The sequence below is a fragment of the Pholcus phalangioides genome, unplaced genomic scaffold (genome assembly GCF_987345545.1).
Source record: "Pholcus phalangioides strain wild (caught in Gottingen) unplaced genomic scaffold, Ppha-v1.0 ptg000024l_1, whole genome shotgun sequence".
NCBI lineage: Eukaryota > Metazoa > Arthropoda > Arachnida > Araneae > Pholcidae > Pholcus > Pholcus phalangioides.
This window is the reverse complement of record NW_028301616.1, coordinates 3,809,717-3,881,805: the sequence shown is the minus strand read 5'-3', so window position 1 is coordinate 3,881,805 and position 72,089 is coordinate 3,809,717. Positions and strand designations below refer to the sequence as shown.

General features: G+C 37.0%; 1 protein-coding gene and 1 long non-coding RNA gene across 2 annotated transcripts; both read left to right on the top strand.

Annotated features, from left to right (window-relative positions):
- Positions 1-13,818: 13,818 nt before the first annotated feature.
- On the top strand, positions 13,819-17,883 carry LOC149068586 (uncharacterized). The gene has a single exon (XM_089251159.1). It carries the CDS (start codon positions 13,819-13,821, stop codon positions 17,881-17,883), a length of 4,065 nt encoding a protein of 1,354 aa, XP_089107285.1.
- A 38,842-nt stretch (positions 17,884-56,725) lies between these two features.
- LOC149068585 (uncharacterized) lies at positions 56,726-61,074 on the top strand. The gene is made up of 4 exons (XR_016195143.1): positions 56,726-57,084; positions 57,826-57,899; positions 60,718-60,824; positions 60,924-61,074. It is a non-coding gene; the product is annotated as an uncharacterized LOC149068585 (long non-coding RNA).
- The last annotated feature ends 11,015 nt before the right edge of the window (positions 61,075-72,089 follow it).

Genomic DNA, 72,089 nt, shown 5'->3' with positions numbered 1-72,089 from the left:
CGAAACATCATCGATATGGGCTTTCGGAGCCGAAGGCCCACTCGCGTACCCTTGATGACTGCACGACACAAAGCTTTACGCCTCGCCTGGGCCCGACAACACCGACATTGGACTGTTGAGGACTGGAAACACGTTGCCTGGTCTGACGAGTCTCGGTTCCAATTGCTTCGAGCTGATGGACGTGTACGGGTATGGAGACAACCTCATGAATCCATGGACCCTACATGTCAACAGGGGACTGTTCAAGCAGGTGGAGGCTCTGTGATGGTATGGGGCGTGTGCAGTTGGCGTGATATGGGACCCCTGATACGTCTAGATACGACTCTGACAGGTGACAGGTACGTAAGCATCCTGTCTGATCACCTGCACCCATTCATGTCCATTGTGCATTTCGACGGACTTGGACAATTTCAGCAGGACAATGCGACACCTCATACATCCGGAATTGCTACAAAGTGGCTCCAGGAACACTCTTCTGACATTAGACACTTCCGCTGGCCACCTAAATCCCCAGACATGAACATTATTGAACATATCTGGGATGCCTTGCAGCGTGCTGTTCAGAAGAGATCTCCACCCCCTCTTACTCCTACGGATTTATGGACAGCCCTGCAGGATTCATGGCGTCAATTACCTCCAGCACTACTTCAGACATTAGTCGAGTCCATGCCACGTCGGCACTTCTGCGGGCTCGCGGGGGCCCTGCACGATATTAGGCAGGTGAACCAGTTTTTTGCTCTTCAGTGTATAATAAGAACAAAAGCGAACAGGATGGGTGAAGATGAAAAGAGAAATCTACTTCGTATATATACCTACACTTTGACGACTTTCTGTAAAATTTTCAATGAGAGTGTCAGTATAGTTGGCATCCCACTATGACTGGGTCCAAGCATCGCCCTCGGGGAAGCAATAATTTATGGATTTCAATACGAAGGCCATAGAATAATGACGGAATGGGAGGTTTTTCACCCCCACCAAGCGTCTTCCTTTAAAATTTCCGAAAAAGTACGGAATTTCCTGAAGCCGGCTGACATTGCCGATAGCATTTTGCGGTTTGTTGTCCGACAAAGACTTTTTATTATATTTTACATTAATTATCTGACCCTGGGTCAAGATCCAGTCATAGTGGGATGCCAGCTTATGTGTCGTGTTAGGTTTAGTTTCTACATTGACGTCTATGCTTATGTAATCATCATCACCAGGAACGTTACGTAAGTAGGATGTTTGCGAGCGATAAGGGCAAAATGATATTGCCACCCCCCTACCATTGTAATATTCGATGATTTTATAACGGTGTTTTTGTTCCGACCTAAAATTTGCTGATTTGGATCTATCTGCCTCTCTTATCTCTACTTTTTTCTTCCTTTTATTTTACTTTTTTGTTCCTTCGTCTTTTTCCTCTTTTTTCTAACGTGCGATTAGGTTAGGACAAAGATTAGCATATTTATCGCCCATTCGTCAACTAGAGATCATCCGAATTTCTTTTCGATTCCTTGTAATCAAAGGGGTTAACGAGAAGAAGCGAGACGGCATTAAAGCGCACTCAACAACATCAACGCGGACCGCTGGCCAATTAATTTAGTCATTTTACGCGCAAATCGAATATTCATTTTAGCAACTTTTTACAACATTACGTGGAAGGAGTGAGTTTTAATAAATGTTTTGCTCTTTCATTCACTCACAAAAAGAATCGAATCTTTTAGGAGCCATTCAAGTATTACGTACGCAGGTTTTTAGCCATTTTTGTCCCCCCCCCCCCACCATCAGCAAAATTTCGTCAGCAGCTTAGAATATTTCATATCTTCAAAAAGGGTGGTTGATTACTTAAGCAACCTTCAACCTCCTCCCTTGTCATCAAAAGTCAGCAAATCCGAAACCCCTCCCCCTCCCAGCTCGATGCTGACGTAATACTTGAATGACCCCTTATACGCATAGCATTAATAATAGCCGATTCCTCAGAAAAACTTCTGCGACCGATTTGGGTGTTATCTATAGTACCAATTTCAATTTTGCTGATCACATCAGAAATCTTTGTTCTGAATCATTTAAAAAATTTGGTTTGATTAAGAAAATGTTCAGAGATTTAAACGATATTAATACTTTAATATCCCTTTTTGATACACTTATAAGATCTAAACTGGATTATATATCGATTATCTGGAACCCCATTTCAATCTTGCCATATTATTTGTTGTGAAATTACTCCAAATAATTTATATTTCAAAAAATATGGTCCTTATAATAAATATTTTATCTGCAACTCATCTATGCAACAGTTTCAATGCCATTAGTTTATTTTAAAAAAACCGCAGAGTGATTACTTGCTCATTATTTTTTTCAAGAAACTGTTGAATAACCATATTGATTGCGTATCCATTCTTAACGAAATGTGTTTTGATATTAAGAACACAATACAAGATCAAATTGCTTATTCGCAGTCAAGTCATTCAATACTAATATTGTTTAATACTGTGATATGTCAACAGATTTTCTAAATTTTCTAATGACCTTCCTCTGCGTCTGGATATTTCTCATTCGTCTGTTATCGATTTTAGAAGATTATTGCTGTGATTGCGTTGTATAGAGTGGAAAAATGTCCGTGTAGAAGCTTTAAAAATTCATAAAAATCGGAAAAATAACCGAAATAAAAAACAGTTCACTGGATTAGCATCGCTAGGTCACGGGAATTTTTTTGACAGAAAATCCTAAAAAACAGGCGATAGGTGGCGCTGACGTACACAAGTCAAAGAAAAGATAACGGAAATAACGAAAAAAAAATGCCTCCCAATCGCGTTTATTACAGCAGTATGTGTTTAACATGACCAACAACCTCAGGGGATAACACATTGCAGGCGAGTCACAAATCCAGCAACGGCAGAGTGCAGCAGGTCCACGTACATGGTTTACAACGGTGGACTGATTGTGGATTAGGAGCGCAAGTTTTTTTATGACCATCTCATTTTCATATTTCCACCAAAGTCTCTCGTACAGCGCCACCTAATTTTTGTTACTTTATTTACGTTTTACGTGTAGTTAATTACTTATTCGTATTCTGCGCTAATTTTTGTTTTTACTGCAAGCTGTAATTGGTTTTCAATTGGGTTTACCTGTTGCTTTGTGTTTTAAAATAAATATATAAATGAAATAAAAATGTTCGTTAATTATAAAAGTATCGAATAACCACCAGCGGTTTTTGCGAAACCCAATGCTTTTTTATTTCGGGAATTCGGAAAAGTGATGAAATAAATGAACGTTGGGAAGATTTTAACTCATTAAAAAAACTTGATAGAATGTTATTTGACGGCTGGAAGTTGAACAAAAATGGCCATCAGTTCTATTCTAATAGGGTGTATAGCATTTTACTGGTGAACCGTTGATCCTAAAGGGGCATACTTCCAATTAGGAAAAACATCCGAATAACGTGTAATACTCACACATTGCATTCATGTTCGAAGGGGTTGTATAGCTATTAAAATAAAATAAAAATATCTTTTTTTATACACTCTGTGCTCGAAAACCCAATATGAAACTTGTTTCCCAGTCTCTTCTGATGACAATGTTTTTCCAAACTTTCTTGCATTTTTTGAGTTCGATAATATCTCAGCGAATATTGCACTTAGAAACGTGAAAGCTTTTTGTTGTTATCAGGAGAGATAGGGCAACAACTTTTTAATTAGGTTCTTGATCATAGGAACATGAATGCAATATCTGAGTAAATTTCAGAGATTTGGAATATAAAATTTTTTTCATTAGAATATTTTTTTCAAAAAATAATTTTTTTATATTCAAATTATTAAGTTGTAGATTTTTTTTTCATAATCTATTTCTCACTCAATACTCGTGAAATAGATGGCAATACATAAACATAAAATATGCACACAACTCGCAGCGTGTAACAAAGACAACAAAAATAACTGGCTTAAATTTTATAGTATTAAATCAAAAATTAATAGTCTTGCAAATTTGCTGTTTGATACATTTTTTTTTGATTGAAAAATAGTAAATTTTCAACCAAGTGGAATTTGAGATTAATTCTAAATTTCTACAGGAGATGGCAGTAATGCGGGAAAAAATTACATTTCCAACATGTCCATCATTCTCAGTAACAACGTAATGTAGTCGCCGCATTAGATAAATAGATAGATAGATAAAGAGAGAGAGAGAGAACCGGGGCTCGCAACCCCGGACTGATGCAAGGCAATTTCTGTTATCTCAAAAGAGGCAGGGTTGTGTCGGAAAAAGTTAGCGGTACAGAGTAGTTAGCGGTTTTCTATAGCGGTACACAGAGAATTCACAATTCACAGAGAATTAAAGCGGATTCTTCAGTTACATCAATTTTTAGCAACAGTTCTTTTCTGTCAAAATTCCTCGAATATTTCAAAATGGAAGACTCGCTGTGTTTTAGGGGTTATTCAAATTTCTTAATTTTTTTTCTCCGTGTTATTATGAAAGTTACGTTATAATCAATGTATTACAGTTATACTCCGGAGTTACGCGATAGGTGGAACCTACAATAACCGCGTAAGAGTCGAATTCATTCATGTCGGGTTTTAATTGTGAATACATATACTTATGCATGCAAATTGGAACTGAGATTCAAGAAAGATGCCTTTGTCCTTCTTACCATGGCTGAACTACTATGGTACTTTCCTATCCATTGTAAACTTTAATAATTATTGATTGTTTCTTTTGCATAGAAAATGACTAAAGAATTGTAAAACTTCGAGTGTGACGTCGAAAAATGCTGCACGTATGATTCTAGTAAAAATATCGAATTTGATATTTGTTCCATGAAAATCTTTGGAATTTTGCAAGTTATGGGTAATTTTAATTTGGACAATCAATGTAAAGTAAAACTTGCCTTGAAAACAATTTTTTTCTAATTTAGATCCACATCATTGAACTATATAAAATCGAAATTGTTAATTCGAAGTCCAAAGTCACTAGATACAATTTATTATTCAATTTCAATTATTCAATAAAATTATTATTCAATAAAATTATTATTCAATAAAATTATTATTCAATAAAATTATTATTCAATTTCAATTATTCAATAAAATTATTATTCAATTTCAATTATTCAATAAAATTATTATTCAATTTCAATTATTCAATAAAATTATTATTCAATAAAATTATTCAATAAAATTATTATTCAAAGTTTAGATTATTCAATTAATCTATTCTAGATCCATAAAATGACTATAAATTGTAACTTAATCATCAACAATAATAATTATCAGCTATTAAAAGTTCATCATCAGTTACGAAAAGAAATTTGAATAATTTAAAAAAAAAATAATAATTGCCCTTAATACTACATCATTCCTCTGCTCCGTAATCAGCATCGGTGCAGAATTTTTTGACCATGCTTAAATCCTGATTTAGAGAAACACCTCATGATCACCCGTTTTAAAACAATTTTCCTAATTTTGCTTATCATTCTTATGCTACCAGGGAAATATACTTTTAGCGTAATTGCAATTTGTACTTGAGGATATTTTCCATACTCTTAGACGATAAAATATTCAGATTTTGAACGGCACAACTTGATCCATAGGTTGAAAACAACATAATCCATATCAAGTGTTACATCTTCTCGATGCGCTCCAGCTGAACAAAGTCTAAAATGGGCATTAATTTATAAAAGAAAAAGTAGAGAAAAACAGAATTTGGATTTTTTTTTCAAATATTTATTTGTCTTCAAAGATTAATTTTTTAACAATCTTAAGAACAGACTTTTGCCAAGAAAAGTCTGATTTGTAGAATTTTTTAGACCAAATTTGCTCATACAAAAAGCATACTTTTTTCCTCCGTTATCGAATTATCCAAAACATTCGAAAAATATTTAAATTCAACAAGAAATTGTAATTGTAAGATTACATTAGATAGAAGACTCAAGAGTTCTTGAGAGCTCGAACTATCCGAAATTCATATTAACCAAGTAGCCTACATAATATATTTGGAGCAGATGAGACTTAAAAACAATAAATTGCAAGATCTCTCAGCATTTAATTCTTCATTAGCGAAAAATAAAGAGATAATTTTCTTTATATATTGATTCACCTTTACCCTTTAAAAACGAGCACGTATATAGAACAAATAAAAAAAGGGCAATGGCGTATCTATTTTTTGTGACATCGCTGTCATTCCGTAGGTTCTCAAAAGCGAGAGACTTCAACGGAACATATGAATGAATACGTATAACAAGGGTTTGTAATAAATTAACGAGAGTCTGCGACGGGCGTTAAAACGTGAATAACAACACGAACCGCCGACTTTTTAATTCAGTCGTTTTTCGCGCAAAATCGATTACTCATTTCAGCGTCATTTGATGCTTTTTTTTAAAAAAATCATCGATTCCGCGGAATGAAAGAGAGAGTTTTAAAAGCTCTGCGCGCCTCCCTCTTGTTATCAGGTCTCTGAAAAGCTTTTAATTTTCGTTTTTTGTACGTGTACCTATATAACCTCACGAGGGCGTTTCTAAATGATCAGCCTCAGAAAAACAGAAAAATTTAAATAAAACGCAGGCATAAGTTCAGTAATTCTGGGATTTAATTAAGATAAAATTCATTTCGCTAATTAGTATCGAATAACCACCAGCGATATTTGTTTTTTTTTCTAGTTCACGCTTTGGGAAAAGTGATTAAATAAATGAACGTTGGGAAGATTTAACTCATTAAAAAAAAAAGATCTGCTTTCATTTGTGGGTTTGGAAGGTGAACAAAAATGACCTTCAATTTTATAAATTTCAGGGGGGACGTTCTGTAATTTACGAATCGAGGAAGGAAATTTATTAATGATTATGAATATCCGAGGATGCTGTCACTCTCCGTTATCCATACAAAGGTTTTTAACACCTGGCTGATGCGAAAATATATTTTTTTGGAAAAAGGGAGAAAATTCAATTTTCCCTACGGGGAATCGAACCCACGTCCTTTCACTTTCCGGGTGAACGCACTAGACTACAGAGACAACGAATATCGGAATCTTTTCTTGGAGCTCGTGTGCGCTGAACGGGACCGCTCATGGACGGTCGGACCTAACTCAGGCAAAAGCTCACAATTTCTGACAATGCCAGCAGATGGCGAATTGTCATAACTTAACGGCGATATGTCGCCATCTGGTGGCAATGTCAGCAATTGTGGGCTTTGGTCTGAGTGATGATTATGAATGATCGTCACAAGCGCTAGCGTAGCATGAATTTGAAGAAATGAGTATATAGAGTTATCGGATGTCTGATATATACGGGACTTTCAAAAGAAATGCGATCTTCGCATAGTACAGGATGTATACTATCGACCGTCAAATAAATACACACGTGATTCTGTGTGAAACACTAATGTGGAAAAGTGCTTTCCGTTTGAGGATCGGAGAAGAATATTTTGGAAGTCATAATGTTTTGAAGTTTTATGACGCCTCAGTTTTTTGTGACGGTCAGTTACGCGCCAAACTCCCAACGAAATTGAATTTCTTCCCTCCAGCAAAGGGTTGCAACTTTTGAAAATGGACTGAGGTACTAAATCCCGTGAGAAGGCAAGTGCGGCCTTCTTCTTTCACGACTAAGGTTTTTCACTCCATGTTGAGTGACGAGTTGCCTTGTTGTCAGTTTCGTCCGCTATATTGACAAATTTATTACCAAATTCGTAAAATGTTAGCCATATGAGATCTATTCAAAAAATTATTTCACCAAATCGAATTTTTTTGGCAAAATGTGGTTATTTGCTCTCCTTCACTGTTAAGTGAAATCTTTTTAGGGAAAGATGCATACTATGCATAATGTTTATTTCGCGATCGTTTTTTTTTTTTTTATCCTGTTTTTAGAATTATATTACATGTTGGTCATAAAACAGGACAATATGTTTTGTGCAATTTCACTCTTACATCGAAACTGTTACGCGTGGAAAGCTTCAGTGAAGAATGTAAAAATGGTAGCTTGACGAAAGTTGACTGGTTGAAACAGTAAAATAAGAACAACGATTCAATCAGTAACTTTTAATCAAACTAATCATTTTATGACTTGATCTATTCAAAACAATTAGTGGTTTCGGATTTCTTCTATTGATTATTCATCGATTCACATTTTCATACTGAATTCTACATGTAGCAATGAATATATTTTATCCCCATGTGACTGCAATTGACGTTTATCGTGCTGAAAAGTTGTCTTTTATGAACCTGTGCTGTCTTGATAAATTTACTTACCTTTTTGCAGGAAAGATTTTGACGACTTAATTAGAGCCTGCATGATTCGCGCAGAAATCGGCCATTTTTTTTTAGAGGAAGTTTCATTCGGGGGCGTATATTTATAAATGGATGATTGTCACGGGTCCCTAGCAAAGACGGATTTCGGGTTCTCGTCACCCAAGGCACTACTAATTTTGCCTCCCCTTTGAGATGCTCTTATGTTTCATTTCTGTTCCAAAATATCATGTTGCCTCTCCTGAGCTCTCTCAATTTTCAAAATAAGCTCATTGTGTTCATCAAGTTAATTGTGTTGTAGTATCACAATCAAAAGCCGTAATGCAATTCGAAAATTTCTAAATCGGAAAAGGAAAAATGAATCTCATCTTGAAATGTTTAGTGAGAATTCATTTAAACCAACTGATCTGATGAGCAACAAACTTTATGAGACGTGGGATCAGAGCAGAAACATTTTTATTTTCGGTTAACAACAACCACGTAAAAATTTGCAAAATGCAAAGGTAAAAAACTGGTGTGCAGACCTTTAGCATTTTTTAAGAGTTTATAGCATTTCTAGCAGCTTCAAAAACGGCCAAGTTATACCTTTGGTGAATTTGGAAGCTATACGAAGTGACGTAATCAATTTTCAAAGCGTTATAACTCCAGAATTATGAGGTGAATCAAAAAAAATTGAAAATAATTTGCCATAAAGTAACGTGGTAAACTAATATACTAACTATTATCACGGTGATAACTAATTGGGCGGTCGATAGCAGAGCTGCCAAGTCTCCCGAATTTTATCTTCATCTCTCGACCTCAAGAAAAGTTCTTAAATCTCCCGAATTTTTTCGAAAATCACAAAAAATTCCTAATTGTCTCTAAGAATTCCCTACTTTATTTAAAAAGAATCTCCGCTTCTGAAAACAATCCCTAAGGAATTTCTTGTGGGACAAAAAGTCTTTTGCCTCTGTTTTTTTCCCTTTCGAAATGACGTCATACGTCTTAAATGGGAGAATAGTGGGAAGTTCCTTTTTAAGAGAGAGAGAGGTAGTTTTACAAACCCTCTGATGGTAACAAGAAAATTTGTTTGTCTTATCATGCAGGGAAATAGCTTAGCAGCGAATAATCCTGGATAATAAATGAAGATTATACTGACGCGCATGTAGTAAAAAAACTTCCTCTTTTTTTTTTGGACTGAACACTACACAGAAAACATACAATCAAAACAACTGAAAAAAAGAAAAAAAAAGACATTACAATGACGCAGACATTCTGTGACCCCAAGGAACTGCAAGTCCTTCCAGTGGGTCAGTATAAAAGTCTTCTTTTGTTGAAGTCAGGTACGTGCGATAATAAAACATGAATACTGATAAGCAAAAAATATTCAGTTTTAAAGATACTTATTTGCCGATGAATTTCCTTTCATCGAACGTTCCAGAAAAAGGCCGATTTCTTTTTCTACACGTTGTGATAAGGACATAAACATCGGCCATGGTGGAAAGACTGACATCATCATCCATGTGAAATAGAAAACAACATCAAGTAAGTGTCACAAAAAGGCAGTGTTCTTCACAATTGACGCTTTTTTTCCTTCATCTTCCGATGATTTTGACGTCATTCGCGCAGAATATTTGTTCACATCGTTTCTGATTGAATACAATATTTTTATAGATCACCGTTGAAATTTTGACTTCCAATTTCACTTGTTTTTTGCGTAGGGATTTTATTCCCAAGGGTTTAACTGCCATGTGTGGAAAATCCCTATTTTATTTGGAAAAATCCCTTTTGTATTTATTAGGGAGCGGTTTTAGTATAACATATACGGGTATAGACGCGAAAATCTCCCTAATTTTCATTTTCAAAAGTTGGCAGCTATGCCATAAACAGGAACGTTTGGTTCTTCGGATATCAATTTGCACGACTGTGAAAAATACTGAGCAACACTAGTACATGATGCATAACAGGAATCACAAAAATGATAAAATTCAAGAAAAAAATTATTAATTAATATCGGTGATTGATATTTAATATGAAATTTTGTGGTGTAAAATATATTTATCAAAATATATCAGTCGCCCGTTCACAAAGTAAATTTGGCTCCCCCACCAGATCGCCGTAAGCAACCATAGACTGGCAAGCATAGCCGTGTCCTTGGGTAAAAATAATATAATGTAGCCCAGATACTCTCTCTCTGGATAATTTTTTTTAAAAACATTGAAATTTATATTGAAAAACTTTTCAAAACTAAGACAATATCAGAATTTTCTAAATAATGTATGCAATACATATATTTTACTGCCAAAGCCCGAAGTTGGCCAGCCCAGCTGACCCGGCCAATGTCAGAAGTTCAGGCTTTCGCCGGCCTCTGTATGTCGAACCATATACATGCATCACTAAGATCCCGATATTCAGATTCCTTTCATCGTTAGGGTTGCCATAGACAACAATAATAATTATGATTAGCTTTGGATAATTATAAATGGCCACAATTATCGAGAAAATGAAAATACGCCAAAACTGTGATGACCCCTAATCATAGAAATCGAATTTCGACATACTGGCCGGGTAAAACGTGTCAAATCTCTCTTTAATAAGAGCGACTACGATTAATCAATGGAATTAAACAGATATACAATTTAATTCTAAAAAATATTCAAAACTTTCACTTTAAAAAGCTAACAATGAATTTTATATTTCATAAATTTGAAAACACAAATATTTTTTATAAAAATTTATTTCTCAAACAACTATATTCTCTGCATTTAAATTCAATATTGCAGATTCTTATTTATAAACTGTTCCTCACTATTTGAAGAATAGATGACAGCATATAAACCTAAAATATGCATGCTACTCGCACTGTGTAGTAAATAAAAAATTATTTACTAGCGTAAATTGAAAGTGAGCAATCAAAAAGCGTTAGTCTTCCAAATTTGCAGTTTGATGTATTAAAAAAAAAATTTGAAAACAAGTAAATTTTCTGGCAAGTGCAATTTAAGATTGGTTCCAAATTTCGACAACAGATGGCAGTAATGCATAAAAACTAAATAATATTATCAATATATCCATTATTCGCAGCCAAAAAACAACGTGATGACTCGTAGTAGTACAACAAAAAACGACTACTACTACTACTACAACAAATTTATCGCATACGCGCACCTCATAAACATTCCTACTGGGAATTTCCAATGAATTGGTGTCATGCCCGAACGCGTGGTATAAAAATGTGTGGCTTCGACGTATTTATATTTTTAGAGTTATGCTTGTTCCGTGCTGTATTGGTAGTGCCATGGCTTTCATATTTTGGAGGGATAATGACAAATACCTGAATCTTTTCATATGTACGTATCGTGTCGAAGGTTTCCGCAGTCGCTACGGAGAGATATTTTCAAATCGAAGACCAAATCTCACTCGCGGCCAAGAAGTTGGATAAACACAGAAAAACAACTTCAGCAACTCATATTTAGATTAGCAAGGTTTTAAATATCCTTGCTATCCAAATATGATGTTGGAAAAATTTGGTAACTAATTTAGAAATTATGTATTTCACAGGGGTCGGGGACAGAAACTTGCATACGCACGGTGTGATTAAACGATCAGCATTTTATGGGATATTTCCTAAGTATATTTCGGCCGTCCCAACTTCTTTATAAAATTTGAAAACATAAAATATTATTTATAAAAAATATCGTAATTTTTCAATAATACTCTTGCATTAGATTTTTCTTCTATAGTTGGCATCTTTATCTGCATTTGACAAGATTTTTGGCTATAGATAACAACTTAAAAAGTCCCATTTGACAACTTTTCGGCTGTATTTGGTAAATTAACTTGACTTTGAACGAAACGATAAAACTTTCCTGTAATTATACAGGTACAGATGACTGGACACCAAGCGAAGATAATTGGAAAGAAAAGCCACATTCCTCTGTGGGGGGAATCGATCCACCAACCTCGCACTTTCCGGGCACGTGCAACTGGAGGCTAATTTCGTTACGAGCTGTTGCGGAGTTAAGAGACTGTCTATTGCGCAGTCCCGTTCAACCCAAAGAAACACCAGGAAGCCCCTACATGAACCTGACAAAGGAGCTGGAAACGCCTAACTTTTTATCTTTTGCTCCCAACACAAGATGGAGTTGATGTCTACTTTCGCTTTTCTTTTCTTGTGTATTTCTTATTATTATTATGTCTCTCTCCCTCTCGAAGGGGAGAAATGTGTAAGAGTGTATGTAACAACCCTCCAGTGGGAGGTTGTCTGATGTTAGTCCCCCGCGTGTTATTGCGCGCATTACTGAATCACCCTTCTCACAGAATTAAAATTTGTTGAGTTTAAAAACACAGGTGTGTGTTTGAGTTCATGGTAATGACCATGGCCGTTGGTCCGTCGTCGCAGGAGCACCAGTGAACCTATAGATTGATATTTGATTAGTGAATCGAGCATCAGTGAACCTATAGATTGATAGTTGATTAGTGAATCAGCTCAACTTTGGATACTCAACTTTTCTACACAAGAAACTGTAAGTAGAATTTCACCAAATTCATATTTCGATTCGCACGATGGCGAATTTAACTGTGTTGAGTCGACGTAAGGGCAACGTCAAGGCCCAAATCACCAGACTTGATAAATTCTTGTCAGATAATGAAAGTGCTAGTGAGGCAGTAATTAAATGCAGAAAAGAAACATTAAACACGACAAAAAACAGTTTTGAAGAGTTGAAATTGAAATATTATGAAGTGTTAAAAAATGATGAATTCGAAGTTCTAAATTTAGAGCTCTGTGAAATTGAAGAAAAATTAGAGGACATTGAAATCCGTTTGAATTTGTTGAGTTTCGTTCCCAGTAAAATCGAAACTAATACTTCTAAGCAAAACGTAAAACTGCCAGAAATTCCCCTGCCACAATTTAGTGGTAAATATGAAGAGTGGACCTTGTTCAAAAATCAATTCAATTCTCTGATCACCGAAAATATTAACCTTTCCGATGTACAAAAACTGTATTATTTACAAGCTGCCTTGAAAGGTGAAGCTAGACAAGTTCAAAGCATTGAAGACACCTTTGATTCATTATTCTCTGCACTAGAGAAACGGTTTGAAAACAAACGTTTGATTGTTGATACGCATATCAATGCCTTAATTTTAATCCCTAAAATCACCCAAGAGTCGGCTAAAGATTTGAGAGCCTTGCTAGACAACGTTCTAAAACACATGAGAGCATTAAACATTGCAAATCTTAAGACAGATGCTCTGAGTGAAGTAATATTATCCAATTTAATTCTCAGAAAATTGGACAGAGAAACAAGAAAACAATTTGAAATGACCCTAGAATCTACAGAAATTCCTAGTTGGGACAGTTTGATTTCATTTTTGGAAAGCAGATGTCAATTTTTGGAAGGTATCACGCGAACCATTCCCGTCCGTGAGCCTCGCAATTCACCTATAAATAAATCGAGGACCTTTGCTGTAAAATCCTCTAACTACGGGAAATCATGTCCTGTATGCAAATTAGAACACTCCATATATAATTGTTCTGAGTTTCATAAGCTAAGCACAAATGAGAGGCAAAATATAGTGAAAAAGAAACACCTGTGTTTCAATTGTTTAAATGACTCCCATACAGTAAATGAATGTATGTCCAAGGGCTGTAACATCTGTGGTTACAAACATCACACCCTCCTTCACAGAGTTAAAAGAAATGACTTGTTAGAAGACAAAACAAAAAAAGAAGGAAAGTCGCCTCCGCAAGCATCAAACGTACTCCCGCTTGCTGATAAACAATCCGATGAGATGGGGGAAGTCAGTCACACATCGACCCTCATAAACAGCACTCCTCGACAAGTGACGAATAACTACGTTCTTCTGGCTACAGCAGTGGTATACGTGAGGGATTCACGAGGTTGTTTACAACCATGTAGAGCGCTGTTGGATAGTGCATCGCAGTCAAGCTTTGTCACTACCGAATGCGCAAAGAGACTTGGGCTGAAAAGAAATAAAACTTTCGTCTCTGTGTCTGGGTTGAGCGGCTTACCAGTAAACATAAACCAGAAACTGCATGTGGTAATTTCATCTTCAGATGACAAGTTTAGGCGCTCATTGGAGTTGCTAATAGTTCCGAAAGTGATGGGTTTCAGTCCTTCCAGATATATCAACAAATCTGAAGTTTCCCCTCCAGAGAATATACGGCTAGCAGATCCCGACTTTAATGTTCCGAATAGAATCGACATTTTATTGGGTGCCGAAATATTCTTTGAGATTTTATGCGAACATCGGATTACCACATCTAAAATATCGTTGCAAGAAACTGTTTTTGGTTGGATAGTTTGCGGTGCGGTGCAAAACCAAACCGAAAGTAATGTGCGATATTGTCACTTATCAAATGAATTAGAACATTTAGATAACACCTTGAAAAGATTCTGGGACTTAGAATCCGTAAACGAAAACAAGCTTATTGAAAGTACTGAGGCATTTCTTTGTGAAAAGCATTTTTGTGAGACTCATTCCAGAAATGAGGCAGGTAGATATGTAGTGCAACTACCTCTTAAATCAGATCAAACACAATTGGGAGATTCTTTGGCTATGGCTAGTAGAAGATTGAACGCAACGTGCAAACGACTAGACAAGGATGAAGATATGAAAAAGCTTTACGTGTCCTTCATGAAGGAGTATGAGGGTTTGGGACACATGGAAGAACTCACCTCTGTTGCAGTTCATCACAACACCTACTATATGCCACATCATGGCGTTCACCGACCTGATAGTGCGAGTACAAAACTTCGCGTTGTCTTTGATGCATCCGCCATCTCTTCTTCAGGGGTGTCTCTTAACCATTTGCTCATGAATGGTGGAACCATTCAACAGGATTTATTCTCAATTATGATAAGATTTCGTCAACATAGATATGCTTTCACCGCCGACATTGTAAAAATGTATCGGCAAATTCTGGTTGAATCCAGCCATTGTGATTTGCAGAGAATCGTGTGGAAAGAAAATCTGAACGATCCTGTTAAGGTGTTTAGATTATTGACTGTCACCTACGGTACAGCTTGCGCTCCGTATTTAGCTACACGTGTGCTGAAACAACTTGCGCTAGACGAACAATCTCGATTTCCTTATGCGTCCAAGATTGCACTCTCGGACTTTTATGTGGATGACATCTTGTCTGGTGCACATGAGCTACATGACGCTCTAGAGCTTCAGCGTCAATTGATACAGATGCTCCAAACTTGTGGAATGACACTTCACAAGTGGTGTTCCAATTCGACACTGCTAAACGCAGTCAACCATGGCGAGAATGGATACAGTTTTGATGCCAAGGACAATGTCACTGTGAAAACGTTGGGCTTGGCTTGGAATCCCCAAAAGGACTATTTCACGTTCAAGGTAAGCTCAAACCTATTTTCCGATTACACCAAACGCACCGTTCTCTCGGATATAGCGAGACTGTTTGACCCATTGGGATTGCTGGGGCCTATCATAGTTAAGGCAAAAATATTCATGCAGCGTTTGTGGCTGTTGAAATTGGACTGGAATAATACGCTTCCAAAAAAGGAAGCAACCGAATGGTGCAAGTTTATTACTGCCCTGCATGTTGTTAATGATGTATGCATTGATCGTTATTGCTTATCTGGTGAAGGTCACTCAATTGAAATACATGGATTCGCCGATGCTTCTTCTGAGGCTTATGGCGCAGCAGTTTACGTGCGGTGTCTTTCTGAAAATGTGTACAATGTTAAGCTTTTGTGTAGTAAGTCAAGAGTGGCTCCACTCAAGGTGACTACTATACCTCGTTTGGAATTGTGTGCAGCAGTGCTGCTGTCCAAATTGATCAGTAAAGTCGTAGAATCTCTAAGGTTAGACCTTAAGAAAATTATTTTGTGGTCAGATTCAAAAATTGTTCTGGCATGGATCAACACCTCACCTCATTTGTTGAAAACTTTTGTAGCCAATAGAGTGGCAGTTATTCAGGAAATAACTAGTGGGTATAAGTGGTACCACGTTAGATCCGAAGACAATCCAGCAGATCTGGTGTCACGTGGCTTGTCTCCTGACAAATTAATTCACAATGAATTGTGGTGGAGCGGTCCTGATTATTTGAGATCAGAACTTAGTTTTGATTTAGATCCACCTACGTTGGCAGCAGAGGATGAGACATTTGCGAGTGAATTCAAGAAATCCGTTGAACATTCATTGGTAGCAAGTGTTGATGATGTTATAACACCCATAATAACGAAAGCCAGCAGATACACAGCCATCATTAAAATAGTTGCTTACATGCTTAGATTTTGTTCTAATGCCAGATCTAAGACAGATAAAAAATCAGGTCCACTCACTGCCCAAGAACTTGACGTGGCAAGAATAAAAATAATCCAGATAGTCCAAAGGGAATTCAGTGAGGAATTGAGGAACTTGAAGCAAGGGGCTCAAGTCTTCACTAAAAGCAAATTGAAAAATCTCAATCCCTTCATCGATCAGAAAGGATTGCTTCGCGTTGGTGGTCGCATAAATGAAGCAGACATTTCGTACAATCAAAAACACCAGATAATTCTACCAGCCAAACACCGACTAACGAGACTGATTTTCGAATACTATCACCGTAAACACCTGCATGTAGGTTCTCAAACCTTACTGCATCTCGTTCGCCAAACTTTTTGGGTTGTTGGTGCAAGAAACCTTGCAAGAAAAATAGTTCATGAGTGTGTAACATGCTTCCGTGCACAACCGACCACTCTCGAGCAAATAATGGGCAACTTGCCTAAGGAAAGAGTAAACAGAACCTTTCCATTCAACGTTTGTGGAGTAGATTTTTGTGGCCCATTCTACGTAAAATTCAAGGGTCAGCGAAGGGGCCAATTGCATAAAATATATGTTGCTTTATTCGTGTGTTTCGTGACTAAAGCAATCCACCTAGAATTCGTATCAGATTTGACAGCAGACGCGTTTATTGCATGTCTGAAGAGGTTTTTCGCTAGACGTGGGAAATGCTCATCAATATTCAGTGACAATGGCACTAATTTCGTCGGTGCCAACACAGAGTTGAAACGTCTTCATCAGATGGTTGTGAAACCTGATGAATCTGTAGCTAATTTTTTCGCCTTCGAGGAAATCACATGGAATTTCCTACCTCCAAGAGCTCCAAATTTTGGAGGCTTGTGGGAAACTGGTGTCAAGTCCTTCAAGCACCATTTCAAAAGAACTGTTGGGTCTTCCAAACTCACGTTGGAAGAGTTCCAGACTGTTATGACCCAAATTGAAGGAATTTTGAACTCCAGACCAATTACACCTCTATCGCCAGACATCAATGACTTTGAGGTCCTAACACCAGCTCACTTTTTGATTGGACGATCGCTTAACACCGTTGTTGAGCCTGACTTGTGCCACCTTGGTGATAACCGACTATCTCGATGGCAGCTCACAACACGATTCGTTCAGACCATCTGGAAGCGTTGGCAGATGGACTACCTAAGTTCGCTCCAGCAACGAAATAAGTGGCACTTCTCAAAATCTAATGTGCAACCAGGTGCCATGGTGATTGTCAAGGAAGATAACGTGCCGCCGTGTAACTGGTTACTTGGAAGAATCGAAGAAATCATTCCAGGTCCAGATCACAAGGTTCGCGTTGTGACTGTACGAACTAAAAATGGACTAATCAAACGATCCATAGCAAAAATTTGTTTGCTCCCGCTTCAAGAGAAATGAAGTGACTTAGTCTTCATGTAATTTTTTATCTAGTGTTTGTGTTTATCATATTTTAGCGGATATATTTTGGTATTTTCATTTGTGCATTTTAGCTGCATAATTTCATTGCATATGATAATGATGTTTTTTTTTTAAGCTTTTCAGAATGGATATTAATTTGAATTGACTGTACATATGTTTGTTGCATTTTGAATCAATTGCAACGCGTGTTTGATTACAGCAGTTATGTGTTTAGATTTGTTTCAGTTCATTTTGATGCCTAAGATAGGATATGCCTATACAAGTAAGATGCATTTATCTTGCAAATGTATTATTACCATTATAGTTATATGCTCATGATTCTTCATAATTACTTTTTCAATATGTATTGTGTACAAGTTTTGATTTCAAGCATTTTTTAATTTCTTTTGTATTGTGTTAAATTGATATTGGTTGTAATTAGCATTACAACGCCGGGCGGGATGGAAACGCCTAACTTTTTATCTTTTGCTCCCAACACAAGATGGAGTTGATGTCTACTTTCGCTTTTCTTTTCTTGTGTATTTCTTATTATTATTATGTCTCTCTCCCTCTCGAAGGGGAGAAATGTGTAAGAGTGTATGTAACAACCCTCCAGTGGGAGGTTGTCTGATGTTAGTCCCCCGCGTGTTATTGCGCGCATTACTGAATCACCCTTCTCACAGAATTAAAATTTGTTGAGTTTAAAAACACAGGTGTGTGTTTGAGTTCATGGTAATGACCAGGAGCCTTCAACGATATCACTTTAGTTTGAATATCTCTTCTTGTCGGGGCACCAGGCCCGATGTCCTGTTTCGTAACAAATTGTTTTTCGCTATTTCTCGAGCAGTTCACACCGAAAATCCGTAGAAACTTTAAAAATTCATAAAAACCCGGAAAATGACAGAAATGAAAAACGGTTTGCAGGGTTAGCATCGCTGTCACAGGAATTTTTTGACAGGAAAAAAATAACTAAAAAAACAGCAGATAAAAGAGTGGTGCTGGTACGAGCGAAATATGCAAACGAAACGGTTATAAGAACTTGAAATACACAACCAGTCGACCGTCGTAAACCGTGTACGTGGACCTGTTGCACTCTACCGTTGCTGGATTTGCGACTCGCCAGCAACGTGTTATTCCCTAACGCATACAGCTGTATTAAACGATTTGGAGGCATTCTGTCGTAATTCGCATATCTTTTCTTTGAATTGTGTACGTCAGCGTCACCTGTCGGCTGTTTTTTGTTATTTTTTTTTCCTGCCTAAAAAAAATTTCCCTGACACTAGCGATGGTAACTTTGCAAACCGTTTTTTATTTCGGTCACTTTTCCGGTTTTTATGAATTTTTCAAGCTTAGACGGACTTTTTGCCCACCCTGTATATGTAAGTGAATGTAGTGTCTGTTATGCATGTATTCCAATAAATCGATGTCTTGAAAAAATTATGTGTTCCCCCTTCTTTTAAAATGCTCTTTTTATAATTAAAAAACGAATTTTCAAATTTTGTGAAAAAAAGAAAAGAAAATTATCAGTGAATAAATATTTGAGGTGATTAATGTCTTATCACTTATTATTAATTACTTACTATTTACCATTATTCCACCCGTTTTACGTACATGTTATATATCTTCCATTTCAAAAGTTTACCTTCCACGAGATTTTATGAAAAAAAAACGGAATGGGATATCTTGGTATTTACGGAGAATTAAGGCACATTGTTGCGTTATATCAATTATTTCAACAAGTGTTCTCACAGGTGAAAATTTCTTGAATATTTTAAATGTAAAGATTTGCTATTTTTTAGATTATTTAAATTTCTTCATTTTTTTTCAGTGTTGTTATAAAAACTACGTTGTATTCAAATATTTGAAGATCTCTATGATCTAAAAAGACTTTTGCTGCATCATTCATTATCGTTTACCTATTAGTTACCTTGGCCTCCCGCTTTGCTGATATCAAGACTCTCAATGTATGATAATAGTGGTTATTGAAACGCTATCATATTTAGAAGATACCAACGAATAAGGCAAATACAGAAAAAATAATAAAAGTCCTAATGCATTTCAACACCAATGGGTGCCGTCTTCAGAGGAAAAATATAACCACTAGTTTCGCTGACCGAGCTTCCCATTTGGGTTGAATACCAAATCTTCACACTCGGTTGCTCAGCGGAAGAAGTACGTCTGTTCACTTCAAACGTCGTGGTCAGAATGAAGCTGTGAGCCTGCGTGAGATAGTAATGCAGCGTCCTGATTGGACCTTTGCGGAATAGCGTTATCAACAGGAACCGAATCCTATTCAGCAGGCGCTCACGCTTCCTTCGTAGTTGCGAAAAGATGTTAAAAGTATTCATGACGATAGATCCGTTGCCGTCTAAAACATAGAAGAGTTGATCCACTTTGCCCAAGAATATTTAGAAGACACCAACGAATAAGGCAAATACACAAAAAATAATAAAAGTCCTAATGCATTTCAAACTATTCCGCAAAGGTCCAATCAGGACGCTGCATTAGTATCTCACGCAGGCTCACAGCTTCATTCTGACCACGACGTTTGAAGTGAACAGACGTACTTCTTCCGCTGAGCAACCGAGCGTGAAGATTTGGTATTCAACCCAAATGGGAAACTCGGTCAGCGAAACTAGTGGTTAAATTTTTCCTCTGAAGACGGCACCCATTGGTGTTGAAATGCATTAGGACTTTCATTATTTTTTGTGTATTTGCCTTATTCGTTGGTGTCTTCTAAATATTCTTGGGCAAAGTGGATCAACTCTTCTACGCTATCATATCTTCATAAACATTATACTATGTATGCAATTTTTTTGTAAATTATTATTACAAAAGCATTTTTTGGCTGATCAGTGCGATGATTATTTATGATATTGATTATGGGGAATGTTGAATAAGGGGGTTTCAAGCTATTTTTGCCGTACAAGCTTCCGTGATATTCCAGAATCTACACGCTTTCATTCTCATAAAACACAGTATTTCTCTCAAGAGAGTGCTTCAAAAAAATGATTGACACCATGCAATACGTTGACGTCCATTTTTAAAGTTTGGACTCATTATTAATTATGATTTTTTCGCATCAAAATGACTGAAGTATCGCGTGACTTTCGACTGACGTTGAAAAAACTCTGCATGCGTGATTCTGGTAAAAAATAATATCATATTTCGAGAAGCATTCCATGAAATTCTTGAAATTTAGTATATTATGGGTAAATTCGGGAATTCGGAATTTTTTTTTTCTAATTTGGATTTACATCACTGAAATATGTGCATTCTACGAATAGTTTGGAACATTTGAAAAAACTACGCATTTTTATAGATGTCTGATCATTTCGTTTTTCATTAGCGAAGAATAATGATATAATTTTCTTTATTGATTCACCTTTTTACCCTTTAAAAACGGACAATATTTGTAGAAGAAATGAAAAAAAGCAACGGCGCTTATTTTTTGGGTTTTTTTTTATCTATCTTTTGTGACATCACTGCCATTCCGCAGATTCCCAGAAAGAACGGTAGAATATCAACAGAATACATAAATGAATACGTACAACAAGGGTTTGTGATAAATTAACGAGATGCCGTGACGGCGTTAAAACTCGAACAACAACAGCATAACGAAAACTGCCCGCCTTTTAATTCAGTCGTTTTACGCGCAAATCGATTATTCATTTCAGCGGCATTCGATGTTTTTTGTTTTTTTTAAATCGATTCCGCGGAATGAGAGAGAGTTTTAAAAGCTCTGCGCCTCCCTCTTGTTATCAGGTCTCGAAAAAGCTTTTAATTTTCGTTGTATGTGTACGTATTTGACCTCACGAGGGCGTTTCCAAATGATCAGCTTCAGAAAAAAAATTGAATAAACGCAGACATAAGTTTGAGTAATTCCTGGATTTAATTAAGATAAAAATTCATTTCGCTAATTAGTATCAAATAACCACCAGCGGTTTTCGTACAGTGCGATGTTTTGTTTTTGATTCGGGAATTCGGAAAGGTGATTAAATAAATGAACGTTGGGAAGATTTAGCTCATTAAAAAAAATGGATCGGCTCTTATTTGTGGGTTGGAAGGTGAGCAAAAATGGCCATCAATTCCATAATTTCCGGGGATGTTCTGCAATTTACGCATTGAGGAACAGAACTTATTAATGATTCTGAATAAGAATTAGTGTTACATGAAGTTGAAGAAATTGGTGAACATAGGGGTTGCCGGGTGACGAGTACAGTCGGCTCTGCTTGATCAGGTAACAGATGAATAGATACCCCGCTTAAAAGGATAACGTCTTTTTTCGTGTTTTCACCTTTCCTCATGGTTTTTGTGTTTTCGTATTTTTTCGGTGTTTTTGTGTTTCTGCATTGATTTTCTGTACATATTTGCATTGTTTTGTGTTTTCGTACTGTTTTTGAATTTATTCAGTTTTTATTTTAATTTTTAAATTTGTCTATAGCTTAATCTCCTCTATAGCTTAGTGCTCAGAGCACTCGTCCGGCAATCGATGGACCCGGGTTCGACTCCCGGTCAAGACAAAGATGGGTTTTTTTAGTGCTGTAGTGGTGGGTTGGTAAGATACAGAGTTAGCGATGGGAAGAGTTCAGGGTACATGGATTCAAACCTACCCACCTCCACATAGTTACACTTTTTCACGCACATTCCCGCATGTACCGATTGTGGTGTGGGCGGGGTGCATGTGTGGTGTAGCAGTAGTAGGTAGGGCTCGGGGATCCATGATGTTCTTAAGTCAGCCACCTCGTTGGGCAATTTGCCTGTTGTGGCGTTGTATTTGTATATTTGTTTTCTGTAATATTTTGTTTGTATGAGATGTATGTATGTATGTACATTTGATTGTGTATAATAAAGTTTTGACACAGTCCCGCCCGTTCACAAGACCAATGGCTAAAAGTGGATAATGCCGATAGTGGGCTGTGTTCGATTTGAAAAAAAGAAAGGCATATTCGCGTCACGCAAATATTTTTTTACATCTTTCATTGAAGGTTTGAACGCGTAACTGTTCAATGAAAATTTAAAATTGCTCAAAAAATATTGCCATGTCTTATTGATCTACTTTTGATCTAATTTGAAGCACAGGGTAAAAGAAGCGATCGCTCAGTAATCACTCTATGCACATTCCCTCAACACATTTCATTTAACAGTCAACGAGAGCAAATTACCACATTTTGGCAAAAAATTGTTATTTGGTTAAACAATTTTTCATATAGACCTTATTTTTGAAAAATTGCTTTGTCTCAACAACACTATACAAATCTGCTGATAAATTTGCTATTATATCGAACGATTGCTAACACGTAATAACAAGGTTATGCCATCACACTACAGACTACATGGCAAGAGAGAGAGAGAGAAAGCACCGATCGTGAAAGAAGAAATCCGGACTCTTGGCTTCTACCGGGATCTAACATTTCATTTCATTTTCAGAAAAACTACAACCCTCTGCTGGGCAAAAGATTTACTTTCGTTAGATGTTTGGCCGTGTTATGATTGAATTACATTTGTACTGTTTGTGGGTCTGTGTTCTCTGTGGCGAGACTTTTTAAAAAGGAGATCTCGGCACGCATTCGCTCCTTGAAGTTGGGAACCACAGAAATCCAACTTCAGCCAACCACCACTGTGGCAACGGTGGGGTTCCAACACGGAACCTCGCGTCACTATGACCACTAGACCATCACAGCGGCTATACTTCACATCTGAAATATAGATGGCAGCACTGAAAAAAATCAAGCACAGCACTACATACTGTTACGAACTTTCGACGATAGATGGCGCGATTTGTTCTATGGCGTTCAGAAATACCGATGATACCGGTTTCGGTTAAGCGCACGAAGACACGACTGGTGGAGAACTGGCAGGGCGTGTAGAGAAAATCTAGAAAGTCCCGTCCCTCCATACGGTAGCGCCGCCGACTAGGAAACTGTGAAACAGAATTTTGTGGAATGTTCTTTTTTTCGAAGTTTCTATCCGGGTTATAAATACCGTGGCGCTGACAAGATGGCAGACTGAGAGAGGCTAGACAGGCTGAGAGAGGCTGGTTGTTAGCTCTCTGATTAGGCTGTAAATACGTGTAAATTGCTTTTCTGTAAATAAATCTGTGTTTGTCCATCGAACCGCTTCTTGTTTAGCAATCTCGAAGTCTTGTGGAAAATTATCCGCAACAATTTTGTGTCAGAAGTGGGGGTAATTCAAGACTTGCATGAAGACGAGAAGAATGGACATGGACGAAATTCGAGAACAGCTGAACCAACTGATGTCTCTGATGGGCCAGATGAAATCAGGCATCGAAGCCATGAAGTTAGAGGCCATGAAGGCAGCCGTGACAAATGCCACCACCCCCATTGGTGCCGTTAGAGAGCTGAAAAATCTGGAGAGTGCCAAAAACTATCGTGGGACCGAGAAAAACGAGAAAGACAAGTCGTTGGGAATCTGGAAACGCCACGAAAAAGGCTACCTGCGGAGCGTATGCTCAGTTTCAGCTACCGGTACGGAAGATGCGCAATGCCGAGTGTACCACGTCTCACAGATGCACGGAGAAGACCACGGGGTCCACGTGAGAGGCGAGTTCGATGGACTACCGTGTAGGATGGCCATTGACACCGGAGCCAACGTGAGCATCGTCAGGACGGACCTGGCTCGGAAATTCCAGCAACGACTTCTCTATGTACCACCATCGTTGACGCTGCAGACAGTCACGGGCGATAAAATGACTGTGAGAGGAAAATTGACAGTCTCACTGAAGTTCGCCACGGTGACCTACCAACACACCGTCTTCGTGGCAAACATAAGAGATCCATGTATCATCGGAGGGGACTTCTTGAGGAAACACGGATTTTCCTTCGACATAAGGAATGACCAGTTGCACACGCCGAGGGAACGCATCGCCCTGCTCGGATGTGATGGTAACGAAGTACCTCGAAGGAAAGTGTTGGACAGTCCAGAGGCGGATAAAGAGTGCATCGCCGATGCAGAGATGACCAATGGCAGGACCGGAACTGTGCTCTCACGAGGGTCAAATGGCATGAAGAGGGCGATCCAGCCTTGTAAAGAAAAAGCGCATGGAAATGCCGACGCCCTGACGTGAGGACCGGGTATACAGAACCGTGGTCGTTGCATCAAGGCGGAAGAGAAGTGCGGACCGACGAACCCTGTAGTGAGACGGATAACATCTCAAGTCTCAAGGGACGGTCCTTGGAGTGACGAGAACACCAGTAAGCCGATCATGGAGTGGAAGGAATCCACCGGGAGTAAACCAACATGGCAAGACGTCGCCTCTTTCAGTCCGACGACCAAGAGATACTGGGCGCTATGGGACTCTCTGGCGATGAGAGATGGCGTGCTGTACCGCAGATGGGAGTCGGAGGATGGAATGACGTTCCGGTGGCAAGTCATTCTGTCAAAGAGCCGTGTGAAAGAAGTGCTGAAAGAATTGCACGAAAGCCCGACCGGTGGACATTTCGGCGTGATTAAGACTCTCCAGATGGTCCGTGAACGGTTCTGTTGGGACAAATCCAGGACCGATGTGCACGAGTGGTGCGAGAATTGCGACGCCTGCGCCACCCGCAAAGGAATCGCCCCGAACATCCTGCGACCGTTGCCGAGGAGTGTCCACGAGAGCAGCGGATACTCATCATCGCTGATGAGAGAGGACCTTCGCAAGCCAGGTGATCTGATGTTTCGGCGCTGCCCTTCTAGATGCTGCCCTTCTACCGGAAGAACACGTCCAGGCCTCCAGGAGCACCTCGAGGACATGCATCGGATCGCCAGACACAGGATGAGAATCGGCTCCGAAAAGATGAAGAACCGCTACGATGTGAGGGCCACATCTCATGATTTCAAGAAAGGGGACCTCGTCTGGCTCTGGAACCCGAAGCGCCGGAAACGACTGTGACCGAAACTTCAGACGTCATGGGAAGGACACTACAGAGTCTTGAAGAGACTGAACGACGTCGTAGCTCGGATCCAGAAGACGCCATCCTCGAAGTGCAAGGTGGTCCACTTCAAAAGACTTACCTCTTACCGCAGTGACAACCCGCCGAACTGAATTGTCGGGACGAACAATTCTAAGAGAGGGGCAATGTTACGATCTGTAGGCGATAGATGGCGCGATTTGTTCGATGGCTCTCAGAAATATCGAAATCGGGTGACGCCGGTTTCGGTTCATCGGAGGAAGATGCTATTGGTGAGAACATTCCAGAAAGTTCCGCCCCTCCAGACATTGGTTCAACACCTCTGTACGGTGGCGCCGCCGACTAGGAAACTGTAAGATAGAATTTTGTAGAATGTTCTATTTCTCGAAGTTTCTGTCGGGGTTATAAATAGTGCGGTGCTCACAAGATGGCAGGCTAGACAGGCTCAAAGAGACTCGAATAGAGAGATTCGATGAACAGTCAGTCGTGTTTGAACTTTGCGAGAAAGTTGTTAGCTCTCTGATTAGCCTGTAAATACGTGTAAATTGCTGTTCTGTAAATAAATCTGTGTTTGTCCGTCGAACCGCTTCTTGTTTTGCAATCTCGAAGTCTTGTGGAAAATTATCCGGAACAATACGTACCCAGACTGTTAGGTACACACACACACAGCTACGCTTCCGGCACAACTCACTAGGTAGTAAATCGCCCATAGATGTGTGGTGATAGACTAGAGTTGGGCAAGAAAGAAAGGTATGTTTATTCGACATGTTGTGTCAGTAAAATGGACCCCCGATCTGACTACGAATTCAAAAAAAAAAAAAAAAAAATTTCCATGGATCAATTTTAAAATCAGAGATTCATTTTACTAGTACATGTCGAATAAACATTTCGGCAAAATTCAGAACTTTTGGTGCTGTAGTCCATCTTACGGATGAACTCAAAACGGCAGAGTCTGAAAAAATCACGTTTAAAGTGTTTTTTTCTCGTATAAATTTACTCGATCGGCGCAGACGGGTGCTGGGACAAGAAGCTTCCCGATGCACACACGCGGCGGAGTTCCACTTTGGTGATAAAAATGTTTAGAAAAAAATGGTTCTGCACAAAGACCGCTCAATTACCAGCGTGTGATGAAACTGCTGAGGGGAGCAACCTGGAGAACAGCTTACATCTGCTACCTGATAAAAATGGTGGCCACCGACGAATTAAACTCACCAATGCCGACTACGCACTGTTCAGTCGCGTATTAAGATGCAATACTATGCATACTTATAACTTAAATTCGCGCAGGCGTAATTAGTTGTGCTTTCGTGGTTCGAACCGATTGAACGTTTACAGCGGTAGTCACACACAGGAATGCAATAATCTATCGATTACTGATTATATGCGTCACATATATTGGGCATGACCGTCCTCGAGTGTGTGTGAGACAATTTATACATATAATCATTGTCAGCAAGATTATCTAGTAATTACATCGGTTTCGGCAGGAACGCAAACGGTGTACGATTTTGCACACCGTGATGACCGATAATGCTATTAGCCACATTCCAGATTTTACACTGTTAAAGTAGCAGATTACTCATTGTAGATGCGTAGTTATGTGCCATGAATAGCAGAATGTGAAGACATTTCATTTAAACGAGGACGAACACCGGAACTCCGTGGCCGCTGGACGTCCAGTCTTTGCAACAACGTAAGCTGCGGAGCAAGACCCTGCTGCGTTTCCACCCTGGGCCGGTTCGCTCCTCCTTACCGATCGACCTGGACTGCCAGGGTTCTCCCGAGGCAACCATATCAACATCGGGCTTGGCGTGGAAGCCGATCGACCTAGCACTGCTGGAATCAGAACTCCCAACCTCAAGCCAGCTCAGGCTCCCAAAGTAGCTGGGTTACACGAACACGCCGCGATTCTCAGCCAAGGTACGAGAACCTGGACTGACTAAGTAACCACGAGTGGAATATCATCATCCTAGGTTACCGTTGAACACAGGATGCTCCGAGCCTCAGGAATGCTCCCAGCGCCTAGGGACGATCGACGGGTTGTATGTGAGATTTCTATATTAATCATTGTTATTGGGCCAGATTTCCCTAAATCTATATGTGTGTTTCGAAATCCAGAATGCTCGTATTGTTATATGGATGATAATTGAAGCCCCCCACTAATCAATTTACTTTTGTTGACTTTGTCGAAAGCGGCTCTATGTTACTTGTTGTTGAATAAAATTTCCATCCATCCTTTAGGAACACTTCGACATCCTTTAATGCATAAATTTACACTATAATTCATTAATTTCTTTTTTTATAAAGAACAAATAAACCGATTGACACGAAATTATTTTGCATTTGATTTGCATTGAAATAAATAGTTTTTAAAACCATTTTTCAAAAATAAACTTCATTGGTCGTGACACCCCCTTAAAAACTATCATATATATTAATCAAAATCATCAATAAGCAAGAAGAGATTTTAATGGCTAAACATAAAACTGATTCAATTGTTTATCGTATGCAATTATATCAAAGAAACGCACATGTATTTCCGATTAGAATACGCCACCGACTATGAATGAATGGTATTGTTCCATTAATCCCTTTAGAATCTGAGTAAAGATTAATAATCAAACCGTTCCCATTTTCTTATATATACCTCTTCTCTATTACCTTTTTTTTCTTCCAGAAAAGGGACTTAAATAGTGACATCGGCATTGATTCAAGGTTCCATTCCTTTTTCCTTCAAGGAGAAAAAATGAGAGTACAAAGCATGGATCGTATAAGGTGTTTCAGAATATACTGTTATATATATTATCCACAGAAAGAAAGACAATAACAACAAAATCCTGAGTATACGTATACAAAAAACGTATTATAGACTGAGAATAAGAAGAAATTGGAGATTGGGGGATGAGAAGAAAAGAAGCCTTAATGCCCACAGGACTGTTTTCCGTAGATTAGGAAAGCGGTCAGTATATAAGAGTATATACGAATTCTCATCGAGCAAATACTCGCCTTCTTCATGCAAGAGGAATAAGTAACTGAGAAATACGATTTCTTGCTTCGATCCAAGAATCTTATTTTCTCAAGAGCTCAAGAGCCGCGAAATTTCTCTTAAGCCAAAGAAGAAACAAACATGTTTCGCCGAAAATCTCCGATATACGCGTTAAATGCGTTTCTTTTTCATTCCTTCCCTATCCTAAATAATGCTTGTTTATTTTCTTTTTAAAAAAAAGCAAATCATTCATTTAAACGTATAGATTATTGAAGGGATTTTCTAAAAAAAAAAAAAAATTCTACCGTATTAGGATTATTTTTCCCATCTTTTGCAAAAGACTAATAAAAACTTGTTGGGTTTAAAACATTGTTTCCCTTTTTATTAGACGTATTTCGAATGCGAAATCGAAACCAAAGGATAAGGTATCGAATATTATGGAATTATTGAACATTGAGAACGCAATTCAGAATATACAAAAGTTATGGACACATTTTAAAAATCAGTAACAAGTCAACCACTTGACGGGTGGGTGTGGTTTGCACTAAAATACTTATCATGGCTTAGACATTTTTTGACTAAATTAAAAAAAAAAAAAAATCGAATTTGAATCACAGGTGGCGCTGTAAAACGAAAAACTCGACATAACACACAAAATGCTACATAAGCAGTGTATAATTAATGTTTATGACAATTTGCTCTTTACATGAAACCGTCACATTTCAATATGAGCGCCCTTTTTAGCTCAGGCTACATTCAAACAGGTGGAAGGGTGCTGATGTTGGAATATGGCAGTTTTATGTAACGCAAATTATCATGAACATTAGTATTAATTGGTATTGCATTTTATATGTTGTCGCGTATTTAATTTTACAGCGCCACGTGTAAGTGAACTCGAAATCTGAAAACCTTTTTTTTGAAATAAAAAAATTATCCAAACGAAAAAGAAACTCTAGGCCAGATCAGTATTTTATTGTAGAACGCACTTATTTATGTAAATTGATTGATTTGCTATTAATTTTTAAAATGTGTCCAGGTCTTCATTCAACTTTTACTTTTTGTATAAATTAAATTTTTTCAATAAAATATATTGCCATTCATTTTAACTGCAGGTGTATGTGCTGATTATCAATTCCAGTCGGAACCCGTAGGCTATTACGGTACGGGTTATTCCCTAAGCATTGGACAGACTAATTCTGGAATGCGTATTTTTCAAAATTGGAAATAATTCTTTTTGGTCGTGCTGCTGGTTGTTAATCTGTATTGTAAATTCTTGTGTTAATTATAGTAAAACGCTCACCCCTGTTTTCAATAAAGAAAAATAACTAATTTTTGAAAAATGTAAGGATAGTTGCACAATTTGACTAACATAGACTATTCTTATAGATCCGGTGGACACCCTGGTACCTGGGCGCACGTGCAATGTTTCTCCCTAGTCATTGGATTCAGTCACCCATTTTTGTCAAATGGCTTGTATGTTGCATTGAGTTGATGGCTGTCTTCATGAGGAGAACGACGCCAGAAATTCGAAACTTGCGAGCACAGGGCAAGGGGAGCCACCACTATAAATCGTTGCTAACTTTTCCGACACAACTCTGCCTCTTTTGCGGTAACGGAAGTAAGGTGCTTTGCATCAGTCCGGGGTTGTGAGCGGTTCTATCTATCTATTTATCTAACCCTGGTCCCTTGGGGGGGGGGGTCACTGAGTGAATGTCCCTAATTTATGTTTATTTTTATGTATATTTCTTTTGTGTTATTGGTTTTTGTCTTTTGTACTAATTTCTCATGGCTTTTCTTAGAATAATAATAATAATAAAAGTTTAATCTCTCTCGTTTATGGATCGTTTTAGTGTCAATGCTATGCGCAGGTTGTATTTTTTTTGCAATATTTTTTTTTTGTGATTCCCGTGTAAATAAAAAATACGAGTTCTTGTGCGATATTGCAACGACGAACGTGCAAAAGCAATTCTCGGAAGACAAAGAAACTCAAGTTACTTATCATAATTTTCCTAGAGACCCAGGGCCTTGCAAAATATGGGCGTCCAAATATACGAGGCTCGAACGAGTGAACCACAACTATTATTATATTTATTAGTTGCGGTTATATTGTTACACGTATATTTGCTTCCCATGTTTTCACGTTTTACAAGTAATAACGAAGTTTAAGACTTACAAAAGCTACAACTAATTTAAATGAAAACAAAAACGTAATTAAAAATTATTAGAAAGTTCAGAAGATTATTGAAATCATTGAGTTGGCTTTGAATCAACCCAATGACGTACGTGATCCAATTGAAATGGATACGAGGAAAATATTCTCAGTGGAAATTACCTCAAAAGCAAATGAAAAATTTATAATTTTAAATGTTTAAATGGCTGAACGAAGCAAGCCAATAAATAAACAGATACTAATGAAAATAATCGAAAAAAAAATTTTTGAAAAAGAATTCAGTACAGTGGGCAGTGCAGCGATTTTGCAAACTATCGTAATTGACATGATAGCAAAGCGAGGCACTCAGTTCCGCAGGGGAATGACGTCAGCTGGTGCTGGTACCGACTCTACTGCTAACACCTTCTATACCAGAAAGCCTCCGCGCGAAGTCTTGACGTCACCGAAAGCGTCCATTTCACGTGTAGCCATTGGATATCGCAGTCCGACGTATGCGGAATCTTTACTTTTTTTTTTTGCAGTACATCCAATGACTACATGTCAAATGTACGACTTCAGTGACGTCACGAGCTTCGCGTGGAGACTTTCTGCTATAGAAAGTGTTGCTCCAGCGTCTCACGAGACAGCCCTTGTTGTATGGGGGGGGCCTGGGTTTTACTGTAATATCACAAGCTTTCTTTCGGTTTACGGACTGTTGTCACAAAAAAGCAATGACCGTGGTATCCATATACGACCATTAATATAAGACTAGGTATCAATAGACTATGAAAAGATAAGAATTTTATTATTTTTTGATCTCCTCGTGCGTTGAAAATTATGTAACGCATCATCGACTAGAATCTTTGAAGAAAAAGGTATCTAAATGTATTTTTAAAAATCTAAGAAGAGCTTCTTGTAAAAGTAATATGATAAGGAGGAATTTATTATTGAAGAAGGAGGAGATGTTTTTGAGCACAAAACCCGGAAACCTCTTGTAATTTCCGCGTCGCTTAACGTCATTAAAAAGATATTAAATTGCTGAAATTGATTAAATAGAAAAAAGGAAAAGACTGGAAAGAGAGTGAAAGTGCAAAAGTTGAGCTCCTTCCCGAGATAATTATTTTTTTTAAAAATTATTTTTCGCCGAATTAAACGTTATTTACAACTTAATTATCGCACAATGACTCTCGTTTAATGTTTACAATGTTTCAGGTGAGGTGCAGGAGGTTCGACATGGAGTTTGCAGGTTAAAACGGTTCGATACATCGATTAGAATACTTGATGTTTTCTGTGATAAATGGGAAATATTGAAGAAGAGTTTTTTCCCGGATATCGACCGCAAAAGCAATATAAAGGGTGTGTCAAAAACTGATTTACTAAAAATTTGCCGATCCGCAATTCAGTGATAGGAAAAATCACCGCTAGGGAAATTCACTGAAGGAAAATTTACTACTTGGAAAAATCACGGGAAATTCACTGAGAAGGAAAATTTGTTGCTGTGGAAAATCACCGCTAGGAAAATTCACTGACGGAAAATTTTATGCTAGGAAAAATCACCGCTAGGGAAATTCACTGACGGAAAATTTTATGCTAGGAAAAATCACCGCCAGGGAAATTCACTGACGGAGAATTTGCTGATGGAAAAACTCACCGGCGGAAAAACCACTGCTTCAAAAAATGACCGATTGAAAAATCACCACTGATAAAAATTCAACGATGGATAAAAATCTCACCGCTATAAAAATTCACTGTCGGAAAAATCCACGCTGGAGAAACACATCGGAGGAAAAATCACCGATTTGAAAATTCAACGGCGGAAAAATTATCGCGGAGATAATTCACTGACGGAGAAATCATCGCTGGAAAAATTTACTTCCGAGTTAAAAGTGTGCGTGTGTTATTTCCAATGTAAATTGGGGCGATGCGACAAAAAAGTTGGGAAAATATGATCTATAGAAAAAGACCCCCCGCGCGAAGTTGCTGACGTCACTGATGAAGAAGGTCATTCCACTTATAGCCATTGTATACAGCAGGCCAAACAGCATGCGCCATCTTTACCCTTTTTTGTAGTATATCCAATGGCTATAGGTGAGATAACCTTCTCCAGTGACGTCACGAGCTTTGAGCGGAAGCCTTCTGCTATAGATGGCGTTGACCTGACACGATCGGGATGACGTTAACATGCCCGACGTTTAGCGAGAGGATGTGCATATTGGAACACAGTTCATTCTTCAACTCTGGATTCAGTCCCCATAGTAGGCGAGCGTTTTTGAAAGGAAACGATATCGGTGGCCCTCGACATTTTGAAGGCTCCCTAAGCATAGATATTGTACAGGGTGTCCTGTAAGTGCTAATGCGGCCTTTATCTCATCAACCGCCTGTCGTAGAGGTATGATTCCAGTTTAAAGAAAATGGTTGAAAAACATCCAAATATTACCATGCATCAGTTCTGAGTGTGAAAATCGGAGAAAAGTTGGGAACGAACGACATAAATAAGGGGGCGGAGCGTAATCCGTTAGTTTTGCCGTCCTTTCGTCAACTTTCTTCGATTTCTGAATTCAAATATCTCATTGATTATTGCACTTGGAAACATGCATTTTTTTTTTTGCTGCACCCAGAAAATACAGGGCAACAACTTCATAATCGGAAATTAGAGGAAAACGGGGACCGTTTAAGAATTAAAATTTTTTATATTGTGACACACTGTATTCTCATTCTGAAAACTGGTTGAGGACAATTTTTGAACGCTTTTTGAGCATTTTTGAAATTGGAATCATACCTCTACGACGGACGGTTGATGAGAGAATGGCCACATTAGGACTTACAGGACACCCTGTATATTGCTGAGGGAAGTCGGCATTAATATGAGGGAAAAATTAATTTGATCATTTTTGTCGCACCACGGTCATTTTCTGCACACGAGGGCTAATTAGGCCGGGACCTACAATTTATTGCCGATTCCGAACGGCAGGCTTGTTTTTTATACTCATCGAGAGGTTGGTGCACTAACCACTCGATGGGGGGGACGACGACTCGGTACGGTAGCAATTATTTCTGTGGTCGTGTCGCCGTTTCTGTTGCACCCCTGTGTCAGGAAATTTTTCTGACAAGGACGAACCGGGCATCGAACTCGCGACATCTCTAAACATCCTTTGGTACTTTAGGCAAGTATCTTATCGACCTGGGCTACCGCGACCCCAAAATTAATTAAAATAGAAAGTACGGGAATGCTGAAAAATATTTACTAAAATATAATGGAAACGTAAAAAACTTCACAAAGAAAAGGAAATATCAGTATTGATGAAAATTCTAAATTAATGAACAACTCAAAAAAAAAAAACTATTGGAAATTCAGTTATTCAGATAAATTATCCCTCGATTGATGAAACATCATAGTTAATGAAAATTTAGAACCGAAGGAAAATCATTCCGTAATTAAAAAACAAATAAAGGTGGATTTACATAAATCACCACAATTGAAGATCGATAAAAATTAATGCAAATTCAAGATTTACGAAAATTAATGCAAATTCAAGATTTACGAAAATTGATGAAAATTTAGTATTTGTGAAAATTAAAAATTTAGAATGAATCAAACATTTTTAGTAGATATTGGAATCAATGAAAATTCCGAAATGAATGGAATTAATTCCATAATGAATGAAAATTTGAAACTAATGAAAAGCCAAAACAAATTAAAATGACAGTTTGAAGTTAATGAATAATTCGAAAAACTGCTGGAACTTCATATTTAATGAAAAATAACAACTAGATTAAAGGGAAAACTAAAAAAATTAGTGAAATCAATAATTGAAATTTAATGGAAAATAATTCCTCCTTAGGTGAAATATCATAATTAATGAAATTCGGAATTAAAGCCAAATTCAGAAATTTAGGGAAAATTATTTCGTGCGCGCGCGTAGGCCAGTTTAAAAAAATAAAAGCGGATTTCTCTAAAAAATCGATAAAAATTCAGGATTATTATAAACTAATGAAAATTTGGGATGGTTGAAAATTAAATTTCAGAACTGATGGCAATTCAAAAATTGGAAACAATCGCATAATGAATAAAAATTCAGTGTATCAATGAAAATTCCGAAATTAATGAGTCCCATAATGAATTCAAAAATTAAAATAATCAAATAACGAATTCCAAAATCAATGTATCCCATAATTAATGCGAAAATTAATAATTCTATTATTAATTCCGAAATTAATGAAGCCCATAATGAATTCCAAAATTCACGATTCCAATAATTAATTCCGAAATTCACGATTCCAATAATGAATTCCAAATTTAAGGAACCCCATAATGAATTCCGAAATTAATGAACCCCATAATGAATTCCAAAATTGAAATAAATCCGTAATGAATACCAAAATTGAAATAATTCCGTAATGAATTCCAAAATTGAAATAATTCCGTAATGAATTCCAAAATCAATGTATCCCATAATTAATGCAAAAAATAATAATCCTATAATTAATACAAAAATAATCACATAATTAACTCCGAAATTAATGAATCCCATATTGAATTCCAAAATCAATGCATCCCATAATTAGTACGAATATTAATAATCCTATTATTAATTCCGAAATTAATGAAGCCCATGATGAATTCCAAATTTAAAGAATCCCATACTGAATTCCGAAATTAATGAAATCAATGAATTCCGAAACTAATGAACCCCATAATGCATTCCGAAACTAATGAATTCCATAATGAATTGCAAAATTAAAATAATTCCGTAATGAATTGCGAAATTGACGAATCCTATAATTAATTGGGAAATTAATGAATCCCATAATGAATTCCAAAATCAGTGTATTCCATAATTAATAGAAAAGATAATAATCCCATAATGAATTCCAAAATCTGTGTATCCCATAATTAATAGAAAAAATAATAATCCCATAATTAATACAAAAAATAATAAATAACCAAAAATTAATTCCGAAATGAATGAATCCCCTAATGAATTCCGAAATTAATGAACCCCATAATGATTTCCAAAATTAAAATAATCCAATACTGAATTTCAAAATCAATGTATCCCATAATTAATACAAAAATAATAATCCCATAATTAATTCCCAAATTGATGAATCCCATAATGAATGAAAATTTACAACTAATGAAAAGCCAATACTAATGGAAGAGCATATTAAATTTTTTTTTCTGAGAGTTCCGCGGAATTAATTAAAGAAATAACTCATAATATATACAGTATTTTAGCAGAGGCGGATTTATATTTTTTCTACGATGCTTCTATATATTTAAGTCTAATTTTCTCTCTTTGTTGGCTATCACACCTCTCTACATTTGTTACACTGCCCGGCGACATGACTGCAGAAAAAATTGCTACCGCAGGGAGTCCCCATCGAGGGGTTAGCGCACCAACCTATCGATAAGTATAAAAAACAAGCCTGCCGTTCGGAATCGGCAATAAATTGTAGGTCTCTGTCTAATTACCGCTCGTGTTCAGAAAATGACCGTGGTGCGACAAAAATTATCAAATGATCAAATGCTACACTGTCTAATTTTTAAATATGCCTCTGTTTAGAAGCGAGATCCTTTCCATGTATCGAATTGATTCTTTGCGTGTTAGCCAACAACAATTTCATAAATGAGGTCGATCCAATTGACAGGGCTCCAAACAGGGCCGTCTCAAAATGATTAACATCACCTGTCGAAGTGATGTTCTTTGGCCCAGTACTTAGCAGAAACTAATAGCTCGGGCATTTACATACTTACTCTCGAAAAATCATAATAACAGGTTTCACCAGGTAGGTTCACTATCGACATGAGACTCGTAAGCTATACCCAGATAGGCCTATGAGTTCAGATGGCCCTGGTTTTCCCCCCACTATGTTTCACTTAAAAGCTTCATTTCTTCACGGATCTTTGCTCTCCCACCCCTTTTCACCAGTTATTGTGATATACCCTTTCATCTGCTTTCTATCAGAAGACCCCAGGATCACAAGAGTTGCCATATGGCTCCAGGTTGAGAACCACTTTAGTAATGCATAACACTGATGAGAAATGAAACGTAAATTCGGTGCAATCGATGGATATACATACACTGGCTAGTCCTAATGATGTATGACATAAAACGTAACGCGTAGGGAAAACACAGATTTATGGCCGATATCTGACAGCATCAATTAAGATTGAGATATTGGGGCAGCCAAATCTCACTCGGTGGTCTCCGTTGACAAAATTTAAACTTTAATCCCCCCTTCCTGTAGAAACTGACCCGTGGGAAGCATGTAGCGTACATGACTTGTTTCGGTCAGTCGGTCATTTATGAGTGAAATCTTGATTCCGGGGAATTACGATGCCGAATCACCATCAATCGTAAATATATACAGGGTGTCTTGAAATTACACCTACAAACTTTAAATGACGGTAGAGAATATGCGAATGGATCACACATTCATGAGCTGATCGGAAACGCCACGGGTAACGAGACCAAGTCCTTAACTGACGACGAATGAGTTTCTTGCAAATTTTTGTTGGGAATAATGCTCTTTAACCACTTCACATACGAACCTTTTCGCAAACAAATTTAGATTATCTCTATTTGACGAATCGGCGATAAATCTGTTAACCACCATACTAACCCCACCGCACATTATTTATTTATTTTATTCTATTTATGTATACAATATTGTTGGCCCTGGGACCTGTAAAAGAGAATACGATTGAAAATGACAAAAATATTGTTTGATATTGGACAAAAAACTGGTGATAGATAGTGGGGGATTCGACAATAGAGCTTGGGAATTTGTTCCATTTACCAATGGTATGAGGAAAGAAGCTGTATTTAAAGCAGTCAGTGGAAGCAAAAATAGGTTTTATTTTAAGGGAATGGTCGAGTCTTCGAGAGATGTAGTATGGTTTGCCTAAGATACCAGAAGTATCTATGTTGAATTGATCATAGGAAATTTTATATAACAATGTTAATCGATAAATGTGACGAAGAAAATAAGACGAGTAGAGAGAGGCAGGAGATGACGTTCGTTTTTGAGTTCAGGCACGGAAGCGAAAGATGACCAGCAGTCGTGAGCAAATCGGGTGGATTTATTTTGGATTGATTCGAGTTCATCTATATTACTGGAGGTGTAGTGGTCCCAGATTTCAGTGGCGTAGGAAAGAACGGGGGAGATATAAATTTGGTAACATAGGAGTCTGATATCCCGAATGGAGTGTTTAAGGTTGCGGCGGGAGAAGAAAAGTTTGTTTAGACACTTCTGGTAAATGTAGTCAACATGTTTGCTCCAACGTAGGTCGGCTGAGATTATGACACCGAGGTATTTGATTTGAGAAACTTGGAATAATGTTAAATTCTTGATGGAGTACGAGTAATCAAGAGGAAGTAATTTACCAGTAACTTTCATGTAAACCGTTTTTGAGATATTGATTGACATTTGCCATAAAGAACACCAGTGCGCGATGGCAGCCAGATTATGTTGGAGAAGTTCTTTATCAGATTCATGGTGTTACATTAAATTACACAGTAATCAGCAAATAATCTAGTGGTGCAGTTGAGGGATTCTGGAAAGTCATTAATGTAAATTAAGAAAAGTAACGGGAAGAGGACCGATCCTTGAAGGATCCCAGACTTTACGCGGGGAGGATGGGGATTTATGACAATTAAAATGGACAAATATTTTACGATGTTTTAGGAAAGCCTCCACCCAATTGAGTAATTGTACGTTGAGGCTAAGGTATGAGAGTTTAAGGGGAAGTTTATCATGGGGGAACTTTATCAAAGGCTTTAGAGAAATCTAGGAAAACGATATCAGTTTGTAGGTTTTTATCAATGGCTCCCGAGAGATCGTGGATGAAGAGGGTCAATTGAGAGGTAGTAGAGAGAGATTGTCTAAAGCCGTAATGGTTTGGGGGAAAAATTGATGGAGTCTAAGTGGATACGGATTTCTTTTGCTGCAATATCTTCAAAGACTTTACAGCAGGAGGAGGTGATTGCTATTAACCTAAAATTGAAGCTTAAAGTATTCAAATTCGCCGATGATGTGAAGTTGATGGGGGGTAATCGGGAATCAAAGCGATAGGGAGTCGCTCCAGACGAGTCTAAACAGGATTGCAGCATGGAGAAATGAATGGAGCATGACGTTTAGCGTTGATAAGTGCATGGTCGCTCATTTTGGTTCGAACAACCCACGGTTCTCTTACGAGGTGAATGGTGTCACTATCCCGGATGCAACTAGGGTCACCGATTTGGGAATTCTCATTGACGAGCGACTTAGGTTTTCTGAACATTATTCAGCGGTGGTCAAAAAATCGAATAGAATGCTTAGTCTCATTTTCAAAAAGGTCTCTTCGCGTTCTCCTAAAGTCATTCTTCCGCTTTTTCCAGGCTTAGTTCGTCCTGGACTGGAGTATGCTGTAAGGTTTTGGAGACCATACCTACAGAGGGACATAGACTTGGTTGAAGGGTTGCAGAGAAGAGCTACGCGTGTCTTTATTGGCACACAGGGCTTGAGTTATGAAGAAAGACTTCATTTTTTGAATATGTTTACATTGGATGAACGCAGGTGTCGAGGAGATATGATCGAAGTGTTCAAAATTTTCAATGGGATGGATAGGATGGACCATGAACTTTTAGTACACCGCCAATCGACTGCTTTTACAAGGGGACACCAGTATCGATTGGTGAGGGACAATGCAAGGTTATGGTGTCGCAGGGAATTTTTCTCCAATAGGGTTGTTAATAAATGGAATAGCTTACCCCCGGAGGTGATAAATTGTAACACAATTAACACGTTCAAAAAGAAATACGATAAACATGTTGGGGTAAATCGAGAAGCTCTATCCATTCTTAGAATTAGACAACCATAAGTATTCTTTATGGGCATTGTATAATATTTTATCATGTGTATATATTGTTTATAATTTTTATCAATTGCATTTTTAATTGGGTTGCTGTATTTTTGAAATATATGACATCCATATTTTTATGGGCATCTTTTTCTCAGCCACCTCGTTGGGCATTTTGCCTGTTGTGGCGTTGTATTTGTATTAGAAAAAGGAAGAGGACAGGAAAAAAATACAAAAAGAGAAAAGTATAAGAGATACGGTGGATAAGAAATTTTTTTAAAGTCTCTTTTCACCCTCACACTACATGTTCTCTTTCGCTCTTACATGCATATAGTAGAAAGATACGTTAGACACACGTGTGTGAAGAAAAACATTAGTAGCATTAAACAAAGAAAGGAGGAATAAAAACAACTACTCTAGTTGATAGGGTTATTATAAATCTTCGCGATGGGATGGGGGGAGAGAGAGAGGAAAGAAAACGCAGAGAACTTGTTTGAATTTATTCCATTGGTGTTTGGACGCAATATCACGTTGATGATCGTCAAGGGGAGTTGGTCGTAACTGGGTGGTACAACGCTTTCGTGCCCTCTAGCTAAAGAAACACGCCCGCGCAGAGAGGCTAACGCTAGACCAACACCATTCATCATAGTTGATGGTATCCATTGCAGTAGGGGTCTTCAACGCATGGCCTAAAAGCCAAATGTGACCCCCAAAGTTATTCAACGTGGCCCGCCGACCATTTTTAGGAAATAGATAAGAAACATTGAAGACGATTAAATAAAAAAAAGTAATTTGGTGAGAAGGGCCCGCATTCTATTATTATTAACGCTGAGCATTTATACATAAACAGGATCGTCTTAAGAAGTTGGTGGTCCTGTACACTTTCTGGGATTTTAATTCTATTATTTCTGGATGGGAAAATAGGAATAAAAAAAACATACATAATTACACAATTTACAGAAACACGTTTCAAAATCCCACAATGGAAACATTCCTGCATTAGTGACAAGAATAATTTCTGAATTACGTAAAGGGAAAACTTGAGAATTAGTTAAGATTTAAAATAAATTCAAAATTAGTGAAAGAAAGAATTAGTAAAATTTCAGAATTGATGGAAAAATTAAATTCAGGATTGGTACCAGAAATAATTTCAGAATTTTGGTGAAAAAAATTGTTTCAGAATTCGTGAATGAAAGAATTGTGACAGAAATAACTTCATAATTAGTGACATAAATAATTTCATAATTAGTGACAAATCATTTCATAATTAGTGACAAATCATTTTATAATTAATGACAAATAATTTCATAATTAGTGACAAATATTTTCAGCACTAATGAAAGGAAGAGTTTCAGAATTAGCGGAAAAACTATTTCAGAATTGATGAAAGAAATTATTTCAGAATTGAAAGAAACTTCATCAGAATTGATAAAAATATGATTTCAGAAACATTAACAAAAATAACAGAATTAATAACAGAAATTATTTCAGAAATAGCGACAAATAATTTCAGAATTAGGGACAGATATTATCAGAGTTGCAGAAAAAATTCCAAAATAAATCAAAAAATTACTTCAGAATTGTCAAGTAATTATAGAAGAAAATTTCAAAATAAATTAAGTAGTCCCAGAAAAAAATTAATAACCAGTTAAGTAATTTTAGAGAAAAAAAATAAATATAATTAACGATTTCGTCTAGAAAAAAATTTAAATTAATTCTAAAAAATTTAAATTAATTTTTCAAAAAATTCAAAATTAATGGGAAAATAATTACATAAGAAGTTTGAAATTAATGAAAAAAATAATTTGAAGAGAAATCTGAAATTAATGTAAGAAATAGTTTTGGTATCAATAAGGATTCGCAATTGATAAAACTTTGAAATTATCGAAAAAAAAAATTGAGGAAAATATTCAAGAGTAATTAAATAGTTCAAAAATTAGTTTAAGCGAAAATTTCAAAATCAACGAAATAAACAATTGCAGAAAAAATTTAAAGTCAATAAATAAGTTCCTAATTAAAAAACTGAAAGAAATGATTGTAATTTTAATTTCAGTAATAAATAATGAACAAAAATTATTGAAAAAATTGCCGCTAAAACATTCGCGCACAAGAAACTGCACTTGTCTGACCACACACGAAAGCTGCGCGCCACCTAGCCTCATTTTTAACATGTATTATTCAAACTTTACGAACACATGGTTAGGCCGGGATTACACTATAAAAGTTTGATAAAATTCCTTTTATAAAACTTGAAAAATCCAACCAATGAAGTTCATAGGTTACATTCGAGCAAATGCAACACATAATCTTACTGGTTGAATTTTTCAAATTTTATGAAGAAACTTTTAGTAAACTTTTATATCATATTACCGGCCTTAGGTATATAATAGGTATATATTAATATCTAAAATTAGCGAACCGTACTCATGAACCATTCGCATCGCTCCCCCAATGCGATTTCTAGACCTATAATCACAAATCCATCACAATATGTTACTGATTTTGTTGATTTGATTGATTTGCTTAAGGACAACTGTCGGCTGTGGAGCCATAGGACGTTCTTCGCAAATAGAGTTGTAAATATTCGGAATTGCTTGAATTCCAAAACTTAGTAGTTTATTCTATATCACAATCTGCATGTCTAAATCCTACTAAAATGCAGTGCCAATTATATAGATAAAGCCCGAATTGCAGAAATGATTCGAATTTGGTTGTTTATTTTGTAAAGTGGCCGGAGATCCATGGCCAAAGCTCGCTGTGCTGATGTAAAACGGCCCGGTAGGAGCCAAATCATTCATATACTGTATATATGTATTGGATTAGCTACTTGTGATGAGGGAAAAAAAGGGAAATTTGAGAGAATAAAATATATATAAAAAGAATTATATAACCATATAGGTTTTTTTTTTGCCAAATTTTGGAGAAAAAAAATTATTACCGCATCGTGACCATGGTTTGATAGGATGCCATAAATGTCGTGAACATAATTATCACGAAAAAATACGCCAGTTTGATGATGATCCCGAATTATGTCTTTTGTAATCGGGTTTTGGCCAGGGATCACCAGCCACTTCACGAAATGACCGGCCAATGCCCGAATTTCTGACTTTTTCCGGGCCAATATTTAACTAAATTGACCACGAATCGGCGAATTTTGGGCTTTGGTAGTAACATACGCATACACTTTTCCTAATCGATAAAAATTCGAATAGGAAATTCTTAATTAAGTCGAGAAATCTCAATCCCGTTATATATCACATAGACAGAGCCTTGGGGACGTAAATAGCGATAGACTTCCCGGAAACTCTAAACTTCCGGATACGGAAAGTGGGTATTTAACTAGCATTTAATAATAACTTTTTCATGTCGAAAACTCAAGATCATCGGGAAAATCTTGGATCGAACCGAATATTTGAGAAGATCCGGTTTCAAAATTTCCATCTCTGTATCTCTATACGTAGTAGAAATAGATAATTATTCAGAGTCAAACTCCACGGGGTTCGTATGAGTTTTGCACCTTCTATTATGGCACGAGGGGTTTCAAATTCGATTTCATCTTACGAAAGGGAGTCTTTGCAGCATTATTTTTCACTTGCAGCCCACGTACAGCGATCAGAGTGCATAGTTTTCGTGTTATCTGCATCTTAAATATACGTATGTAAGTATTTCTACCAACTCGATTCATACGAAAAAATACACAGACACTAATTCAGAATATTCTGTATTAATACATATTCTTTTTAAAGTGTGTTGTCTCGAGTCTGGAAGGATTCCTCAGGAGAGGATTGAAGATAAATTCTCACTTAATTGTTCTTAGACTTGAGTATAAAGCTCTTTATTAAAGAGAGCGAAATTCATCGTCGAGAATATTGTTTCTAAAATTATCGGGAGAAGAATATTTCAAGAATAATTTCAAGATTTCTCCAAATATCTCTCGGGGGCATGTTATTTGAATTTAGAACTTTAATGAAGCCCTCTCGTGTGGTCTGTTCGTATTTAAATACGGCATTTACGTATTGCATTTTGTACGTAGAATATGATGAAAAACCGCGCGAAAAACTTGATATAGGATGTATGATGATAATATTTTGTGTGAAAAAATATATACAATGCATGAAAAAGTTAAAGTAACTAACGCAAATAAAATTGGTAATTTGTATGTTGATGAAAGCTTATAAATACTCTTTTAACTAGACAATTTTGTGTCATGAATCGCTCAAAAATTTATAATAAGAGTGATGTTTTTACTTGTATTGTTCGCTCATATGCGAAGCTTCTGTCCTTAGTTAGAAGTGTAGATCGATCCACTACACGTTAGCAATAATAATCGTACATCAAAGTATTGCATATTCGTCGTCTCATATACTGACGAGGGCGTGTCTGCGATAAAAATAAAAAACAATATTTAAAAAAAAATTAAAATAAAAAAGGAAATTATTGAAAATAGTGAAAGAAAAGAAATTAAAAAGTTCACAGTTTCAGAAAAGTTCCTAATCATGAAATATAAAAGAACGAATATTATATCATTTTGATACCAAATTTTGAAACTAAACTGTAGATTCCTTCTCTTTCTTTGAAAATTGGCTAAAAACACTTGTTCTCATACAAAAGCTCAAACGCATAGCGTCATTTTTCCAATTTAGCTGCGTTTTTTGATTTCCTTCGGTCAAAAAAAGAGTGTGCTCTCTCTCTCTGTCTGTGATGTTTGAAGTCACAGTCGTCCGAATGTGCATAGCTAAATACATTGCATAAAATAACCCAAATACATGTGAGAATTTATACTTTATGAACACATGATAAGGAAGATTAATATAAAAACAACGAACTGTACACGAACCATTTATATCGAACCCTCAATGCGATTTCAAACTTATAATCGCAAACCCATCCATTAAAATTCAACATCAATTCTTCATATAGTCACAGACTTTTCCGAATCGATAAAAATTCGAACAGGAAATACGATATTCTTAGGTCGAAAAATCTTAATTCCGTTATATATCATACAGAGAAAGCCTTGGGCACATAAATATCAAGAGACTTCCGGGATTTTGTATATGCAAATACAATCCGGTTGCATTTTCCAAGCATTTAATAATCATTTTTGCATATCGAAAATTCTGAATCATCGGGAAAATTTTGGATCGAACGAAACATCTGAGAAAATCCGATTTTAAAATTTCCGTCTCTATACGTAGTGGGAATAAATTATTATTATTATTCAAATAGAGAGATAAACTTGAGGATTCTCTCATATGAGTTTTCAGTTTGCAGTTTCCATGGCACGAGCGGTTTAATTCGATTTCGTCATACGAAAGGGAATCTTTGCAGCATTATTTTTCATTTGCAACTCACGTACTGCGATCAGACTGCATAATTTTCGTGTTATCTACGTCTTAAATGCATATAAAAGTATTTCTACCAACTCGATTCGTACGAAAAATACACAGACTCGTTCAGAATGTTCTGTGTTAATACATATTCTTTTAAGTGCATTTGTCTCGAGTCTGGAGAGATTCCTCAGGAGAGGATTGAAGACAAATTCTCACTTAATTGTTCTTAGACTTGAGTATAAAGCTCTTTATTAAAGAGAACGAAATTCATCCTCGAGAATATTGTTTCAAAAATTATCGGGAGAAGAATATTTCAAGATGTTTGCTCCAAATATCTCTCGAGGGCATGTTATTTGCATATAGAACTTTAATGAAGCACTCTCGTGTGGTCTGTTCGTATTTAAATACGGCATTTCCGTGCGTTGCTTCTTGTACGTCGAACACGTGAATGCTGAAATAGATATTTTTTTATGGATGCATGATGATGATATTTTGCATGAAAATACACAATATATACAATGTACGAAAATACTGTAGTAGTTTATAAAAAAAGAATTAGGCAATTTCTATGTTGATGAAAGTTTGTAAATATTCGTTAAATTAAGCATTTATAAATTCCTTAAAAATTTTTAATGAGAGTGATATTTCTACATGTTTTGATCATTCGTATGTGCAAGTAGGCAATTCCTCTCAAATATTTCATTAGTATTCGTTAGTATAATATGTGTAGAACGTGATGTAATAAAATATGGGATGTACATAATTAAAGTTCCGAGCTGTCTACAGCGTTAGATATCCGAAAGAAAAATAATGAAAATTTCGCAACGTCTTGATGAAGGAATGAAAATTTTCGGATCGGCTTCTACACTATCAATAATCTTCAATATTTTACTAATGTGAAACAATAAAAGTAATTGAAAAATTTCGCAGACTGGTGGAAATGGGTGGAAAAGAAAAATTGCGGGCCGGCAAAAAATAAATAGGAGAAATCATTTTATGACAGGCAAAAACAAATAAATAGTATTTGTTAACTAACAAAGAAATGAAAGGAAATAAATAAGAGCAATCATTTGCGGACCGGAAAAATTGATAAATTGCAGAAATAATTCATGGAGTGGCAAAATTAAATAAAAAGGAGAAAAAAAAATTAAGGAGTGACAAATGTGTGTGTGTGTGTGAAACAAATAGGGGAAATATAATTTACGGACCGGGCAAAAATGAATAATTTGGAAAAACAATTTGCGAGTCGACAAAAATAACAGAAATAATTTGCATTATTATTATTTCCCGTATTATTTGTTTTGCATACCGGCAAAACAAATAATACGGGGAAAAATATAAATTGGGAGATATAGTTTGTGAACCAAACGAAAAATAAATATATTGGAGAAATAATACACGGGGAGAAAAAAAAATTTACGATAAGGGGCCGTTCAAGTATTACGTGAGCAAATTTTTAGCCATTTTTCACCCCCTTCCCCCTTGTCAGCAAAATTTCGTCATCACTGCCCCCTACCTCCATATTGCTGGGATCAGAAACGTACGCGGGAGGGGGGCGTAGGGACCCGCGTCTACATCCGCATCCGCTCCGTGTGAAAGGGGCCTTAAGCGGCCTTCAGTGCGGTTCTACATCACTCAAGCTACCCGCGGAACATTTCCAGATTACTTAAGTGGTCCTGACACATTTCCAGAGCACTTGAAGTAACCGTGAAACATTTAGAGATCATTAAAGTGGTTCTGTAGGGGACTACAGAGCCTACTTGGGGACTACTACTACTACTACCAATAGGTAGAATGTTAGTTCAGGTGCAAGATAACTATTGAAAGGTTTTTTCCGTTTTTGGCGCACCGAATAAGATGTCATTAAGAATATTTCATATCTTCATTAAGGGTGGTTGATGACGTAAGCATTATCCAAGCCCCTCTCCCCCCCCCTGCATTAAAAGGCGGAAAATCAGAACCCCCCCCCCCCCCCATAGATGCTGACGTAATACTTGAATGACCCTAAATAAATCACAGAGATAGTTTTTGCGATAGATAAGTAGGAGGAATAATTTGAATACCGGAAAATATAAATATTTAAAAAAAATCCGAAAAAAATTGGGACCAACAAAAAAAGAAGTTGACAACACCACGACCACCAATTATTGATGTTACAGACGAAGTGTCACTGCAACCGAGGCTGTTATAAGCAAATTTGACTGAACTTAACTTACACCAAAAGCAAAACTAATTTTTTTCAACTCCGTAGAAACAAGTGGTAAATTTTGAGCTTAAATACAAAGAAATAATTCATAAACTGTTATGGAAAAACACGATGAATTTCATAGACATAAAATAAGCACTTACGCATTGAAGATTCAAAATCTTACGTGAGGTTTCGAACCACCCTAAAAACTCAGAAATATCGATTTTATTCAGTCTATTATTATTTAATGATTTATTACATCAGTTAGTTATTCATTAATACTATTCAACCCATTCATGATTAAAGATTTAAGCGAGTTGAGCATCCTTTCGGTTTATTTACAGAAGAAATAAAAAAGGAACGATGGGAAGGTTTCGCAAGAAAATTAATGAAAGCATAATTTTTTTTTTAAATAGAAACATAGGAAGAGAAAATGATATTTAAATATTATTATATCGCTATTTCTTACTACCAAGTGCGAAATTACATGCAAGTGAATTCATATTACAAAGCCTCAATACATTGAGAAAATTCTGTCTGGTAAATTATTTACCCAAATGAAAATACGTATAAGCAAATAAATCGGCGTCTGAATTTAATAAAATATTCAGAGCTGTGTTTAATGAACATGTTCCTTGTCAAAAGAAATATTATTATTTGCTCGCGTTTAACTAATTTTTATTATCGCCAAAAAATTGAAGATAAATTCTCATTATAGCAATCTTTGGATGATTGGCTTCATGATTAAGGATTTATCACCCACTATTGTACAGTCACTGCTTTAATATGGTAAATAAATGAATGAATATTTCATGAAGTATAACGTATATAATTATGTATTGTTGAGTAACAAAAATTTCTAACGTGGAATATTCCGTTATAAGTATTAGCTATGTTTCGTGCACACAAGGGCTCTGATTGGTTCTTGTTTATTTTTAAGAGATTGTTAAGCTAACCGTTCGATGGAGGTTGTATTTTTGTGGTAGCCGTGTGTTCATGTAGTTATTTTGGCGTCATGTATCTTCCACAAGTAGAAATGGGAAATATTTCTATAATATTTAGTGATCCCAAAGAAAAACGAAACTGATAGTTTTGAAAATGAACGAAATGAGAACGAACAAAATTGAATCATGGCGTAAACTAGGGGGTGTACAATTTTTTCGGACACGGGACAGACATGTTGTAATTCTGCCACTCGTGGGACACAAAATTGTTGGCCATATACATAGAGTAACCCTATGACCTATATTTTACGGGACATTCCCGTAATTCTGTGGTGTTTGGTCAGAACATGATAACTCCAAATTCACATTTTGGAGACATAAGAATTTTCATTGTCATTTAAAAATAACAAATAAATCTGAGGTGATGCTCGTGTCCCTCGAATGAGTGGGTTGGTAACTCTTGTTTTCTTTCAAAAAGTTGGTTATCACCATATTCAAATCGTGGCGGCAGAGTTCTGAGAGAACCTGTATACCTCTTATAGTGTGAATAAGTTCTCAGGTTTAGTTACCAGACCGACCTCCTCGTTTCCCGTCGCAGTGGAGGCTCTGTATATATTTTGTATGTATTATGTATTTAGACCATTCTCGACTCTCTCCAACTTCAAAATGTCAATTCTTCTTACTTGCTGCACAAGTCTTCTCAACACTTCTTCTTTTGAAATCCCAGGTCTCCGGCCTTTATGAGCCACTGGGAGGCATGTGCAATTTTTCTCCCTGGGAATTGGGTTCGGATATATATTTTTAGTCAAATGGCTTGTGCGTTACATCGACTCGATAACTGTCTTCATGGGGAGAGCGACGCGAGTGAATTGATACTTGATTTACTTTTTTTTCCCCGACACAACCCAGCCTCATTTCAGGTAACGGAAGTTTCTTCGCATCTGTCTGGGGTTATGACTGGTTTCTATCCATCTATTTGTCTACCAGCCCGACCAAATTATACTGTGAATAAGTATTCATGTTCGGATATGCAGTTAACGGTGGTACTTAGAAAAGCAGACGGCAGCACTATGCATAACAAGCATTACACAGAAACAAACTGCACGATAGATTCACAACACGTACTCGCATATTCCGTCATGTACTAATTCGTTAGAAATTCCGTAGAGGGATGTGTACGACGTGCATGTACGTTTATATGGTAGTAGTAGTAGTAGTCTGCCGAGATGACACTCCCTACTCCCAGATTTTATTTCATCAAATAATAACGGTAATAAAACTATAAAATTAAATATTTCAGTGTTTTTCGACCATTGAAACAAACGAAAATTCATATAAGCGGAAAAAACAAGAACAAAAAAACCAATAGATATTATTGAATTACGATTTATTGCCAAACGAAGCTTAAAACAACGATAAATAACACGGCAACGAGGCTTTAAAATAATTATTTTCAACGCTATTGTACGATTATCCTCGTAAATATACGACTCGTGCACATATAATAGAAATCGAAAAGATTTCACACACACTCATACAAAAAACCCATTACACACGAAGAGACTTTAAATCACATCAACGAAAAGATAAAAATCCCAGTATATATTGGATGCTTCTCAGAGAGAAAAGGTATTTGAAATACAATAATATTATATATATATTTCTTTTGTAAAAGGACAACTTTTAGGAAGAAAACCAGATTCTTAAAATTCAAACTCTCAATCATTTTCTTTTTCCCGCCTCATAACACGTCAAATATATTTCCCGAGTACAGTTTTCCACTTTTATCGCTGTTGCCACGACAGAAAAAAAAACGAAAAGTAATATCAGGGGGGGTGAATATTACGGTTTTGAACGTAAATCTCCTTAAAAGTCTTCGAAAAAGCAATATTTACAAAGGTGTTTTTTGTGTGTGTGTATTTATTGAATGAAGTCGAGGGGAAAGAAAAAAAAATTGATTTTTATGAGGTTTTATTTCTTCTCCTATAAGTGGTCGATTTCGTAAAAGTGTTTCGTGTTTTCTTCGATTTTATACTTTTTCTTTTGTGTAATTTTTTTGTGGAATTTTCGATGGGAAAAGAATTGACCGAATGGCCGCATTGTACGGGAAAAATAATTTATTTGTTTTTAATACACTCATGCCCATAAATTAAGGATAATGCCAGCTCCGGCAAATAAAGGTTCAGAATCAAAACAAACGTTACTTATTCAAAAAGCCCATTTATTAAACAAAAGATAAAGAACAAAAACGATGGTGTATGTATGATACCATTCATAAAAACTACGATTTTTGCTCCCTGGAGCAATTGTAAGAAATATCTCCTTTACAAAAACATACTATTACATGGTTGGTATGATGGTTAATACATTTTATGTCTCCGATGTGATGAAATACAGTCCGTTCAACGCCTAGGCATGCTGGGTATCAAATTATCGATCTGATCTTGGGGAAGATCACTCCACTCAGCAAGCAATGCTCTCCTCCGAAGTTCCGGTACACATGTAGGAGGTGGTTGACGGGCTGCAACTCGTCGGCCAAGCATGTCCCACACATGCTCTATCGGATTCAAGTCAGGTGAGAATGCTGGCCATTCCATACGGGTTATATCCTCAGATTCACGGCATTTGTTTACGATGATTGCTCGGTAAGGACGGGCGTTGTCATCCATAAACACAAATTCTGCGCCCGTGGCACCCCTAAACAAACGTACGTGTTGTTCCAGAATGATGTCCCGATAAATTTGGGCTTTCATGGTTCCGGTTTGAACATGCAGATCTGTTCTGGAACCCAGTATAATTCCACCCCAAACGAGCAATGCTGCACCACCGTAACGGTGTCGTTCAATGATGTTGTCTTGGTGGTAACGGGTACCTGGCATTCTCCATATGAAAGTCCGACGTGAATCAGACTGCGACGTGAAGATAAACCTGGACTCGTCGGAAAACATCACACAAGATCACTGTGACGATGTCCACACTGCATGTTCTCTACTCCAGGCTAATCGCTGCCGACAGTGAGTTGCCGTGAGCAGAACACATCTGACAGGCCTGCGAGCATATACACCAATATCTCCCAAGATATACGGAAGACTGGATGTGTGCGTTGTGAAGATATTTATTATTTGAGATGTTGATTTTTTAAGGAAGAAAAAACTCATCTCTGCCTCTACCGGGAGTCCAACCCGGGTCCCTCGATTGTCGGACGAGTGCTCTGACCACTAAGCTACAGAGGAGATAGAGATTTTCATTCGCTAGAGCGTATATATGTACCGAACGAAACCGTGCAATGGACGGTGAACCGATCAGCCAATAGCTCATGGACGACGAGCCACCAGATGGCTATATATATGACATGAATGTCGCTCTTTGATTTTTTAGAAGAGCACTCGTCCGGCAATCGAGGGACCCGGGTTCGACTCCCGGTAGAGGCAGAGATGAGTTTTTCCTTCCTTAAAAAATCAACATCTCAAATAATAAATATCTTCACAACATCCAGTCTTCCGTATATCTTGTATTAACAAGTGAAGAGCGTCATTCATATCATACAATATCTCCCAAACGTCTGTACACGGTTTGCCTTGAAACTGTGGTACCCGTGGCTGCAGATAGCTCACGAGACAGGTCGGATGCTGTGCTCCGTCTGCTTCTTTTGGCAGTTACTACCAAATACCGGTCTTCATTCGGCGTTGTAACTCGGGTGCGACCTGTAGTGTAACGTCTACTGACATTTCCGTTATCTTGGAATCGTTGCCAAAGTCTAGAGATGACACTTTGGGCAATTCCAAGTTCCTCGGATACTTCCATCTGAGTACTCCCACATTGCAGGCGGCCGATAATTCTACCAAGTAAAAAATCATCCACATGCGTCCTCTGTGTCATAACTATTCGCTTATGGCACTGAGCGACTTACAGAACTCTTGTGAACAATTTCACTTCTTTGCCACCATTCCTTATATACTCCCCTTCTTACACTCTCGTCATTGTGACGTACTATCGGCATCATCTGGTGGCTTCCTGAAATTTGCATATCATTCTTGCAGATGTGTGTGATAATTCTACAGGTGAAACATTTACTTTAGATTTCGATTTCCGTGTGATTCTGAATTATCCTTAATTTATGGACATGAGTGTATATAAGAATGAGTAAATAATTCCTTGAAGATACAATAATGAATTCTTGCTCAGTATTTTCGAGTGTGTGTGTGGTTGTATAAATACTTATTTATTTTCGTGAAGTTTATAGAAATTGGGAGAATGCTTATTTTATAAATTTTATTTTCAGTCGTTTTTTTGGATTAATTGTGTGTGAAAATAAATGCAACGGAAAATCTATTGAATTCTTGCTTTTGAATGCTTGAAACACAGGATGAATATCGAATAAATGGGTATCTAATTTGACTTACAGCTCCAAAATCTTCGAATATTCACTTATTAACAGATGTGAAGTCACACAACTTTCCCGCCAATAAACCTGCGCGCCGTCGCCAAGAGGCTGTTTTGGCGTAAAGAAAAACCTGTTCCGAAGAAAGGGCAGGAAGGAAAAGAGAAAATACAAGTTTTTCCTTCTTCTGGTTCCAACCCCGATCGAGTGAGGTCGGTTTTACCTCAGCTCTAGCAATGGAAATGATGTAGTGATAAGGGAAACCCCATGCGATCGTCGAAAAATGTAAAAACAAAGAGAATACTACCTTAAACGAAGGAAATAAGACATCGAAAGTAGTGACCATCCGATCCTAATGGAATAAATAAAGTTGAGTGGAACGAAGGACCCATTGCAGACACGATGGAAGGAGATGACTGCACCCAGCGGTCCGTCCACTGTTTCCGAGCAGATGACGTCCCAGCGGTTCGACCACAATCTACAAGAACCTCGTCGTACATGGTTTCTTCCTCAAGAAGTATGACGTACTTGGAGTCATCCGTCCCACTGGTCTTTTCTTAGTATCACCGATCCGGATCTCCACCTCCCTGGTCTTCTCACAGCTGTAACCGATTATCATTACAACCAGATCTGGTATGGGAAATGTTAATTTAAATTTCTAAGAGCTCTTAATTTCGATTCCATAGTCTTTACATCCATACAAAATGGTTTTTAATTATGTGACCTGAAATATCTGTACATCTGATTGTATCCTGGATTTTAATATGAAACAGTAAAAACGCTTCAAACTCTGAATCTTCTCATGTTAATTATTGATTTAATGTTTTATTTTAAATTGCCTTCCCCTACGATCGCCGAGCCAAATATTATCTTCCCCCCCCCCCATGACAATTCATGACACAGATTTTTAAGCATCATTTATCGCGTCTTCTGAACAGTATGGGGCATAAATGTTCACAAGACACACGATAAATGATTTTTGCAATCAATAAAAAATCTTATAATAATAGCCGTTAGAGGGTGTATAGTGGATAGACGCATGCGACGCATTGTTAAAATACCAAATTTTTACTTTACATTAGGTAGAGGAAATTTTAGTGAATTATGTGATACAGTAGAACCTCTCGATGACGGACACCCATGTGACCAAAAATTTTGTTCGCTAACGGAGAGTATACTGCAACCTCGTTTACACAACTTTAACATATATACGACGCTTGGCTTCTGCCGCAACTGATCTCTATACATTTTAATGTCAAAATGTATATGCTACTGCCAAAGCCCGAAGTTGGCCAATTCGCGACGGGGCCAACCCAGTTGAATCGGCCAATGTCCGAAATTCAGACTTTCGCCGGCCCCTATACATCGATCCCTACATATGGATTACTTAGATACCAAGATATCGATATTCGGTTTCCTTTCACTGTTAGGGTTGCCATAGCTAAGTACACTGCTCAAAACAATTAGGGGAAGCACATGGTTTTAACAAAATTACGCAAAGATGTATACCGATAAGTAACATAAAATGAATCACCCATAATTTAAAGCCTAGCAGGAAACGGAACTTCATATGCAAATCAAAGTTCATGACGTCAAAAACCAGAAAAAGGAATTAAGGGCAGAAATCGGGATGTTGCAGAAACGTCTGTTTTACTGCCGTAACTGTGAAATTCGGTTGCGCAGTATTTTTTTTTTTTTGAGACAAGGTGACTTGAGGATGTCTCAACAACGTGATTTACCGGAATCCATGGCATGGCGTGTTATAGGCAGACTGGAATCCGGGCAAACACAACGTAGTGTCGCGGACGCTGTTGGAGTCGCCAGAAGTGTTGTTGCAAGGCTGTGGAATCGATTCCAAGAAACAGGAAATGTTAGACGTCGACCAGGGCATGGTCGGCCACGCACCACTACAGCAACTGATGACCGGTATATACGGTTAACAGCCCGTCGAAACAGAACAGAGAATGCTACGCAGCTGCAAAGACGGTTGCTCTTGGCAACAGGACGAAGCTCCAGCCATCCGTACGTAATCGGCTTCATGAGGGAGGGCTCTATGCACGTAGGCCAATGGTTTGCATTCCGTTGACCCCACGCCACCGTGCGGCCCGAAGAAGATGGGCGACTGAACATCGAGATTGGGAGCAACATGATTGGAGCCAAGTGCTGTTTACAGACGAGTCCCGATTCAGTCTGGAGTGTGACACCCGACGTGTTCTGGTATGGAGGGACAGGGGCACTCGAAATAACCCCGCATTCGTTCGTGAAAGGTCACAATACAGACGAGCTGGTTGGATGGTACGGGGTGGAATCAGCATAGGCGGATGTACGGACCTGCATATCATTCGGAATGGCACTTTGACGGCCCGAAGGTATGTACCCGAGATACTGCGACCTCATGTCATCCCTTACGCTGGAGCCATTGGAGATTCCTTTGTTTTCCAGGATGATAATGCCCGACCGCATAGAGCTTGTCTGGTGGAGAACATGCTTGAAGCTGAAACAATACAGCGTATGGAATGGCCAGCGTGCTCTCCTGACCTGAATCGACCTGGACGACGCATTGCTGCGTGACCAAGGCCGCCTGTTACTGTCCGAGACTTGCAGATTGCACTTCTTGAGGAGTGGAACAGTATTCCCCAAAGTCTGATCGATAACCTCATCGCATCCATGGCAAACAGGTGTGCAGCAGTCTTAGCTGTTCGAGGAGACCACACGCCCTATTAAAACTCATGCATCATGTCTAAACAGTACTTTTTTTTATCGTTTACATGTAACCAAATTGTTGCCCTAAATCATCTTTTCATGTTTTTTCCATAATTTCAAAGAATTAAAGCTTAATTCCAAATTTTTTTACGTCTTATTTCTGTATTGCGCATTGATACGCGTGTACTATCCATTGTATGCCAATACGTGGCTGTCTCGCACGGTTTTCTTCACTTTTTTGCTTGCTCCCCTAATTGTTTTGAGCAGTGTATAATAATTATAGTTATAACTATGGGTAATTAAAAATGGCCATAATTATCACAAAAAATTAAATAAATACGCCAACGTCCCCGAATCATAGGGACCGATATAGGGATCGATATATAGAGGCCGGCAAAAACCCGAATTTCGGACATTGGCCAGGTCAACTGGTCTGGCCCATGTTGTGAATTGGTTAAAATATATACATAGTGTTTTCATTGAATGAAAAATTTGGAATTAATGGGAAATATATATGATGCTACGCCATGATAAAAATAATTTTTTTTGAGAGTGACGGCCGTATTCACCAACACAGTTTAAACTACAATCGCGCGCGCGCGCGTGCAGGTTAAAGAATTAGTGATCTACACGGATTGGTTAAAATCCTCAATTTAACCAATCCGTTTCGATCTTCAATCATTTCATCTGCAATTGCAGTTTAAACTGTGTTGGTGAATACGGCCGTAAGTACTGGCTTCCACAAGGATCCAAGTTGTATTGTACATTTAATTATTTTATTTTTTGTTCTCTGCTGAGACCACAGAGGGCGCTAACTTTCCGAATGAAAAGTAAAAATCTTTGGTATTGCCATCATATTGTAATTAAATATAATTTTAATTTCATTTTTGACGTCTGCTTTATTCGAGAAGCTTTAATATCGATACTTTATCAGTTTTAAATAAAAAAAACTACACTAACGTTGTAAAATGGCAATTGTTATCCGCATAATCGGATATTGTGTGCTGGAAGGATTATATCCGATTAAGCAGGGCCGACTGTATCATTGAAAATACGGGGTGATTATAAAAAAACTATCCCGACATATGGGCCCCTAACTATCATACCATTCACAGAAACTAAATGAAATTTTGGCATAAGGTATTTTGATGCATGCGCTCAAGAATGATATGGAAAACAACAGTGTCACTCTAACAGTTACGGTTACAGTGAGAAAATATCAAATGGCAACACCAAGTTTTTTGTATTGGAATGCGATCTCCATACTGAAAAATACTAAATAGCGTTGGAATGGCACCCGTAGCACGAAAATCCCCGGAGCTAGGCAAGGAAAAAGGACTTTGCCGTGCACCAGGGGCTGGATTCTCCCCTTGTCCTTAGCGAGATTTTTCTCCTTAAGCCCTCTGTTTGTCCTTAATAAAGGAAAGGAGAAAAAATTCCGTATTCTCCGCTCGCTTTTCCTTAAATAAGGAAAGCTTTACTTCCTTACTCAAGGACAAAGATGGCGCTAGTGGAGGAGTGAGGAGACGCTCTCCTTAAGCTTGAGGACAACTACATTTCCCGTAATGGCGGCGGCGATGCGTGCTCTAGTAGAAGATATATTCACATTCAAACAATTATTTTCGTGTTTTTTGATGCTATTAATGCTTGATATATGCATTTAAGATGATGCAAGGAATTTAGGTTAACGAAAAATACAGTAAGGCGGCTATGTGAGGAGTTGCAGCCGAGATGACAAGACATGCTGTTGAGCGGAAGGGTAAGTTAACGTGATGAAACCGAATTTTTTTTATTTTTCGTAATATTTTTAGTCATGACATATCACTCACTTTGCATGTTAATATACATTAAATTAGTCGAAATTTTTGGGAGAAAAATCCTACTGACTGACCTCGTCATAAAATATGTGCTGATCGCAAGATGATCTATGTGTGTGTGTGTAAGAGATATATTCGTAAATAAATTCCCTTCATAAATAGGAATAGCATGTATTATAGTAATATATTATGTTTGGCCTACCGATAATGCCGCATCTTATGTTTGTCTTATTAATGCTCATTTTCGGGCCATCTTAATGACTGGAAACAGTTGAAGGCTCTCTAAACCCTATTATGAAAATGCCAATCGTATATTTTGGATGTAAAAGTTGACATGCAAACGTGATACACACACTCGCTATGTGCAAAAGCGCTTAAAAATTCCTGCATAAAAATGTAATGCATCCTAAAAAAAACTACATCCCTACCAGTCAGACCCCACTATATATTGTTAAAAATTTATTTTTTAATTCAATGCAAAATGAGTGCCAAATTCTATATTTAATTCGCATGCTTCCCTTAATTGCTGCAGGTTCTATATGTATCATGATTTTGAATTTTTTTAATGGTTGCATATATAACATAGCTTATTAAGCACTTTATTAATGTATTGCATGAGTAATTAATTTTTATGAGTGAAACTTCAGTTTTAGTGGTATTAATGTTAATATTTTGTACTACAGAGTATGGAGAGTCTGGTGTATTCTAAAGGAAATGACAGGCAGATCTTGTATGATTTCGGCACATTTCTTTAAAGGTAAGTCTAATTTTTCTACATTTTGTTTGAAATTTTTCTGTATCTAACCATTTATAATTTTGTAACATTGAACTTACATAGGAAATAGCATTATAAAGTTAAGTGTAATTTAGTTCTTGAAATAATGTGTATTTTATTTGAGAAGCATGCATTAAGGCGACTGACTACATGTGAGGTACTTTTTCAAAAACGTTATTTTGGATGAAATGCTTGTGTTTTCAATTTGAATGTGGAATAAAACTAAGACATGTTTTTTAACATATGTAAACATAAGAAAATGTTTTTTCGTCAATATTTAATAAAAACATTAACATAATAAAAGAAAATGTATATTGCCTAGAGTAATTATACATCTAAAATTAGTATAATTTCAGTATTTATGCAAAGCATTGTGAAATACTACTACTTATATCAACTTGTTCTTCACACAGTATGTTGCTATAATATTGTTCTGTTCAATGAACTAAAAGTTTTGAAATATAAAAAAATGAAAAAATTTTGAGATATGGTTGTTTACTTGAAAAAAAACTTTATTTAAAAAAACTCAATATTTTAAATTCAAAATCATGTAAATCAAAAAGTTTCAAAGATATTGCTTAGATCCTAGTTCATTGCATACTCATAGCTGTACAGAACCCCTGGAAAAAATTTATATCTTCTAAAGTTTTGTAGGCATTAGGTTTGCAGCAGACAAGAATGATGTAAATCAGTTTCTCAGAAAATGCATTAAAAAAAAGTTTCACATACACTCCTAACATTCAGAATTCTCAACATTTGTATGACAGAACTTCCTTTGCTTCAAATATCTCTAATTTTGACTTCTGCTTTTTTTTCTTCTGGTCATTTTTTGCCAGTGTTGTATGATATCTCGAACATGTCACACTCACATTGCCCAACCCAGAGTAAATAGACGCTAGTTCATCAACTAGGATTCCTAGATTTCAAGTACAGACAATATGCCTACATAGCCAGAATTAAAACGCAGAACTGCAATAGTCCCCAAAAGCATTGTTTGCAGTTCGATAAAAGTGCCCTTAGAGGCAAAATTGTCCAAATCACACTGTTGTTCTGCAGCGTACCATGCAAGCACTTTGAAACAGGGATTGTGCACAAGGGCTCATGTATGTTGGCTTTATTACATTTATGCTGTCATTAGAGGCGCCAGCAGGAGATTTATCAGTAATTTTATGTCATTCACATGCAGCTTTCTGATGCTTACACCAACTGTCGGGTCCTCTTGGACATTGCCCACTTATGCTCTTTATGACTGGATCAACAATGAAAAAATACAGCTGTAACTGCATACTACTAATAAACCACACATGCACCTCGTCCATATTCCTTTGCGGATATTATGAAGAACTGGTACATGTTGGAATGTATGTGTAGTGAAAGCTGATGTGGAGTTTGTTTCGGTGTTTATGCTTAGTGCTGCTATCTGCCCCTAGTTTTTCTAACTATGATTGAAGTGTAATGATTAAGTAATTGTATCGTTGTAGGCCTGTTGCTCTCTGTGGCGAGACTTTTTTAATGGGGAGATTGGCTCACATTTGCACCTCAAAGTTAGGAGCCACAAGAAACCAACTTCAGCCAACCACCACTGTGGCAATGGTGGGGTTCGAACCCGGGTGCTCATGATACGAGTTCGTCACTATGACCACTCGGCCACCATAGATGCTGTAATTGCATATTTTTTAAATTTCCCACATTGCTACGAATAGCAATACCATAGTAATTTTGTAGTTTATTGGTTAATTTACCTTTACCACTCAATCCTTTCGTGGTTTTCTTTAGTTAACTCAAACGTGCACCAACCATCTTCTGAACATGGCCAATGCATTCCAATTTAGGAATGTTAGTTTTGTGTTAAGGAAGGAAACTGTCGGGTTCGTTTACAATGACTGATTGCCACAATCATAATCACTGTCACTTTTATATATATTACTTGGTTTAATCATAATTTTCAACAATAAACATAATATTCACACGTCCTCCTCGTTTACAGCAAGGCTTTGAAACTACTTCCTGAGTCCACAGGAGCCACTCTCTAACTACCCAAAACACATCAAGCTTCTTTTCTCTTCACCGTTGAGGGCCTTTCTCCCCACCCATGCTTTCTAATCCCATCATGCTCCTTCCCGATAGGGGGAAACCTTACAGAAACTATTTATCCACTTTCCAACACATGCCAATCATGTTAAATTCCTTAGAGAAATGTGTATATGTGGTGCAGTAGTATTAGTGGGACCTTGATAACTCAACTCTCTTATAGGATCAAGAAAATTGCCCACTTAAGCAGGTGTTGAGTTAGCAAGGTTTCCATTTTATCTCACCTTCAATGATTTTTAAAAACTGTTTATGTATGTCCCTGTTTATAATTATTGTGAATAGGCATCTTTAATTAGGCAGAGAAATCATATTTGGATTGTCTGAAGATATTTTATCTCTGAATGAGCAATGCAATTGTCTAAAATAAGCAAAAACTTGCTCTTTCTCATTTAAAGTGAGTTTGGTCTAGCTTTCCCAAACATCTTCTGCTCAAAAAGTTTCAGAAATCATTCACCCTACCCAAAGATGTGAGAGAATCTTTGACACATAATCAATTGTTGAATGAACATTGAAAAAAAAGTTATTGAAACACACAAGTGAGCAATTTTGTAAAATTTTTCGAACTAATCAACAAATGAACAATTTCTAGAAAGTATGCAGAAGGAAAATATGAGAGGAATGTGTGTGAAGTGCATGTATGGTTGTTAGTAGTGTTCCATCACTATGGATACATTGAAATATTATTTGTAACTATTTAAAATGTTTTTAGGTTTTTGACTTTGCTGAAGTGAGGGAGTTATAAAAAGGAAGAAATTACATTTTTCTGTTAACGACGTAGAACTCAGTGCAGATGGATTTAATCCATGAATTTCTCGAGTAAGTTGAACCTTCATTTTTAACTCTGTCATTTTTATGACACACACAAAGCTTCCAATATTCATTAATTTATCGATTTACCCACTTCCTCCATTTCAGGTGAAAATGTTGAATGAAATGACCTTTCAGTGCTGACTTGGAAGTTGATCATCTTGTATATTCATACGTAGCACGATCATATATGTGCATGTGAAATGCTTTTAATGATACTGTATACAAGTGTCTAATAAATTTATTCATGAGCAGTAAATAGGTGTTTTCTGTTTTGTGATTACAATTTTTAATTCAAAAAAAAATCTATGGATGTTGCTTTTGTGCAGTGAATTTGACGCAAGAATCAGTTGCATAGGAAATTCACGTGTATTTTTAACAACTGGATGGAATAACATATAAAGTTAATCTATCGAAATTATAATTACAATTTATTTTTTTATTAGATGCAGCTGAAAAAACAAAATGAACAGTTCTAAATAACCTTATTCTAATAACTTGAGTGTAAATACATTATAACAGATGTAATTACATAGTTGATAACTTGCTTGTTATGTTACAGTACAAAGTGGGTGTCCTACCTAAGAAATCTCTGGTGGATACATTTCCCTGAGTGAGAGATCACACTTCTCTTGAGAATATAGTTTTTCCAACTGACCCACTGATAGTGCAAGAGCTCTAATTGTATGTAGCATTTGTTTAGGAATATGAGACATAAATCCAAATGGCTTTAACATTGACTTGGAAAATGTTCAACATCCCACCCCGATGATTGAACATAACTGCTGTGTCAACCTCTAAGTGGTTGTGCTATGCAGCATGCGTTACATTTTTTTAATGAATATAATTTGGGTGTCGTTGATTCCCTTGGGTTTTTACCTAAGAGGATATATACCTCCCTTATTAATTTCCTCTTACTTCCTCTAAGGTTTTTATACCATAGATAAAACTCAGCATTGAGTTTTTAAAAAAATCCAAGTAAAACTAACAATCTCTATAGTAAAAAAATTTCTATACAAAAAAATTGAATCTAAAAATTTAGTCACTTTCGTGGATATTTAATTTTTTTGTTACGTAATCATTTAAGACCGGGAAATTTTTGAAAACGAATGTTTGCCAAGTATCTCACCCGCAAGGGTTAAAGGGATAAGCTGGTTAAAATTTAATGGAAATAAAAAAATTATACATATATATAATTTTTAGGAAAAAACTAATATAAGATATATAATGAAAAAACTCTGAAACTACTTATTCAAATGAAACCTAAAAATTAATACGTATAAAAGCAAACGCCAATGTACAAAAATAAAAATTAGGGAGGGGAAGAATACGCGCGAAATTAATGTAAATAAAGCAATTGTTGCCACTAATGTAGAAGAAATATTGATTTTCGATACGTATAGTAGTAGTTGTAAAATTTTTGCTTTACGTTGATTGGTCAAACGATGAGCTGAGCCGAAGAACCGAACTGAACGAACCGAAAGACCCGTTTTTTCTCCGCAACCAGTCACGTGGTCCTAAGGATAATGGTTAAGGTGAAGGGGAGAATCCATCTCGGGGAATTCTCCTTGAAGCTCTCTGTTGAGCAGCTCCTTAAGTTAAGGACAAGTGCTGAGCGAGCGTTTTCTAAGGACAAGGGGAGAATCCAGCCCCAGAGCATTAATGTTCGTTTCATTCGTCACACCGTTTCTTCGGCTGAGATCCCAGCCTGATTAGTCTTCCGCAAGGTCATGTGAAACACAATAAAATGCTTTATTTTATGCTGCTTCTCTGTCCTTATTGGTTGTCCTCACTTTTAGCCTATCTACCGCCGGTGATTTTCATGCTACAGTTGCCGTTCGAACGCTATTTAGGGTTTTTCACGATGAGATCACATTCCAATACAAAAAACTTGGTGTTGCCATTTGATATTTTCGAAATTTTCTCACTGTAACCGTAACTGTTAGAGTGACACTGTTGTTTTCCATATAATTCTTGAGCGCATACATCAAAATACCTTATGCCAAAATTTCATTCAGTTTCTGTGAATGGTATGATAGTTAAGGGCCCATATGTCGGGATAGTTTTTTTATAATCACCCTGTATTATCTACCATTAATTTATTTCAATTTTTTTCGCACATATTTGATTGTATATAATATCCCATGCCAGTACAAAATCTTGGATACCTCAGATACCCTTAAAAAAAGGAAAAAAAAAAAACCATTTTTAAGAGCTTGCGTGCATGATAAAATAGCGCGACGTCATTGAAATGGAATAAAAATTGATTCAGAATGAAGAAAAATATTAAATCCATAGAATAACGAAAAATGATTTGAAATTCATTCTTAAATACTTAAGATACAAAAGAAATTATATATTTATTTTAAATTTAAAATTTAATTTTAAGTCAATATAATCCCAAAATTGTTCATCATTTTATGAATCTCTTTATTTTGAATCGATTTTTATTCAATTTCATTGATGTCATGCTATTTTGTCACGCGCGAGCTGTTGAAAATACATTTCTTTGGAAAATTTGCCAAAAATATCAAATATGCAATATATGCAAAAACTATTTGCAAAATTAGGACAATAATTATAACTAATTTATAAATTAATTGTTAATTATTTTAAAGATTAATTCATAAATATTTTTACATTTTTAAATAGTAAAAAAAAAAATCAGCATCGTATCAGATTCTTCAAATACTACGCTTATCAGTAAATAAATTCCATGCAGTATTTATACTTTTTGTATAGAAGGAAGAAATAAAAGTTTTCTCCGGATATATTTTATGTGAAGTTTTGATTTTAAAACAGGCCCACGTCAACGGATAAATTCACTTAAAGGGAAAAAAAAATTGAGATACTTGGTACTTCTTTTAGTGTCTGGAGAAAATAGAAGAACAGATTTAAAGTGGAGGGGGAAAAAAGGCTAAAAATGTAAGAAAAAAGGGGAAAAGTCCACCAGAATGGCGAAAATATAACCCTCTAAGAGATTCCATTTTAGCCACCATCGTCCAGTATTTTTCTTTGCCATTGGGAAAGAGGTCGGTCGCTCTCTACTCGGCGAAAGAATACTAAAACTTCACTCACACACACACACAGAAAAGAAAGAAAAATACTTATAAAATAACACGCACAGTGAAGAAAAGTGTTTGAGAATTCTTACTTTCTCGAAAGTATTTTCTGTAGAAGAACTTTCAGGTTTCCGTTCTGGAACGTATTTCGCTGGCTTTTTAAGACGGAGGAGGAGAGACTCCCGTGCAACAAATTCTATCTTTCGTCGTAGATGTCTCAAGTTAAAGGATTCTTTGTCTGGTATATGGCAAACGTATTTCATTTTGATGGTACATCAGCGTATATCTACTCGATGTTTACGAGCAAAAGAACAGCTTCTGCTCCGTCGATATGTTACTTGCACTCGCGGATTTTTCCTTTTTGCTTCCCCGCGCGAAATATTGTTATTACAGCGAAGTTCTAAATATTTTATTCAAATTTTAAAATTAATTGTTCGATTTTTTCGGATAGTGATTCAAATTTTAGTGGTATTATATATCTTTTGAAATAGCCAAAAATAAAAAGTATGTTCTAGTAATAACAAAATCGCATCTATCCCATCCACGAATATAAAGAGTGTCTCATAAATTCGTAGTTTTGAAATTCATAAAAATTAAAAGAATTGGGGTATATTTGAATGCGGTTCGCTGAGAAATTATTCTCATGGAAGAGGATATTTCTTTAGTTCAAAAAGAAGTTCAAATTTTGGTCGCTAGAAAGCACTACACAAAAGAAAATCACAAAATTCTGGACCTGAACTTTACCTGAATCTGTTCTGTGTCCGCAACATTCGTAAGGCTTCAGCCAGCATTTTATGGCTGAGATAAAAGTGCTTCAACGATAGTTCTTTATCCACCACAATGCCAACATCACAATAAACACTATGTAAGTGCCAGTAAAAGAAAAATTCAGAAATGAGCTGTTAATCGTACAGCTTGCATTTTAAAGGACTCTGTACAAAGGTTTTTGTACATCAGCTGGCTGATGCGGAGATATATTTTGGAAAGAGAGAAAATTCAACGGCCCCTGTAGGGAATCGAACCCACGTCATTTAACTTTACGGGTGAATGCCCTAGACCAGTGGCTCTTAACCGGGGGCCATATGGCCCCCCTAGTGGTACTGGGATACTTCAAGGTGGCCACGAAAGAAAATGGAGAAAGGGGGTCATGACACGTGGTTTGGTGGGCCGCAGAGAGCTGAGAAGAAAAATTAAGGGGTGTGAAGAAATAAAGCTTTCATATTAGTGACTATACATTTACAGAATCCAACAAAACCAAACCAGGGCCTTCTTAGGGCATGGACCCACCCGGACCTTACCGACTACATTTTACAGCAGATTCTCTAGGATGGGGTTTTTCGCAGGCCCCCGGCTATATTTTTCACAGAGACCCCTCCTCTATATTAAATTACATTGTAAAAAACAAAAATGATGAAAACCTTATTTTGGTATATCAGGCTCCGGGCTGCAGCTCTGTCAGTCCCGTTCTTGTGAGGGGACATGCCCGGGGGTCTTGTGTCCATAAGTGACCCCACCTTATATTTTATATTGTACAATAAATTTTGAAATTACGTAGGAAATATGTAGGCTGTTTATTTCCAGTTAAGTATGGTACTACCATAGCATCACTTTGCCTAAGACGCCCATGATGTTGAGACGGCCCTGAATAGAACTCGGACTAGCGGGGAGATCAATAAATTCTATTCCAGTATCCTGGGGGCCAATCTTATTTGCGAAATTTTCGTTCAGTATAAATTCACTGAAAAAATAAATTAATACGTATAAAGGATCTTGCTGCTAGATGAGGGTAAAAAATTCTGGGTAAGACAGGGGAGCCACGAGAAAAAAATATGGTTCAAAGGGGCCACGGGCAAAAAAAGGTTAAGAAACACTGCCCTAGACCACTAGACTACAGAGGAAACTATTCGCCGGTTTTTTCTTGGAGCTCGTGCGCACTGAACGGTACCGTACATGGACGGTCGGACCTAATTCATGCCAAAGTTCACAATTGCTGACAATGCCACCAGGTGGCGACTTATCCAATGATGATGTAACTCTCTCCGCTATCTATTTAAAATTTTTCAACAGCTGGCTGATGCGAAGATATTATTTTAGACAAAAGATTTATTCAATTATGTTGATTTCACCTGTTTCTCCCTTACGCAAAGGTGTTGATGTAACATTAAATGATATATTTTTTGATGGATTAAAAATAAATAAATAAATAAATATATATATATATATATATATATATATATATATAGCCCCTACCACTACTAAACTATACATGCACCTCGTCCATATTCCTCTGCGGAACTTCTAACGAATTGGTACATGTTGGAATGTGTGTGTATGTGTAGTGAAGATTCCGTGAAGTTTGTTTCTGTGTAATGCTTATTATGTGTTGTACTGCCATCTGCAATCAATTTTTCAAACTATGAGCTTTTTTCTCAACTCATAGTGGGTGAAGTATGTACAATGAATGAATAATTATAACGCTGTAGGGCTGTTCCTCTCTGCGGCGAGACTTTTCAAGGGAGAGATCGGCTCGCATTCGTGCCTCGAAGTTGGGAACATCAGAAAACCACTTTCAGCCGACCACCACTGCGGCGACGGTGGGGTGTGAAGCCAGATCCTCGCGATGCGAGTCCGTCACTTATATATATATATATATATTATATACATATATATATTATATACAGTCCAATACTGCTTTAACGAATACGTCGAACCCAGCCCTCTTGCAATCCCCGAAAGCGTGCTATCTATGTACATCATAGGGGAGACACGCCAATTCCGTCCTTATTTACGCTTTACTACTGCTACTTCTATCATCACACATGCCCCCACCTCGTCCACATTCCTCTGCTGAATTCCTAAAGGGTTGGTATATGTTGGAATGTGTGTGTGCAAGTTTTGTGAACGTGACGTTAAGCTTGTTACCGTCTAATGCCTGTTATGTGTATTTTGCTGCCATCCACCATCAATTTCTCTAACTATGAGCGAAGTGCAATGATTGAATAATAGTACCATTTTAGGCCCGTTGATGTCTATGGCAAGACTTTTTAAAGGGGAAGTCGGCTCACATTTGCGCCTCGAAGTTGGGAACCACAGGAAACCAACTTCAGCCACCACCACTGCGACGACGGTGAGGTTGAACCCGAGTCCTCGCGATGCGAGTCCGACACTATGAATACTTGGTCACCACAGCGGCTTCTTTACGCTCTGTCGCAAGGAATAGTGGCTCACCTTAACTTCAGCAACTAGCCACCAGGTGGCGACAGCAGAGATTGAGATGATTTATTTTTTCCTCTACTTCAGCGCATCACGCTACAGAGTGCAAATAAGGGAGGAATGGCCGTGTCTTCTGCGGTATGTATTTATATGGCTAGCGCACTTGCAATGATTGCGAGAGGTTCGGTTCCCGGCGAAGACTAGTAGACTTTCCTTTCCGAGTTCACATCCCTCGGCAAACATCCAGAAAAAAAAAGGGTTTTCCCTTCATAGAGGCTGCGGAAAAAGTAAAAAATCATCTCGATCTTACTTTAATGCTATTTTATGAATAATGAAATGTTGAATCAATGATTGAAAATGTTTGAGATAAAATGTTGAATGGTTTTAAGAGTTTACTTTTCATTAGCGCTCAATTTCTCACAGATTTTTGAAAATAATTATAAATCAATAGAATCCCTCCAACACCTTGAGTATTAATCATTAAGTAATAACTGAATATTGTTAATTTTCTTCTTCCTATTCTATTAACAGTACGAATTCCTGAAACTTTTCTGACATTTCTGGATACTCTGATTTTTCAAGTCTGAAGTATAGAAAAAGAAAAAAAGTTTGTGTTATATTATTTTTAGAATATTTTTCATTCATCATTCAGGGTTCAATAACGCATTTCCTTTCATCCGTCGTCTTCCCTCATAGTCTAAATAACAAAGTTTCGGATGAAATCTGAAGCTGATGAATGGAACGAAATTCTATTTTTGCTCCTCTAAACAGCTGTTCTGGCAGCTTTCCAAAAAAAACTTTCCCAAGGCCTTTTAAGTATAGTTTACATCTGACATTTCCACACACAGGATTTTGACAAGTTACGTTTTTCGGAAAAAGTGTTAGCTTGGCTGTGTAATGTATGCCCAAAATCTATGTTTTTGATTAAATTACCAGTTTATATATTGAAAACTCCATGCTTGTTTTTCAAAAATTTTCTCCAATTCCAACATGTTTTTGTTACACAACTTATCAACACTAAGAACACACGGGATTTATCCTAATGGTATTGTATTCGAATTGCCGCTATAATATGGGTTGGTTGTAACGAACGCCGACTGTATCACACTAAGTAATTAGTTTCACAATAAACACACCATTTCCATTCTGTGTCTCTGACATAGAGAATTTAGCAAATAGTTTTGACAATCGGCCTCGACTTGAAATGAACCATTTCCAAGACACGAATGTGTTACTGATAAGTTAGCCGCTAGTAATTTTGCGACTTTTATTATGTAAGGCAGCGATTCTCAAACTTTTGCTCCCCAGTGACTACCTTGTTGTGGTGTTAATTGGCACCGTCGCTACTCCTTTAGCCTTGATTATCGTTTACTCATGCAACCCCTCATTCATAAGCAGCCGTACTCTGCTACGGCCTTTACTCAGGAATCATTTCTAGCTGCCTTACTTACAAGCAGATATATTTTTTTTTTTTTGCTATAAATAGCAACTTTACTTAGCCTTTGACAATTTTTCTGGTTGTAATTCACAGATTTACTTGTCATTGGCAATTTTTTGGATGCAGTTGACATCTTTACTTTCATTTCAAAATCTTTTTAGCGTTATTGGAGATATCCCGTATGAATATAGATTTCACTTTCATGAAGAAAATATGGTTAGCTTAGACATTTATTGCGCTGGTGTATTGATACTTTTCTACAGAGAAGCCTTTCGCTTGGCGAATGAAACCTCTTGCTATCGCATTCGGCCATCGGGAAGGAGGTCGTGAATCTTTGCTTTACATTTTGGAATATTTCTAGTTGTTATACTGTATTAAATTTCAGAATGCCAATTAAAACTAATTATTCAAAAAAAAAATTATCAACGTAATTGGAATCATAATAAAAAGATCAATTCATTGCTTGATTTTACGTCAAAATTCATGAAGTAATGTCAATTTTGGAAGGAAAAAAAACGCAAGTAAAACAATTCTCGTATTTTATGGGGGGGGGGGGGGGAGTCTTTAATGAGCGTTTGAAGCACATTTCATACACCACTACCACCACCACCACCACCACAACTGCAACACAGTGGCAACAGAAAAACATACGTATGCATACACACACCCCAACACACATATCAAATTAGCAAAATCGACAAAAAAGTAAGAGTGAGAGCCGACCACACACACATTACTCTGGCTATTGCCAAGAGTAACGCGATTACCACCCGCAACGCACGTCCACGCACTTCTGTAGGCAACGTGTGTGTCTGTCGTGTAAAGAAAGGGGCTTGATTCAGTTAGCGGATGCATTAGTGCCTTACAGCGGATGTTGTACCCTCGCTATAGCACTGTGCGTAGCTGTATTTTTTTTTCCCTGTTCCCTCTTCTTCTATTGTACCTTCCATCTCTGCATCTTAATTGCCTAGAAAAATCAATAAATCTCCCTCACTTTCCTTTTTTTCTCTCTCCTGCTTTGTTTTGGTCTATGGCAGAAGCCAGTGCCGAGCAAACCACCAACCTCTTTGCCTTTTATTTCTCTCTCTCCCCCCATACATTACCATCATTTGTTCTGTATCTCTGTGGCTGTGGGTGAATTACATCTGAAAAGATACGAGCCTGTTCCGTATCGAAATGAAAGACTCTCATTCCAGGGGCCGTGCCGCTAATGACTGTGTGCGATTCGTAATCTACAGCAAATACAGGAAGCAAAAAAGTCGTTTTTTTTGTTGTGTGTGTGTATGGGAAAATGATTTAGATGTGCATATGAATCCGGATGAGGAAACCAAAATGGTTGATGGGGAGTCTTGAAATGACTCGTTATGCTGCATTTGTAAGGTTTAGATCTGGAACAGGTGGTTTCATCGGTATTTATATAGAGTCCGTTACAGCCATAGTTCGCAACCAAGAGGAAAATTGTCGTCATGACGGATTTCTCGCCATGAGCGAATTAAAATCTTTTTTGGCTCAGTCTTGTTATAAAATAAAATTGTAGAAAAATTGCTGCTTTATTTTGTTTTAGACGTCTTTTTAGATCATTTCGTTCTGATATAGTCCATTGATGTGATCACATCGGGGAAACAGTTTTCTAATCAATAATTTCTAATTAACAGTAGCGAAATGGTAACTGTATCCGAAGAAATTCCGTTTGCAAATACTTGACCATACATCCCGTTTGGTCGAATGGTTCATGTAGTAAACGTATATTGGTAAAACGTGGCAACTCTGTTTCTCTTTGCTTCATAATTGGTTGCAAAATATTTAAATTGTTGTTTCTTTTTATTATTATATTCTAAAACGGGATTTTTTTGTCTTTTAGCTAAACTCATTCATTTTTTTTTCCAAATTCAAATATTGTGAGGTATTAGAAGGAAACTGTTGTTATCTTCTCTGCACCTTCTCTGCATACATCTCCCTATGCTAGATGTCTTGAATGAGGGAGTGAGATGCAAACGGAAGAGAAAAACCCTCTCTTATAAAGCCTTCAAGAAATCTTAAAACCGAAGTTGCAGTGTTCCACAGAAGGCTAATTGAGCAATATGTTGCAGCCTACGGTACGATGGTCACTGAAGTGAGTGCGAACGAAGATACAGTGACTAAACCAGTGTTCTCCAAATGCTGGTTCACGCAACATTTCAATTCATATGGCCGCTGCATAATTTTAACTAATTTACATACTTAGATATGTTGTAGAAGGAATAAAGGCGGTTGACGACAAACACTTCCTTCTACAATTCAAAGATATTATTAAACATTTATTAAACAATTAAACACAAATAAACACAGAATCTACAAGAACGAGTGGACCGCGTGCCTGCCTTGTTTTAGCGGTCAAAACCCAAATCAAGTTCCACCACCGCGCAGGCGGGCCATTCAGTGGGGGACGTTGTCGCCACAGTACCCCTTGTAGAAGAAAGTGTTTGTCGTCAACCGCCTTTATTCCTTCTACAGATAATATCTCCCATTTATTTATTTTTTTTCCAGTCAGAAAATTATTTTTCTTAAGGCATTTAATACTTTTCCGGTTCGCGTATTGTTTCACCCATTTATTAATTATTTGCCAGAAAGTCCAAGAAATTCTTGAACAACTTTCACAGATGCACAGTTGTAAAAAATGTTGAAGTACACTGGAATGAACTACAATTTACCTCTACAACTCTCGCAGCGTCACCTACAACCACTGAGCTATTATGTTTCCTTATATAGCTCAGTGCCTACAACAACTACGCATTCGGAATGAACACTATCGCATCATCACTTTTTCTTCAGTAGTTTTTTGACCAGTTCAATACGGAACGCGTGTATTTTCTCAATTTCGAACTGCAGTGTATTAAAAAAAAACTTCTGGTTGAGAAAGCACAACGATGCTTGAAGCTAATTTATTCTGGAAAATCAATTTGGATTTCTGATGGAAATCGTTGAAAAAGCCTTTCAGCACTTGCTGAAGGTTATTAGCCTTAAGCTCTTTCCCATTTACTACAGAATATTAGCGTTTTCGAAGGTCATTTTCCTGATACATAATAAATTAAAAGTAGAAACATTTTAAACATACAAACGTTTTCTTCTCCAACGTTACATATTTTTTTCTTAATGCAACTAGACGGCCTTAATGTTTATTCCAGCATGATCAATGAATACCTAAACATAATAGGTCGTCAGCTATAATGGCATGCTGCCGGAACATGATGAATAGCTCTCGCATGAATAACATCAGTCATAGTTCCCTTGTGAGGAGTATAACATTTACATAGGAAGAACATTTAACACACCAAACCACCTTAGTAATATAACAACATACATAAATAGATTCTCCTAGAATAAAATTATAGTCGAGATTAACGATCGCCAAATGCAAAATGAATGAATATTAAATTATAAAAGAAAAATATACATAATAAGAAAGTGCTATATAAAAAACTGAAAGTTGCGGCAAGTCTCGTTTTATTTCGAGATTACACGACATCTCTTAAAAAAAACATGCTGGGAGCTATTTTAATACGTGTTTTCAAGCCTTTTTCG

Excerpts from the sequence above, each read along its gene's own strand:
- LOC149068586 (XM_089251159.1), top strand. The coding sequence starts at position 13,819 with ATGTCCAAGGGCTGTAACATCTGTGGTTACAAACATCACACCCTCCTT.